The following is a 72,089-nucleotide window of genomic DNA, read 5'->3' as shown; positions in this document are numbered from 1 at the left end:
TGCCGTAAAAGGTGACTATGTTTGTCGTAAGAGGCGACTAAAGGGATCGGGTAGTCAGGCTCGCTGACTTGGTTGATGCATGTCATCGTATCCCAACTGCGCAGATAGATGCTCATGATGTAAATCACAGGATTGTCTGGTCCAGACTCGATTATTTACAGACCGCCGTCATTTAGCTGGAATACTGCTGAGTGCGGCGTTAAACAACAAACAAACAAAACTCTTCACTTGGATTTAGTCACTCCAGCTTGATAACGGTGTAAGAATCTACACCGAAACGTCTCTATATGCCATAAACCAAAGTTGGTATCCATAAAGATGCGCGTTTCTTTATGTGCAGCAGATCCCGTAGACGTTCCGTCTCTGTATCAGAACAATCGTCTGTTATCTGTTACCTCGCAATGTAATGTCGCGATTAGAAATGGCGACATGCAACCAATACCCCTAGGTCTACTGTTGTTAATGCCAAACTGTTTACTTGAAAACAAAAGTTAATAGCAAGAGAGATTTGTGAAGGTTGAAATGTAGAATCAAATCTTGATTTCCAGTATCAACTGTCAGTGGGTCGTGTAAGTGTAATGAGAGGCTGGAACGAGTTAGGCATGAGTTGCGGATAATAGGAAACTTCTCGCGTGTGTTGGGGGGTGAGGAAGTCGGCAAGGGGGGGTCGTTACACGGGTCCTCGGGTTCAGTGTGTGAAGCCTGCTTCCAATGATATTGCTGAAATATTGTTAGACGTGGCGTAAAACTAAACTCACTCACACAATCCCACCTCCCCGGTAGCTCCTGGTTTCAAATCAGAGGCACGTTGAGTGCAGTATCTTAGTAAAGGCGATGGTGGACCTTGATGGATGGGGCGAAAAATAACGGTTCTTTTGTATCATTTAGTTATCAGTCCATCAGTTTAGACACTTGACACATGACTTATTTGGATTTGATGGACTTGTGGTGGGAAGGAATAGCTCTCATTGTTCGGACGCTTGTCAAGGTCACAACCTCTGAAATGAACGGATGATGAAATAACCAGCTAGATCTTTGATTACCTTGGCATCGTTCCTTTGATTACCGAGTTTACGTTTTGTTTGATTGATGACGCTTTTAGCGTGCATTAGAATATTCAATAGTTTAAATTACTGTGGGGAAGTAATACTGAGCCACTGTGTTTTGCTATTAGACGAGTAATGACTTGAGAGCGTTTAAAATCTTATTTTCGAAAACAAATATTTGCGAAGGATTTTGCATATATTTGCATTAACTACTATATTGTATATATATTGTAAGATAACTATGCGATAAATCACAAAGAACAATGAATATTGCTAAAAGCGGCGTAAAACCATATTCACTCACTCACTCAGATTAGATTATTCTGTCACATGAAGCTGGCCCGCTGGGCTAAATACTAGTACTGGTCAAAGTGACATTAAACCAAACTCGTGCACAACTCGGCATGAAGATGAAGATGAAGAGTAATCTGTTCCGCCAGATGGTTCATGGTAACCCAGAAATGCTTGGTTTCGTGGTTTTTTTTATTGTCACGGACAATTTCTCATTCCCTGAGGAGGGAGTCTTAATATGTGCATGGCTGTGTGTGTGTCGTGACGTCTTTCGTGAGACTCTAATTCTTACAAAAAACGTGACGTGTTCCTTGTCTGACTATGAAAATGTTGTGGTATGTAGTGAGTGAGTTTGTTAACGCCACCTTGATAGTATTTCTGTAATGTTCGCGTGGACCACTGTGCTGTGACCCACGAACACGAGTATGGCGCTGACAAACGAAGGCTGATATTTAGGTCGGATCAGCGCATCGACGCAGGACTATGGTACGCAACTCTGAACAGCGAATTGCGGTGCCAGCCATCGGTGGAGAGAGAGAGAGAGAGAGAGAGAGAGAGAGAGAGAGAGAGAGATTAAATCTGTCTTGTGACAAAGACTACAATCGGCGATAATCACCAACGATTATGACCTTTCCCTGAATGTACTTGTAAACTCATTCTCAGTAATAAGATACTATTTCAATACAGAAAAGGACATAAAATATACAGGATTGAATGCGTTTACGTTACTGACCAACAAATATACAGATCTTCCATAATGAAATTCGAAATGATAAAAAACAAACTAGAAGAAATGTCACCTCAATTAACACAACATCTACGTTACCATGGATACCGCATTAATTACAGCGTTTTAAACTTAGATTCATATCATATGGTGACAGACACCCAATTAGAATATTTATAACACAGGAACTTCCCCGTGATATTTCATCCATGACAATTATTCATTCTTTATATTTAGGAACTGAGAGGTATGTCGTATGTGTAGTTTTAGGTCTCTGGCTAGTTTTCGTTTGTTAGTAATCTCACAGTTAAACTGTAACCAGATGTGTAATGCTATTTATGGAAACACATTTGAATGTGTATTACACAGCCTTTGGTAGAGTAAAAAAAATACGTCATAAAGGAGCAGACGGCAATCGATGACGTCATCACCTCAAGAAATGTATATTGAGTTAAAGCTGTTGGGTATGCGACAAATTGAATGTCTCGTAGGATTAAGGGTAATTATCTATAATAGCGTGACTATGGCATTAGGTTTGTGTGAGACACTGTACACAGTATAGGATTCCAAGACATACATGTACTATATTACCTGAAGCATTTCCAGACTATGGAGACAGTTTCCGGACAAATCAGGTGTTGTGGCTTAACCCACGCTGGGATTCAGGGTACCATTAGCAACCTATGCTGGCCGTAAGAGGCGACTCGGGAGTGAGTGAATAGTATTTTACGCCGCCTTTAGCAATATTCCAGCAATGTCACGACGGGGGACACCAGAAATGGGCTTCACACATTGTACCCATGTCTCGAACCCGGGTCTCGAACGCAAGGCTACCTGTCGCCCCTGTCATCTCGAGAGACTTGGTGGACCGCTTGACCCGGTGGTATGGGAAATAGGACGTACTGAAACGGGCAGATTCAGTTAACCGCCGACCCAGCTGATGGACGTTATTGTCAATAATGTGTCGGGGCGGTCGGGTAGCCTAGTGGTTAAAGCGTTCGCTCGTCACGCCGAAGACCCGGGTTCGATTCCCGACATGGGTACAATGTGTGAAGCCCATTTCTGGTGTCCTCCGCCGTGATATTGCTGGAATATTGCTAAAAGCGGCGTAAAACCATACTCACTCACTCAGTTCCATGTGTCGACACGCCTAAAGACGAACAGCGCTTTCTCCTTGATTGTTCTGCGAGAGACATAAACTAGGGTATGACTATTGTAAACAATCACCAACATTATCTCGTCTGTAGGTAATACGTGTTTTAAAATGAAACTCTCAGAAAGCTTTAGTACAATTGCCACGGGAGAATGTTCTATCTGTCTATCATATTATTTACATGTAGTTGTATCCGTTAATGTCGTGCTACTACTGTCTGTGAATTTACTATATTGATTTCTCGCCATATATGAAATGACGATAGGGGTTGCATGACCTTTCATAATGTGTTATCTATGTTAGTATGTCTGTTGTTTAAAGCCGAACACAGCAATATTCCAGCTATATGGCGGCAGTCTGTAAATGATCGTGTCCTGACCAGACGCCATGAGCATCGATCAACGCAACTGGGATGCGATGACATGCGTCAACCAAGTCAGCAGGCCTGACCACCCGATCCCGTTAGTTGCCGCTTCCGACAAGCATTGTCGCCTTTTACGGAAAGCATGGGTTACTGAAGGCCTATTCTACCCGGATGTATGTGTGTAGGCAAGCTGGTATGTATGTCTATAAGCATGCTGGTATGTATGTCAGTAGGCATGCTGGTATGTATGTCTATAAGCATGCTGGTACGTATGTCAGTAGGCATGCTGGTATGTATGTCTATAAGCATGCTGGTATGTATGTCAGTAGGCATGCTGGTATGTATGTCTATAAGCATGCTGGTACGTATGTCAGTAGGCATGCTGGTATGTATGTCAGTAGGCATGCCGGTATGTATATCAGTAGGCATGCTGGTATGTATGTCAGTAGGCATGCCGGTATGTATATCAGTAGGCATGCTGGTATATATGTCAGTAAGCATGCTGGTATGTATGTCAGTAGGCATGCGGGTATGTATGTCAGTAGGCATGCCGGTATGTATATCAGTAGGCATGCTGGTATATATGTCAGTAGGCATGCCGGTATGTATATCAGTAGGCATGCTGGTATATATGTCAGTAGGCATGCCGGTATGTATGTCAGTAGGCATGCTGGTATGTATGTCAGTAGGCATGCCGGTATGTATGTCAGTAGGCATGCCGGTATTATGTCAGTAGGCATGCGGGTATGTATGTCAGTGAATGAGACAGTACGTGCAACTGGTATATGTTGAGTCAGTAAGGCTGTGATGTCCCCGATCTGGTGAGCGACGCTCTGTCTGGTCGGATAAAAGAGCGTACTGAAGTGCCAGTAATGGGATGTCCTCAGATCTTTGCTTAGCGGTAGCGAGCGCTACGATTTTCATTTTTATAAGATTGGTCAGTTTCCGCCACTAATATTTAAATCATATTTAAAAGTTAATAATTTGTGCATAAACGATGAAGAGCTGAGAATGAAAGAGTTGAATTCCTACCCAAATATACATTTTCACAAAAGGATTTACCAATATTAGAGAGGTTGAATGCTTTTACAACAGGAATAAGCAGAGCTGTTGTACGCCAACATTTTACAACACGCGGGTAGAATAAGAGTTCTTGTGGTATTCCGCCAATATGGAAATCTTCGAGAGGGTCACGAGTCTACATTCGTTTTGACGCGGAATGATCACGAATGCTATGTTATTGATATCAGATTCAAATTATGTTTGTGACAAATAATGATCTACATATTCTACATCTTCAACATCTTCTACATCCTCCTTCTCCTCCTCCTCCTACTACTACAACTACTACTACCACCACCACCACCACCATCCACCCATCCACTCACTCACCCACCCACTCACCCACTCACTCACTCACTCACTCACACTACTATTACTATTACTACTATTACTATTACTACTACTACAACGACTACTACTACTACTCCAGCTACTACTACTATTACTGCTAATATAACTACTACTACTACTACAACTACTACTACTACTCCAGCTACTACTACTATTACTGTTACTACTACTACTCCAACTACTACTACAACTACTACTACTACTACTCCAACTACTACTCCAGCTACTACTACTATTACTGCTACTACTACTACTCCAACTACTACTAATGCTGATGCTACTACTACAACGACTACTACTACTACTCCAGCTACTACTACTATTACTGCTACTTCTACGACTCCATCTACTACTACTACTACTACTACTACTACTACTCCAACTACTACTACTATTACTGCTTCTATTACTGCTACTACTACTACTCCAACTACTACTACTACTGCTGCTGATGCTACTACTACAATGACTACTACTACTACTGCTGCTACTACTACTACTACTACTACTACTACTACTACTACTACTACTACTACTACTACTACTCTCCCCTATCGTCTCTCCTCCCTGGTCATTCTGGGCGAATTAATACTAACTTATGCCAAGTCTCCGGGTAATTACTAACTATGGTATCCCTTCTTTCACCCCATGCTTGAAATTAACCTGTTTCATCTTTTACCTTGAGGGACAGTGAGATCCCTTTGTGTTCCTTACGGAGAACTAGCCACTGTCCTGTTAGTCCGCTTGACCAGTTCTTAATGAGCGGTGTCGTGTTGGCAGCAGAGTGCTGTTGTCGGAACCACAATCTGGAACCCAGTATGGATCAGGTGGATGTCTACACAACGATCAAAAAAAGCTTTTTTACAATGGGGGAGTACGAAAGTTCAAATTCGAATGCAAAACTTCATTCCTCAATTGTGGCCTACTCACATAATACCAACAAAAATGAAAATGTTGTCATGTACATGAGAGAAAACGTCGCAAAATGAGTTGTGGAATTCACACGATTACAGGTTTAGTTGCTTCGAAATAAGGATGCGCATCCCGGCATCCCCACACCCCAAGACACAACAAAGGCGATGTCGAATTTGCACCATCTTTACTGTATTAAGTCTCTATATAGTTATAATGGGGATGCTGTTCAGAGTACCACTGTGACGTCACATATTAATCTGAGCTGTAAAAACCCTGATTTCATCACATACATGCACGCGCGCGCTCGCACACGCACGCACACGCACACGCACACGCACACGCACACACCTCGAAGATGGGGAATTACGAGGTCTATCCGACGTGGATTTTCTTTCCTCTCTTATTTGGCAGTTGGGTGGGGTTATCTTATAGGAGTTGGGTTGGGGGGGGGGGGGGGGGTCGTCTTGGGGGAAGAGGCGGGGATGTTGGGTCCCGTGTCACAATGGTAGCGCTAGGGTTGTCGTAAGTCAGTTGATCCCCCTGATCACTCTGATTGTAATTCTTTTGTGACCAGAGGATAACTCCAAGTCTGATAAAAGTTGTTCCTGGGGACGTTCTTTGTAAGCATTATGCCAACTTCAACTACGTTTACTGACGCCGCGGAGGATTCTGCTATGGTCCTAACTTCTGGTGTTGTTGCAGATAGTGTTATCTTCTGTGTGGTCAGGCTTAATGGCTGCAGATGAACTTACTACCATTCTACTTGTAAGCTTTAAGGTGGGGAAATGCATAGGACCATGTTGCAGCAATATTTACTGGCAGCTGTTGAAATAATAGTTTGTAGCACCACAAGATCAGAAGGCGACAATGTAGGTGAGATCAAAGTATATTACAGTAAACTAAGGTTATAACGAAGTCAAAAGGACCACTAATTTTAGTTCGTTTTAGCCGTAGTTCGTTATATGCATATATACAGCGTAACTACAGCAAAAAAGTGAGTTCGTTACATCCGTCAGTTCGTTATAAGCATGTTCGTTATAAACGTAGTTTAGTTTATTGCATGGATTCTCCTTATGTTGGGCGACATGGAAATGAGTGAGTGAGTATGGTTTTACGCCACTTTTAGCAGTATTCCAGCAACATCACGGCGGGGGACACCAGAATTGGGCTTCACACATTGTACCCGGGTCTTCGGCGTGACGAGGGACGCTTTAATCACTAGGCTACCCGACCACCCTAAATGGACCAACAGACCAACTTCCAAAATCTGAATTACAAAACACGAAAGTAATATAACAACATCTGGACCCAGACCCATACGAACAAATTTCGAATTTATTCTAATTCTTTATCAGTTATGGAATGTGGACGTTTGGCCGACATTTGTTCTCATATTCTCAGGTTTGAATGCTTATCGCAGTTTCATTGATAAAGACGTGTCTCCTGTATGCAACCACCCCGATGACAATACTCCCGAGACGATTAAAGGGTTATTTAATTGATTGCCAAAGCCGCAATCGGATCCGACTATATGTATGAAGTGCAGTTCTTGGGAAAGCGAACACATTCTCTTCAGATACATTTTTGGGCTCTTACTTCTTTTCATGCGGGTCTCTGAACGTAGTGACAAAATTTCGTTGAAACAACTCTCACACTCCTAAAACAACTCTCACATTCCTACAACAACTCACACATTCCTACAACAACTCTCAAATTGCTAACTGACACAAAATAAAATAACGCCGCAATTGAAATCGGGATTGTCAAGTTTAACAGGTGCATCATTACAAAAGATTGATTAACGCACCTGTCATTCACGACTGTAGGTAAAACCGTTATAGCATTAAGTGAATTCACCGTAACCTTGGACCTTGTAATTCCCAAAGGATGTCTCATGCATTCCGCGCGGAGGGACACCAATTGAGAGTTACCTCCCCTTTCTTTTGTCTCAGGGTCGATGTCCTCACTTGGGTGTAACTGTTAGCTTAGTAGGTTTACAGTTGCCCGCTTGCCCAAGGGACAGGGGTTGTAAGGAGGAATTAATGGGATGAACCAGTGCGGTAGGGAACTTCCTGAAGGCATTGTCTGCTGGAATGAACTACACGTTTCTCTACTAAGTTGGGGTGGCTAGCTCTTTGGTGACACCCACGGGAATTCCGGGGGCAGGGTAATGATAACAAGCCCCATCTGCATGTGGTGAGAACTGACATTGATGGGATTATTCAGAATGTCACATAATGTACTTAAGAGCAGAGGACTGTGTGCTTGTTTATTCGATGTTTAACGCCCCTCTTACCAATATTCCATCTTTATAAGTGTGGGCTAGATGGGCCTGTGGTTGACATCATGAGCAACGACCCAAGCCGTCTAGTTCTGATGACACGCAAGTAAGTCAGTTAACCACCAGGTCCATTAAGCTACCCCTTACCACCTACTCTGGTAGGGGTCCTGCGGCTTCCAAGTGTAATCGCCTCTTACGACCAGCAAGGGGTTGCTGTGTGCACAATTCACCCGTGTCCACACGGGGTCGAAAGAAAAAAGATCGGAGGGTCACAATGTATGAGCTGACTGCCCCTGGGCCCTCGCATTCTGGGAAGATGGGTCGTTGTTCATGCCATCAACCACTAGTTTGCTTGGCCTGAGTTGAGTAGTTATAGGCCACCGTGGTATGACTAAAATATTGACTGATGCGCAAAATAAGATTCACTCACTCACTGGATCAAATCATCCTAAAAGCGTTATTTTTGTAGTTTGAATATTGTATGCGAACATAACGTTTTCAAGATCGAAATATGAAGGAAGTCGGCGGTCCCAACGGTCAAACTGTTCCATACCACTTATTGTTTTATACAAAATAATAGTTTCAGATTCATATGCCCCCGACCATTGCATATATTCTGTGACGTTATATTTTTTCTATTCAAATATTATTATTTATCTTTTTTATTATTATTATTTTTTTTATATTTTTATTATTATTATTATTATTATTATTATTATTATTATTATTATTATTTTATTTATTTTATTTATTTTATTATTTTTTTTTGGGGGGGGGGGGGGGGGGGGGGGGGCGGTGATTTGTTTAACCCAAACACCGGGAGATCTTTGTGTAAATATGTGTACAGCTGATTGTTATTACGAGAAAAAACACACGGTAATCTTAATCCCTTAAAACATAAAACAATGCCTAGCAGAACAGGAAATACACTATACAAGCTAAATCATTATGTCGAGTGATATTTTAACTCAAATGTTACATTTCTATTTTCACTGGTATGTTATCATCCGTTCCTTCGCTTAAGTAAGTAGTGTTTTACTGCGTATAAAACTCGAAAAATATTATGCAAAAAACCAGAGGTTTTTACCCTCTGCAGAATTTGAGTGGGGTAGAACTCAGCTCAGGTGACATCGGGTTATATCGAATTCCACCAGGGTTTTCATATTTACATGTATAAATAACGATAATTATTCATTTCACGCATATAACACATATATGTAAAAAAAACATATATGTATCAGGGGGAAGCAGGGGCACTGGTCGGAAGCCTGGAGGGGTATCTTTGCAGGTGGTTTATTTGTCTCAGCTTCGTCATAACAACAAACAACAACACAGGGGGTAAGCGCCGTCCATGCCAAACCGGATGTTGGTAGGTAGCCACTACCAGTTTCTCCTTGGACAGTAATAATTGTAATTACTCCCGAGCATATGAGAGCTTGTTTAGCACTTTTTCTTAATAATTTGAACTAAGTTTAACTTATATCATGGACCGAAGGGCTTCCGGACCACATTCGTTATAGTATTTATATACGATCCACAATAGTAAGTTCAGTATAAGTTATTTTACTTTCGGTGTCATCGGCCGCGAAAGCGACGAGTCGAAAACAAGGTTCTTTTCAGCGCACTTTTGTGTCGATTCTAGCAGGATTAGGATATTTCAGGACTAGTGTTAATGTATTGCTTTTCTGGGGTGTATGTATGCAGAGATACGAGGGGCGTTCAATAAGTTTTGCAACTTCAATATGTTACGAGTGGATGTGGAACGAAGGGATACACTCAAAATCCATTCACACAATTAAAGGATCGCACAACAATTAAGACAGATATTTATTAACAATGCATGATAGATTACCAATACAGCTAAGTATGGGAGAATTAGGCTTGGGCTACAATGTACAAATAATATCACCATCAAAGGGCTACAGCAAATTGTATACTTATATAGTCACCCTGATTTCCATGTTTGATTGTTCACTCCACTCCTTGGTCCACGAAAACACATATATCCATAGTTGCACATAAGCTCACACTGCAAGTTTTCCAAGGCACACATTTGCAAATATCAGCATGATTTCTAGGTCAGTTTCACAAGCCCCGACATGGGATACAATCTCTCACACAGTGTTCTGAACTTTAACATTAAAAATGAGGAGGTTAAAGTACATGTCTGGCCAACACCCAAGAAGCAGAAAAAACTAACTATTTTTGAATCACCCCAACCTTATACTATAATGCTGATTAGCTACAAGCTTCTCATGTTACATAATTACTTAACCCGCTCAGGCAGCCAGCATCCCAGGTGTACTATTCAAGCAAAATTACGCAACCCAAGCCTTCTTGTTTCAATTCAAGTCTAAATGCATCTGATATACTAACAAACATATAAAAGCATACACCCATACACATAACAAATATAAGACCAAGTCGCAGAATTTCTTTTCCACTTTTATTTTTCAATATAATCCATTCACCTCAATACACTTATTCCATTTGTCCTTCAAGCTTTTAATACCACTTTTATAGAAATCCGCAGATTGGCCCTCTAGCCACGCCTCTGTGGCAGCCTTTATGCCCTCGTCATCCTGGAAGCGTCTTCCACGTAGGGCAGATTTCATTTGCCGGAACAGGAAATAGTCACTGGCGGCTAAATCTGGGCTGTACAGTTAAATCACCCACCCTACACCTGTTAACAAACAAAAACTGTACGCGTTGACGCTGGTTGGTTTAACGTTGTCTAGGTTGTTAGATTTATTTATAAGCTGATTGTCGTATTTATACCTTGTTCCTGACTTTCAGATAACCAACTGGGCTAACAATGACAGGTGTTCAGGATGTTTATCATGTCACAATGAACGGTATTAATCACAACTATTACTTATGCTTTGCACATGCATTTATAGGCCATATTAAGACAAGTACGTCTTCAGGCGTGATTCACGGATTAAATCATGTTTCCTTTTGACGTAGGTGCCCATCCCAAAGGTAGTGGTGTTAATTAACACACATGACTAATAACTTACCCGATGCCGTGGTTCTGAAAGGAAATGAACTGTGTCAAGTTGGTACCAAAGACCATAGGGTTTGCTTGAATTTCTATTATCCCAGAAAAGAGACAAGTTCAATTATGTCAAAACATTTGATTTTTCATCTTCCCCACAAAAAAACATTCCTCATAATAAATCTTAATGAACAGTTCATGCCTTGATCCATGGGGAATGCGTAACTAAGCGTTGTGACCATAGTTACATCTTTAGAAGTTCAGGACAGTTTGTCTACAATGAAAGCAAAGTCCATCTAAAGTTTATTGAGAAAACAATATGTGAAATGCTGGACTTACTAATTGATAACATCTATGTGAAATGTATGGATAACGCACCAATTGTGATCCCGCTTTGGGCTGTATTGTTTCTTCATACATATTAATCGGAATTTCTGCTCGGATCGGCAAAATCAAAACAACGGAATTTGGCCAAGAAGTTTCATCAAAAGCATGCTCGGAAGTTGTTTGATCAAGGTTACAATATTCAAGGCCTCATCAAAGCTTTCACAAAGTTTGATGGTAGAGGACATTTCCAAATTTGGCAGATCAGTGACAAAATTTTCAAAGGATGTCCAGTGCTAGTTTTTCAAGTGACTATTTGCCTTTGCATGTGTTTGCGACGGGAGCCACCAGTGGGGTAGGATATGCTCACCTTTTCGCGAACATCTGGAATTATCACTATTTGATAGTGATTCAAAAACACAGGCTTATAATATAGCCGGCCGCCGTCATGGTCGTTTATGATCATGGAAATGTTTTTTTGATTATATTCAACACTTGAGCGAATATGCGTTATTGCTTAAAGCCACGCGAGGACGTTTAAAGCTATTTGCGGCCAAAACAAGGTAACTGAAATACTATGAGAGAATACACAGACTAATGAAACGTCTTAAAATGTTTCATCAGAACAGTTTCCATCCAAATCACTGCTGTTTAAATCTGTTCAAATCAATGATACTCTCTTATACTAACGGGGCGGTCGGGGAGCCTAGTGGTTAAAGCGTTCGCTCGTCACGCCGAAGACCCGGGTTCGATTCCTGACATGGGTACAACAATGTGTGAAGCCCATTTCTGGTGTCCCCCGCCGTGATATTGCTGGAATATTGCTAAAAGTGGTGTAAAACCAATCTCACTCACTCAATCTTATACTAACTACCCAGAACCATGTTCTGCCAACAACCTTGACAGTGCATTTGCACACGTTACTAACTACCATCATCTCGTACAGGTTTTGTTTTGCGTAATATCTCAGAGTGTATTCATCACACAACATTGATACAAATTCTAAAATTGCCTATTAAAGCTAAATTTGACACAAAAGTACGCTGGTATGAAGCAATAAGGAAGTTTTTACGCTGTGAAGCAGCTTGTTATCGACTCGTTGCCATCGCGCCAGATGACACCAAAGTAAAGACAGAAATATTGAACTTATCATAGAATGTCCTACATAAATACTATAACGATTGTGGTCCGGGAGCCCTTCAGTCCATGATATAAATTAGATTTAATTCAAAATATTAAATAAAAGGGCCCGAAACGAGGCTAAACCAGAGTTCATCTACTCTTGTGAAATCCCACGTTTTACTGTCCAGCGAGAAAATGGTAGTTGCTACCTGCCAACATCCGGTTTAACACGGACAGGGCTTCCCCCTGTGAACAAGTTACAGATCAAATTTGGTGCACAAACACGTAATACTTGTGTTTGTCTAAGTTTGTTCATTTATACCGTGTACATTTGGGTTTGGTGGTCAGTAGGGGGCCAAACTAAAATCAAACAAAATACGGTAGCTCCTAGGGCTGGGACGGGTAACTCGGGTACCTGGGTCAGGTTGGTACTCAGTAGGACCCGGGTACCCACAGGACTACCCGGACCCGTGGTTTGTCACGTGATATATTGTTTAATGACAAAATATATCTAGAACTCTATGGTTACACTACAAGTCACTAATGTTCACATTTCTTTCTGACTACGCACCCATTCCTTCTGACTTTTCATATGGTTGAATAAAGATATAACTTAAGTCAACTTCAGTGTATGCATGGCCATATCGTTTGACACTTGTATCAAAATGCGTTTTGCAAGTGCTGTGGTAAAAAAATATATATTCCAAATCGGATAATTTGTATCTCTTGAAACCTATAGTGGGTACCTGGGTAGGGTCGGGTAATAGGTGGGTTGGTACCCGGGTAGTAAATTTGGACTCGTCCCAGCCCTAGTAGCTCCCTCAAAAACTGCCTTAGGCTGTCCAGTTTTACTATCATTATTATTAGTGCATTAAATACAGGGGTAGCTGTCTGGACCTCGTTCCACAAAGTGATCTTAGCGCGACGATGATCGTAAGGCTATGTTAAAGTATGGTAGTTACGATCACCTTAGCGCTAAGTTCGCTTTGTGGAACGGGGCCCTGGTGTCATAGCTATACATATACTTGATCTGTCCTGGCCGGGGGACCAGTTGTTGTTTGGAAGTATTATAGTACTGCTGACTATCCTCGTTTTACCGGGGCTTATCAGTATGGGCTTATCAACCGGGGCTTATCAACCGGGGCTTATCAATGTGGGCTTATATAAGATATCTACGCGATAAATCGCAAAGAACTATAAAGAACGAAGCGTGGTATATTTCACGCTAAAACATTGTTCTGTCATGACGTCACTTCTGGAGATTCGAATATGCGCTTGCAACTTGATGACATCATATATTGGACGACGTTATTTTTGAGTGGGAAGTGTCTAGTAAGTTATTCCCCATAGACGTAGCTGGGCAACGCAGATAAATGTAGTGGCCGAGTGATCGCATCCAAAAGTGGGAGAGATATGATGATCGGTATTAGGAGGAAAGGTACAGATGGCCGACGTAAGGATTGTGATAATATGCGGGAAATACCAAACTTAACCCAGCTGTTCGTAAAAGGAACTTGTCCGACATTTCCGAGGTCGGAGTCTATTCAGGGAGTCATCATTATTAAAAATGGGGAAGTATTTTTAAAGCTTGTACATTTTATTAACATTCTTAAAGAGGCTGTACATAATGTTGATATCTCATATGAGAAATAAACGACACTTGGTCATTGTTTATCGTACAATAAAACAAAAACAGCAGGGAGAACAAGCATGAAATACTCATATCCCCCGCCAATATGACAGGTCTGTTTGTATGCAATGCATTACCTCCTGTGAACTATGTTCACTGGGCCTTTTTGTAAATGGCCTAATTTGCAGCACTAGAAAAAGTCACTACTGGTGTTGTTTCCCATCTGCAGTTTATGATAGAATATGTAACTGTATTAGTAATGAGTAAGGATGAGACAAATGGACAAACAACTTCTTTATTACAATTAGGATCGATGATTTCGGTGTAGATTCTAACATCGTTATCAAGCAAGTGAAGTACAGAGTAGGGTTGACAAGAATATATACAGGATAGGAGGCAGTGTTAATACAGTTGAGTTGGTTTAAGATCAGTTACACTGTTGTATTTGTAATGAGTTGTGTTTCTGAATAAAGTTAGTCAATGAATGCAACAACCGTGTCAATGACACGTTTGGAGGAACATACACACAAGCAATGCAGAACTTATCAACAAGAATGGATATATATATTCAATACCGCGAGATGACATTATGTGCCACGTTTGGTGAAGAAATATTGTACGGTTTTCAAGATCTGTTCGGGAAACGAGGACTACCGCCATTTTCAGTCTAAGTCAAAGTCGTTGCCATGGAAACTCGATAAATAATTTCTTTAAATACCCAAACTATCAAAAGGCACCAGTTCACCACTAGACCTATCTATGTGCCAAATTTGATGAAGAAATATGGTACGGTTTTCAAGATTTGCTCCGGAAAAGAGGACTACCACTATTTTCAGTCTAAGTCAAAGTTGTTGCTATGGAAACACAAAAATTATTTATTTTTAAGTCCCAAACTATCAAATGCAAACTGTGCAAATGTTAGGGAAGAAAGCTGTAGTTAGATAATATTAATCAGCTAGGAAGCTGAAAGCTATTGTATTGACAAGCTAGAGAGTTTGTGACAAAGGGACAAAATAGACCAAACTGCCCACCCTTCACTAAAATGGACCAACCGCTTGGACTCTTAACCCAAGCATATACATTTTGTACTACAACTAATGCAGATATATACAACTACTTGAAATGAAAAAAGCTAAAACTATATACACAATATCCTGTTACACTATATGTTTAGTATTTGGGCATAGTTCTATTATCATCAGCTAAATGTTAACACCGTGAGGTATTTGGGCATAGTTCTATCATCATCAGCTAAATGTTAACACCGTGAAGTATTTGGGCATAGTTCTATCATCATCAGCTAAATGTTAACACCGCGAAGTATTTGGGCATAGTTCTATCATCATCAGCTAAATGTTAACACCGCGAAGTATTTGGGCATAGTTCTATCATCATCAGCTAAATGTTAACACCGCGAAGTATTTGGGCATAGTTCTATCATCATCAGCTAAATGTTAACACCGTGAAGTATTTGGGCATAGTTCTATCATCATCAGCTAAATGTTAACACCGTGAGGTATTTGGGCATAGTTCTATCATCATTAGCTGAATGTTAACACCGTGAAGTATTTGGGCATAGTTCTATCATCATCAGCTAAATGTTAACACCGTGAGGTATTTGGGCATAGTTCTATCATCATCAGCTAAATGTTAACACCGTGAAGTATTTGGGCATAGTTCTATCATCATCATCTAGATGTTAACACCGCGAAGTATTTGGGCATAGTTCTATCATCATCAGCTAAATGTTAACACCGTGAAGTATTTGGGCATAGTTCTATCATCATCATCTAGATGTTAACACCGTGAAGTATTTGGGCATAGTTCTATCATCATCAGCTAAATGTTAACACCACGAAGTATTTGGGCATAGTTCTATCATCATCAGCTAAATGTTAACACCGTGAGGTATTTGGGTATAGTTCTATCATCATCAGGTATATTTATATTAGGGTGCATGCGTTGTCAGCATCCTCCCCGCATGGGTTTCACCAAAGTGGTAAACGTCTAAGACCTGCATCACTTCGGGCTTTCCTCCCACATTAAGAGTGCGGTCACGCTGAAGACCCGGGTTCGATTCCCGACATGGGTACAATGTGTGAAGCCCATTTCTGGTGTCCTCCGCCGTGATATTGCTGGAATATTGCTAAAAGCGGCGTAAAACCATACTCACTCACTCACTGACTCACTCACACCACATCAAGCTGACACGCCGTGGTGTGACTGGGTGACTGTTCAAATACGGATTCCTCTTAAGTCACTAGTGGAAACACCCATGTGGAAAGTGTGGTGGCCCCGCTCAGGAAAGCTGATGGCTCATGTGAACAATATTGTAAAAGATCTGGTAAATCTAACCTGATTAGTGTTGCCTATGATTAAAACGCGATCGTGATTTTGTTGTAGCTATAGCTTTAAGGTAATGTAAACACACATCTAGTCTTACGCGGTAATCGTTTTGACTCTCACGACCTACATAGGTTCCTGGGGGCCCAGTCTAACACGGAATCTCCGCGGGGGTACGTGGTGAAGTCAAGATTCTATTGCGCTGTTTTGACGCAGGAAACAGAAGAGGCGGGTTTCGTGTTTCGTGTGACCTCACCCATTGTTCAATCTGTATTTAGCGACTATGAAATCTATATGTATTATTTCATTGCTGTTAGAACCAATCTGTTCTTTCTGTTAATCATCTGACAGAAATATTTTAATGCCAAACACCAGAGCTTGATTATTATAATCTGTGGAACAAGCCATCTGGTGTTGCGTTACGCGATGGGCCAATATCGTAATTAGTCCCCCAGGGTATTATCAATTTGGAAAGTCATTAGTCATTTATTTCAGTCAAGGGTTTGATCGGCGATCAAATTAAGATTCTTTATCAATTATGTTTCAAATTTAATTACCACTCTTTCCGCCCCGCTCCCACACACTCATATTTCCTTGCCCTCGCACTCTTCACCCTGGGCGGTCGGGTAGCCTAGTGGTTAAAGCGTTCGCTCGTCACGCTGAAGACCCGGGTTCGATTCCCGACATGGGTACAATGTGTGAAGCCCATTTCTGGTGTCCTCCGCCGTGATATTGCTGGAATATTGCTAAAAGTGGTGTAAAACCATACTCACTCACTCACTCTTCACCCGCTCTCACGCTCTCTCTATCTGACCCAAACTCGCTCTCACACTATCCACCCCGTTTCCACACATTAAAGTAGTGTCTAACATCATTTTAAACGAATTCAATAACCTGCATCGCAAATGTTCCCGTCATTTTTGTTGATCTATTTACTTAAGTTAAGTTTCCCAATAAGTTTAGATGGTTTTTTTCTAATTTTTGGATGATGATAATGGGACGTTCCACTTAAACACTGTATTCATTTTCGCAATTTCTAACGTTACTTCAATGATCGAAATTTATTTAAAGAATGACATTATATGATGAAGAGGACATTACCCCAGTGTCACACTATCGTAAATAACACACGCCGTGATATAACTGGAATACTGTTGTAAGAGGCGTGATATCCGGATTAAAACAGATCTGCAGCAGACCATGCTTGTCGTAAGAGGCGACCAACGGGATCTGGTGGTCAGGCTCGCTGACTTGGCTGATGCATGTCTTCGTATCCAAATTACGTGGATCGATGCTCGTGATATCAATCACTGGATTGTCTGGTCCAGATTCGATTTACAGATGTTGCCAAATAGCTGGAACAGTGCTGAGTGCGGCGTAAAGCAACTAACAACAAAATCAAAGCAGCAACAAAAACTAATCACAGCTTCAAGTCAAAGGTCGAGCACCTGAAGTTCGCGTGCTCACAAAGGGAAGCACTACTAAATTACTGTAACAAAAATGAACAATTCGTGTTTGTCACGCCGTTCTTAACTTATCATATTCAGCAGTGCGTCAAATAGGGACCGCATTATCACTTCGAAATCCATCCTAAGAAAGGTAACATCAGAATCGAAACTGGAGGGCGAAAGAAGTATACTTGAAAATTGGATTTCAGCAAAAAATTCCAAACGTTATCAAAACTTGACAGGAATGACCTCTTGTGAGATACTCATTGGCATGCAATATCGCCAATGATATCCGTATCAAATACATCATCGTGGAATAACCATTTCTTGTTTGTTCATTGTTAGCTACCATCAAATATTCTTTTGCCTGACAGCTTATTAATATAGGAATAATCCGAAGAAATAAATGTCGTGAATAGAGCGGGGAAAAACATATTCTACTGTTATGACTTTCCACCATGTCGTAGTTTTAACGCGGAACGAGTTTTATCAAGCATCGTGGTTGTAGCCGACCGAAACTAAATAAATGTCGGTTATGTCTTTCTTGGACCCAATTACATAGAAAATACCGTTTATTCACATTCGGATTTTGCTTAACATTACATGCAGTGTATTAGGGAGAGTGAGGGAGTGAGTGAGTTTCGTTTAACGCCGCTTTTAACAGTATTCCAGTTATATCACGGTGTGTCAGCTTAATGTGGGAGGAAAGCCCGAAGTGATGCAGGTCTCAGACGTTTACCTCTTTGGTGAAACCCACGAGCACGGGTATGGTGCTGACAAACCTAGAAACATAATCGGGGCGAACCGGTATTAGGAAGAACCAGACCCAGAGGTGTTCACATTTATACACTTTTATGAGAATATATTCGTTGCAATTGTCACGATATACTAATTTTATTCAACAGGGCTCCGTTTAGTACAGCCGGTTTTGCGCTACGACCATCTTAAGGCTATGGTAGAGCAGACACAGAATGAAAACAGTGTCATCCCTACAATTGACTTTGGTCTATGTAGAAGTATAGTAGCGCTTAGCGTCTTAGCACTAAGATCAGCGTAGGTCTGTTTTAAAGTGTAGGAGCTATGCCGTATGGGGGTTGTCTCAGTGCTTCGGCATAACGACATGAGTCAACGCTATGATTCATGGTCACTAATTATTTGAAATTGTCAGGTGACACATTCACTACCCTACTACTGACGTGTTTTATTCCGTAACCGGTACTTGGAAACAGAATCTGGCTTTTAACTTAAGAGTTGGGACGAGTTGTTCTCCATCTGTGACGTAGATAGTCTAAACAATTTTTGAAAATTACCTTCAACTTGTCGGATATTATTTCATACCGCGAATATGTGGAAATGGAAATCGTCGACCTAATGGTCATAGCAGGGCACCCAGCACGAAGGGAGGAGTGTTTGGGGAAGATGGTAGGCATTGTGACGTGTCTGCTTTGTCACATGTAGGCATGATTATGCGCATTCTCTTTGACATGTAGGCATTATGACGTGTACTTCTATTTGACAAATAGGCATGATGACGTGTATTCTATTTCACATGTAGGCATTATGACGTGTACTCTATATGACATGTAGGCATTATGACGTGTCTGCTTTGTGACATGTAGGCATTATGGCGTGTATTCTATTGACATGTAGGCATTATAACGTGTATTTTATTGACATGTAGGCATTATGACGTGTCTGCTTTGTGACATGTAGGCATTATGACGTTTCTTGTTTGTGACATGAAGGCATTATGACGTGTCTGCTTTGTGACATGTAGGCATTATGACGTTTCTTCTTTGTGACATGTAGGCATCATGACGTGTCTGCTTTGTGACATGTAGGCATTATGACGTTTCTTCTTTGTGACATGTAGGCATTATGACGTGTCTGCTTTGTGACATGTAGGCATTATGACGTTTCTTCTTTGTGACATGTAGGCATTATGACGTTTCTTCTTTGTGACATGTAGGCATTATAACGTTTCTTCTTTGTGACATGTAGGCATTATGACGTTTCTTCTTTGTGACATGAAGGCATTATGACGTTTCTTGTTTGTGACATGTAGGCATTATGACGTGTCTGCTTTGTGACATGTAGGCATTATGACGTTTCTTCTTTGTGACATGTAGGCATTATAACGTTTCTTCTTTGTGACATGTAGGCATTATGACGTTTCTTCTTTGTGACATGAAGGCATTATGACGTTTCTTGTTTGTGACATGTAGGCATTATGACGTGTCTGCTTTGTGACATGTAGGCATTATGACGTTTCTTCTTTGTGACATGTAGGCATTATGACGTTTCTTCTTTGTGACATGTAGGCATTATGACGTTTCTGCTTTGTGACATGTAGGCATTATGACGTTTCTTCTTTGTGACATGTAGGCATTATGACGTGTCTGCTTTGTGACATGTAGGCATTATGACGTGTCTGCTTTGTGACATGTAGGCATTATGACGTTTCTTCTTTGTGACATGTAGGCATTATGACGTTAGTGGATTAAGCTATCTAGTAGCTATTCAGCCTCATTTTAACATTAGATTAATTTGTACATATCAATGATTAATATTACATTTTAACTTAATTATATATAGTTTTTGTAGAGCAACAATTCATCCTCGATTAAAAACCAAACAGTGACTCAGAATTCTACACTCCCTGGCGCTGTCTCCTGGACATTCATATTTCAGACATAAAACCAGTTTAACTATGAAAGTTTCCGGCGCGCCGACGTTCTAAATATTCCATCGCATGCGGCTCCCGAACTCTGGTCTGTCGGTGGCTCCTCACGGTAGCAAACACACTGCCCCCACGCCCTGCACCAATGTTGCGTATATCATTAGTTCTTTCAAGCAGGATCATTTGCGTCATACGGTGACTATGCACGTCCCCGGTGATTGTGATAAAAACAAGGAATACTCCCAACGGAGATCTCTACCAAGCTCGTCCACACTTTTTATTATCCTTTTATTGATTGATGTTTAAACAGTTTGGATGCATAACATCTGTTATGTCTCAAACCCGCTCTAGTTGGAGTGTGTTAATGTCAAGGGCGGAACGCACGGGTGTCCTATTGCTTCGTATCTGGTCACGTGGCCGGATGCGGAAGGAAGTTTGTCAGCTGCCGGAAACCGTTCCGAGCGAATGTCGTGATCTTACGTAATATGTTACGACTTTAAAGAAGTCTGACGGGTGTAAAATTTGGTCTCGTTTCTTAACTTACAATATCACTTTTTTAGCTGTTTTTATAGGTTTGTTTATGATTGACGTAATTGTAGATGAACACTCAACACGACGGAAAACATTGATGGATTTAATTCGAAATATAGAATACTAGTGGTAATACAATAGAATACTGGTAATAATTACATTGAAAGTACGATTTGTACTTTTTACAAAATGATTTATTCAAGCAACAACAATGATATTCAATATTCTGAATAAGCTATGTGTAAAAAGATAAATACTACTAGTTAAGTTGCGACGGGTGAAGGCATGTCGGGAAATGGTTCGTTTGCTGGGGAAATGTCGTTTGTGTCAGAGAACGAGAAGAGATAAACCTGTCATTTGATAAGAAAGACAAAACATCGTTGATACATATTCTCACTATCCAGTAGTAAAACCTTTAGGCTGGTATACTTGTTGTGACAATCCAGTACTACATACTGCTGATACATAGCGTGAGAATCCAGTACTACATACTGCTGATACATAGTGTGAGAATCTAGTACTGCATACCGCTGATACATAGTGTGAGAACCCAGTACTACATACTGCTGATACATGGTGTGTGAATCCAGTATTACATACCGCTGATACATGGTGTGAGAATCCAGTACTACATACCGCTGATACAAAGTGTGGGAATCCAGTACTACATACCGCTGATACACAGTGTGAGAACCCAGTACTACATACTGCTGATACACAGTGTGTGAATCCAGTACTACATACCGCTGATACACAGTGTGGGAATCCAGTACTACATACCGCTGATACATGGTGTGAGAATACAGTACTACATACCGCTGATACAAAGTGTGGGAATCCAGTACCCCCGAGAAAATCCGGGTTAGAATAGGTCTTCAGCAACCCATGCCTGTCGTAAGAGGCAATTAACGGGATCGGGTGGTCAGGCTCACTGACTTGGTTGATTCATGTCATTGTATACCAATTGCATGGATCGATGCTCATGACATCAATCACTTGATTGTCTTGTCCAGACTCGATTATTTACAGACCACCGTCATAAAGCTAGAATATATCTGAGTGCGGCGTTAACAACAAACAAACAACAAACTATATACCCTGCATACCTTGTGTATAAACACAACTAAACAACAAGAACCGTTTCAGTCCTAAAATGTTTCGTTTCCATTTTCAACGCCTGACTGTAAAGATTCGCCAATCTCAATTTTTGTGCTGACACTTAACGACTCTGCGAGCGGGGAAGTCGGCCATCGTTAATACTCGGGAGACCGATTCAACAGTAGATTAATCATGCTCGGCTATTTTTCTGTCATCTCTCAATGTAGAATTCTTTCAGGAAGAAACACTTGGATTAACACGGGCAATCTCATGTGCAGATACAGCAGTGTTTGATGGGGATAGGGACACATTGAAAGTATGTCTGTCGGTTGTAGAATAGCTGGGAAAGGTAGCGACAGGTCGGTACTAGCTGGTTTTCTTTGTTGTTTAACGCCGCACTCAGCAATATTCCAGCTATATGACGGCAGTCTCTAATTAATCGAGTCTGGACCAGACAATCCAGTGATTGGGATCACGAGCATCGATCCACGCAATTGGGATACGATGACATGCATCAATCAAGTCAGCGAGCCAGACCACCCGATCCCGTTAGTCGCCTCTTACGACAAGCATAGTCGCCTTTTACGGCAAGCATGGGTTGCTGAAGACCTATTCTAACGGGGATATTCACGGGTCGTCACTAGATGGTAAACAGTCTTGTTTTTGTTCTTGACCATTTCCTTATTAATTATCGGTGAAACCCTCGAGCACGGGTATGGTGCTGACAAACCTAGAAACATAATCGGGGCGAACCGGGATTCGAACCCACAATCATAGGTTTCTGGCACAGCGAATCGCGGCGCCTTCGACGACTGGGCCACCCGTGTCCCCTCAAGTCGGTCAACTACAGTACATGTGACTTGGTTTGTAACAACCAACCTGTAGTCATTCTTATTCATCACGTACATGTAGGCATGTAGGATTATTCGGTATATAAATATCTTATATTGGTTTGTGCGGTGTGAGTATCTGTACTGATTACATAATTGAAACTGTCCATCATGCAGATATCAATCGATAGATTCAACTTGAAGCAAATGATATTGTACATTGCCAATCACACATCTTCAGGATCCCTGCTGTGACCAATGAGTGAGTATGGTTTTACGCCGCTTTAAGTAATATTCCATCAATACGGCCTGGAAACAAGAAATTGTCTTCACACATTGTACCCATGTGGGGAATCGAACCGGGTCTTCGGCGTGACGAGCGAACGCTTTAGCCACCAGGCTACCCAACTACCCTGTGGTCAATGAAGTTGTACCTCTTTATTAGACTTAGCTATATAGCTGATATTTACGATACTGGGCCCCGTTCCTCAAAGCGATCTTAGCGCTAAGGTGATCGTAAGTCCCATACATTAACATAGGCTTACGATCATCGTAGCGCTAAGATCGCTTTGAGGACGGGGCCCTGATCCTAGTGTTAAAGAGACAAGCAGTGCTTGGCATATCCCACACCGTCAAGCTACGATGACGCAACCAAGTGTAAACCACCCGATCCACTTGCAGCACCACATGTCAGACACAGGTTTCTGGGAACATATTCAAACCCGGACTCACCTCAACGGGATGTCACTAATGTCTTTGGGGTATGGGTGGGGCGGGCGGGATGGTAGGTGGGTGGGTGGGTTGTGTGTGGAAGTGGAAGAAGTGGAAAGGGGGGTGGGGGTGGGGGTGGGCAGAAGTTTCCGTTATCCAATTTTGTCAAGCTTTTATATCCTGCCGGGCAAAAGAAAGTATTAGATTTGACCCAAAAATTACAAATGTTATCAAAACGTTACTTGGCTGAAAATAGTCGTAGAAATACTCCATTCCTATTCACAACTATGACGCACGTAGCAAATACATCACTGAATAACCATTTCTTGTTTGTTTCATATTTAGCCACAAGTAAACATAGGTGTAATCCCAGCAGATTTGTATAATCCGTCAACATCTTGAGGGACCGTCTCTGATGTGCATGGGTGGCTGGGTGAGGCGGATGTATTAGTGGGTGGGGGTGGATATGGTTCTGTGTGGAAGTGTGATTGGGGGTGTTGTGCGCGGACAATGTTAAAGAATAAGCACAAGATGTTACCTCTGTCACAAACACCTGACTCGAAGCCTCCTCAAAGCCAGACAAACTACGTCAGAACCACAAACGTTGACAGGTGTCTTCACCAAAAAAATAGCACTTGCTATAGCAGGTGTGACAAAAACAACCACAGGAGGTACACGTGCATGTATACTCTCAGGCTCTCATTTGCCCGGGGGGCGGCCGGGTAGCCTAGTGGTTTAAGCGTTCGATCGTCACGCTGAAGACCCGGGTTCGATTCCCGACATGGGTACAATGTGTGAAGCCGCTTTCTGGTGTGCCCCGCCGTCATATTGCTGGAATATTGCTAAAAGCGGCGTAAAACCATACTCACTCACTCTTGTTATTACGTTGCAGTGAGGCACTTAGTTTTTTAATAACTTGGAAGAAAGCGTAATATTTATAGATAAACAGTTCATATTAATAGAGCTTTTACAATGGCAAATCTGCAAGTTTTGTGCAAGGAAACTTTGCCGTCCATCCCATAAGTGAGAAACTGGTGATCTGTGAATGAATGTGATTCCAAGCACCCATTTTGTACGTTGCTTTATCACGGCGTGACTATTACCACAACATCAGAACATTTCGCAAGACGGATTAACGTACCAAGATTCAGACTGACAACAGTTTTGCTGTTCGTAGACACGCCCTAATGCTTGCGACCCTTGAAGACCCGGGTTTATTTTTGATCCCCACGCTTGCCGTAAAAGACGCCTATGCTTGTCATAAGTGGCGACTAACGGGATCGGGTGGTCTGGCTCGCTGACATGGTTGATGCATGTCATCGTATCCCCATTACGTAGATCGATGTTCATGATTTCAATCAATTCAGCGAGCGTGGCCGGATGCGGAAGGAAGTTTGTCAGCTGCCGGAAACCGTATGGGTGGGGCGGGCGGGATGGTGGGTGGGTGAGGTCGTGGTTGTGTGTGGAAGTGGAAGAAGTGGAAAGGGGGGGTGGGGCTGGGGGTGGGCAGAAGTTTCCGTTATCCAATTTTGTCAAGCTTTTATATCCTGCCGGGCAAAAGAAAGTATACACTTGAAAATTAGATTTGACCCAAAAATTACAAATGTTATCAAAACGTTACTTGGCTGAAAATAGTCGTAGAAACACTGCATTCCTATTCACAACTATGACGCACGTAGCAAATACATCACTGAATAACCATTTCTTGTTTGTTTCATATTTAGCCACAAGTAAACATAGGTGTAATCCCAGCAGATTAGTGTAACCCGTCAACATCTTGAGGGACCGTCTCTGATGTGCATGGGTGGCTGGGTGAGGCGGATGTATTAGTGGGTGGGGGTGGATATGGTTCTGTGTGGGTGTGGATCGGGGGTGGTGTGCGCGGACATTTCAGTTCCTTCTTTGTGAAGTTTATATATATATGACTCATATTTCATATCCGTGTATCATGTAGTCCGTCGTTTCTTGGTGGGTGTTGTAGGCCACTTTCAGTCATATGACGTCACAGACACAAGGATTGGTCTTCACATATTGTAACTGAGTTGAGAATCGAACCTGGGTCTTTGGCGTGTCCATCAGGTCGACTAGGTAGCCCAAGGCCTGCCACCTGCGTGAAGAAGATCTCCATGGCGTATACTGTAAGATGAAATTATTTTCTCCGTTTTAAGAAGATAATGTCGGTTTGCTATTGCAAGTCGGACGTCATGAGTCACAAAAAACATGAACATATCGTTTTTGTTGCTACGTTACTTCCCGGGGTACCGAAAGGGGGTATAGTATGACGGTGCTAACGTCATCCGTGCCCATGACAATGTTAAAGAATTAGCACAAGACGTTACCTCTGTGACAAAACCCCTGACTCGAAGCCTCCTCAAAGCCAGACAAACTACGTCAGAACCACAAACGTCGACAGGTGTCTTCACCAAAAAATAGTACTTGCTATAGCAGGTGTGACAAAAACAACCACAGGAGGTACACGTGCATGTATACTCTCAGGCTCTCATTTGCCCGGGGGGCGGCCGGGTAGCCTAGTGGTTTAAGCGTTCGATCGTCACGCTGAAGACCCGGGTTCGATTCCCGACATGGGTACAATGTGTGAAGCCGCTTTCTGGTGTGCCCCGCCGTCATATTGCTGGAATATTGCTGAAAGCGGTGTAAAACCATACTCACTCACTCTTGTTATTACGTTGCAGTGAGGCACTTAGTTTTTTGATAACTTGTAAGAAAGCGTAATATTTATAGATAAAGAGTTTATATTAATAGAGCTTTTACAATGGCAAATCTGCCTGTTCTGTGCAAGGAAACTTTGCCGTCCATCCCATAAGTGAGAAACTGGTGATCTGTGAATGAATGTGATTCAAAGCACCCATTTTATACGTTGCGACGGCGTGACTATTACCACAACATCAAAACATTTCGCAAGACGGATTAACGTACCAAGATTCAGACTGACAACAGTTTTACTGTTCGTAGACACGCCCTAATGCTTGCGACCCTTGAAGACCCGGGTTAGATTTGATCCCAATGCTTGCCGTAAAAGACGCCTATGCTTGTCATAAGAGGCGACTAACGGGATCGGGTGGTCTGGCTCGCTGACATGGTTGATGCATGTCATCGTATCCCAATTACGTAGATCGATGCTCATGATATCAATCAATTCAGCGAGCCTGGCCACTGCAGACCGCTGCCATTTCGCTAGAAAATTGCTAAGTACGGTTTTAAACAACTAACAAAACAAACAAACCCAATGCTTGCTGATTAAGTGAGTGAGTTTGGCTTTACGCCGTTTAAAGCATTATCTATCAATGACATAAGGGAAGACACTCCCAAGGGGAGACAATCATTGTACCCGTAGTATGTGCAGAGCCTAAATGGTATTAATTCGACAGGCCGTCCCAGCCTGACATAAGATTTCTTCGATTATCGCTTGAGAAGCTGTCACAAGATATCGCTTTCCGGTGCCATTGAATCTCCATGTCGCAATGTGACCTTCTGACATCAATCGATTCCACTGACAACGGCAGATCTGACAACATACATTAGGAAGCCATGTAGCCTGCCCACCATAGGAAAATTGAGAAATCTAATAGCGCTTATCCGTCACCTTGACAACCACCGGAAATAGTCCGTGGCGAATGAATACGTTCATAAACCTTCAGCACCTACTCAACCCTTGAAGTGCGCATGCCCGGACACTATATGAAAACGAGGCGCCAGCAGTTCCATTCACAGTCTTACTCGGCCAAGCTTCTGAAGTGATCTCGTTTGAGCAAAAGACAAAACGAGATTAACGCGCCTGACGAGTATCGGCAGCAGCAGTAACAGCATACACACCAGGTACTTTGTAATGTGAAGGATATACTGTAACTAAGTGATTAGGTTCTAGACTGGATACATTTTGCACTGTCACCCTCAAAGGTATGTAACTTATCGTTTGGGTTTTCTTATAACTTTAATGTTCGGTTTTTAAAGTCATGGAACTCAAATACAGTTCGAGGCTTAAACAGTGAAAAAAAATAGAATCACGCAATTATTCCAGTAATATTTTGAACTATTATGTATTTACACACATGTAATTGTTCTCAATTGTTCTGGACCGCCTCCGTGGTCTAGTGGTAGCGCGTCCGCCCGGAGAGCTGAAGGTCCGGGGTTCGATCCCGGCCGCGTCATACCAATAGACGTTAAAAGATGGGACTTGTTGTTACCCTGTCTGGCGCTCGGCATTAAGGGGCTAAAACAAGGACTGGTCGGCTCGGAGTCAGTATACTGTGTCTGAGTGGGGTATTCATGTTAAACTGCGGCATGGTATCTCAGTGGGCTAGCGCTATAAATCGGCATCAGTTCGGACTAGTACAAGCAGCCACGCACACACACACGCACACGTGCATGCACGTCGCTATATAAGTGCAATAATCTTGGACGCGACATTAAACCCAATTTCACCTCACCTCACCTCTCTTTTATTCTCTCTCTGGCACAGTCAAGCTGGTTAGGCTCATCATCAGCTCATAGCCCATGCCCCCTCTACACGCAACCCTGACAGTCCGACAACTTGGTACTTGGGATGCAAATGTGGCATTTCGAATGTCATGTTTATTCCTGAATCTCTAGTGTCAAAAGGGACAGAAAATTAAATGATATAAATGATTTCATTGGATTTGTCAGAAAGTACAAGATCAGGTCTGTTGGCCTGGATAGGTCTTTTCCAAACAATATTTTTACGACGTTTCTAAAGTTATTTCAATGATCGAAATTACGTCTTAAACATCGATTATTTTGAGAAAGACATTAAATGATAAATTGAGTATTACATTCGTGTGCTTACGTATCATGAATATGATATATTATATATACAAAATATGCATTATGTTCGCCATGGTTTAACAAACGGAGGCGACATGGCCATAGTATACCTGTGTTACTGGAAAACCTTGATGCGATGCGTCGACACGGAGTTAAAATACAATTTAGCCCTTATTTATAACCACGTAAACAACCCATGTTCAGTTTAACTAATAGATGAAAACACATAGTGAATAAGTTGGCAATGCATAGATTTCCCATTCACGTACAGAGAAGCCCCATAGGAATTTTCACAAAGCAATTACTAATAGAACACGGTGCCAGCGCCTTGCAATGGCAATAGTTTATGTATTTCTGTACAATGCGACATGTAATACATACATAGAGATATTATACAATACTATTAGACAGGGGGTACAGATGTAACAATCGTTTATGTGCAGAGTTGCTGTGAAGAGTTGCGTCCCTTGAGGCACGCCAGAAACCTATAATTGTGGGTTTGAATCCCGGTTCGCCCCGATTATGGTTCTAGATTTGTCAGCACCATACCCGTGCTTGTGGGTTTCGCCAAAGCGGTAGAAGCCTGAGACCTGCATGACTTCGGAATTTCCCCCAACATAGAGCTGACAGGCCGTGATCTAACTGGAATATTGTTAAAGGCGGCGTTATACCCAACTCACTCACTCACTCACTGTTAAACAGTTGCTGAAATGTCGTAATAGCTGATGTACGTGCTTGTTTAGGATTCCAAACAGTTTCAAATTTTTATCATGATATGAGGGTTTCAGATAATCTTTGTCAACATTGACAACTTGCAATCTATGATATTTAACGCCATTGTCAAGCTATACTCTGCCGGCTGAACCCGAGACTTTGGCGCGGCGAGCAAACGCTTTAACCACTCGGCAACCCCACCGCCTACTTAAAACAACCGCCCAACGACCAAATAATTCTTATGTTGTGACCTAATTGGTGCATTCAAGCCTACGCCTCTGTGCTTGCTTTTACATCAGTCATCCGGGTGATGTCTTTGTGCTGATTAACACGCCAGATTACGGCGGCCCATCCCACAAAAGTCATCTGATATACAGCGAAAGCCCTTTCCGGACCCCCTTAACCCTGAAACCTCAATTTCTGGACAATTCTGTAAAAACAGGCGAAAGAACGCTTTCCATAATCAAAGAAATATATGGTTTGTTTGTTTGTTGTTTAACGCCGCACTCAGCAATGTTCCGGCTTTATGACGGCGGTCTGTAAATAATCGAGTCTGGACCAGACAATCCAGTGATTTACATCATGAGCATCTATCCACGCAAATGGGATACGATGACATGCGAAGTCAGCGAAGAAGAGTTATTATGAGCATGTATTTATGAATCACCGTCAAAAAGTGCTGACTCAAGGTGTTCGCGATAGGGTGAGTGTATCCTGCCCCACCGGTGGCTAATGCAAGTCAATTGTTCACCTGAAAAAAACACGACAACTTATGATACAAGTCAAAATATTTTTGTAATATGGAAATATGGAAATGTCCTCCACATGTCTACCATAAACCTTTTGAAAATCTTTACTAAGGCCATTTATCAAACCACTTCTGAGTAAGAGTCTTTTGACGCTCTTTGAAATCTTGGTAGAAAGAACATGCGCTTTTGTACCTGAAAGTTTGTCAAATGTGCAACTGGTTGCAACTACACATAAGATATTATCATACCCCTTAAACTCATTTGCAGGGACAATCTGGAAATTATTTAAAGCTTTTTAACATCTTTCGACATCATCTATGAGTGAGTGAGTATGGTTTTATGCCGCTTTTCGCAATATACCAGCAATATCACGGCGGGGGACACCAGAAATAGGCTTCACACATTGCACCCATGTCGGGAATCGAACGCGGGTGTTCGGCGTGACGAGCGACCGCTTTAACCACTAGGCTACCCGACCGCCCACATCATCTTTGAAGCCCAGAGGCTGTGTCCGTAGTTGAACATGTCATTAGCAGTTTGAGGCAAAGTTGTAATTTCAGTACAGTGTAGTACAGTAACAAATATGAGAGCGAATGCAGTCTGAACATTTGGATTTTTTTAAAAAGAAAGTAAAATCTTGTTAGAGAATAGGATTGCCACAAATGATGCCTTAAAAGGATTTCACGTTCACGAGGAAGGATATTTTATGTACGCATCTGACAATATCTCTGTTCAACATCGGCAATGAAGCAAGCAGTACAGCCCCAGTGTATCATGGAAAGAAGGATTGTAGCTGATCTTACATTTATTTCAACTCGTCATACCTCCGATTAGCATACTGTTCATTTCAATTATTGTAAAATATGACAGTTGGATAAGAGAACTGCAAAACATTTTTAAAGTTTCAAGGAATTATGATTGCTCCTAGCATCACAGGATCACGCGCTCACAGTCGGTGATGGGTTTTGTCACATTCTCGGAAGGGTCAATTAATCCTATTGAATATCCAAAGTTCTCCATACATCGTGTTGAAGAATTATACAGAATAGCCTCCGATATGAGAAGTGGTCCAGTTGTTAACGTGGAACGGGTTCGAGTAGTGGTATTGTAAAAATCATTTCTATAAATTCTATTAATTCTATTAATTCTGATAATTGTATTAAATGTATTAATTGTATTAAGTCTGTTAATTCTATTAAGTCTGTTAATTTGATTAAGTCTGTTAATTCTATTAAGTCTGTTAATTCTATTAAGTCTGTTAATTCTGTTGATTCTATTAATTCTAAATTTATTAAGTCTGTTAATTCTATTTTTTCTAGCAGAAAATAGGAAAAGAAATGTTTAATATCATAAATCCTAATCATATTCTAGGAGGCATACAACTAAGCCATGTTCCTATTGTTTCATGTACGGCGTATGTTTGTCCACACTGCCTTCGGCGTGATAAGCTTATTTCTTAATGACTCATTCGAGTCAAACGTTTTTATCACGCAATGACGTAGATTGGTGAATGTTATTTTTATTAGTGTCGTTTGGTACACTCGTACAGCCACGCCCAGCTACCATGTAAGGATTTTTTGACACGTGATGACACGTAGCCATGGTTACACTGACGCGACGGAAACCCACTGAACTTCCGGTTGTGTATTACATCAATAATCAACATCATATTCTATTCCTTTGGTGGAAAACATTTTTAGAAATTAAGACTTTCTTCAAAACTGGAGCCGAAAGTATGATGCGTATTATTATCTCAAAGTCCGATCTTCAAAATGGAACAAAGTGACTATTTTTCCCACATGCTGACATGCCGTGTTAAAACTTGAATACTGTTAAAAGCGGCGTTAAAGCCAACTCTCTCACTTATCCAATGAGGGACAATGTTTTAAGAGCGTTTTGAATACATATATTAATGGATATATTAATGTAAAAAACTCCATCTATTTGTATGAAACAGTTATTAAATACTAGAACCATGTCCTTCAAGAATGTCCTTTTCCTGCAAAATAAATGATGAAATCAATATCACATAAATAATCGTTTTATGATAATTCAATAAATATATCATTTTTTAATGTTTGTGAAAGAATAATTGAACAAAAAATATGATATCAATATCACGTTTACAAATCAGCATGAGAGGCAAGATTGTGACAAACATCCTCTTGTCGACATCATCGCATTATCACACGATATATCGCTTGTTGCCATGGCAATAACTGCCTTTTTACATACGTACCAAACACGTGACTTGTTATCCCACCCCTATAAGACATTAGAATGTTTTGATAAGATTCACTTGAGCGTTTGATATGGTAAGTGGTTTGTTCTGTTCATTCATAATGTTATGATGTTACATGTGAAATTTGTTTTTCATATTATTGTAATGAAAGCATTACCCTCCTTTGACATAAAAGGTATCGTGCTCCGTGTGATGCCCCTATTTAAAAAAATGTAAGAAATGCGGGTCCGTCAACACATGTTAATCCGGAATACTAACATAAATTAGAAATTATTGCAAATTACGCAAATTAATGCAAATAAGATGGCTGTTAGTTTAATCACTGGAGAGGAAGAGCCATTGTTATGATGTTGAGTGACCCGTTACACGCCCAATGCTTATTTGTCTCGTCGTAAAAGACGAGTGATAGGGAAACGTGTCTTACACCATGATCAACTGACGAGTATAAGAGGTGAGGTGAAATGGGGTTTAACGTAGCGTTCAAGATTACTGCACTTATATAGCGACGTGTGTCTGTGGCTGCTTGTACTAGTCCGGACTGTTGTCAATTTATAGTGCTAGCCCGCTGAGATACCATGCCGCAGTTTAACATGAATACCCCACTCAGACACAGTATACTGTGTCCGAGCCGACCAGTCCTTGTTTTAAATCCTTAATGACGTGCGCCTGGCAGGGTGACACCAAGTACCATCTTTTAACGTCTTTTGGTACATGACGCGGACGGGGATTGAATCCCGGACCGTCCGCTCTCCGGGCGGACGCTCTACCACTAGACCACGGTGGCGGTCGCCGAGCATAAGAAGTATACACCAATGTTTGAATCAGCAAGAAATGGTTGTTCATGGTGATATATTTGATACGGGTGGAATAGTTATGTTTTGGACCTTAAGTTTGCCGTGTTTCGGCGACCGTTTTCAGATTAGTAACATTTTGATAACGTTTAGTGATCAAATCCAATTTTCAAATGTATATTTTCTTTTGCCTAACACTGTATTACTGCCGTGTACAACCGGTGACGGTGTTACTCACTCTTTAAAACCTGTCGGCCCAAAAGAGCCACTTTACAAGTATTGGGAACGCAACCTTCTAGGTGTCACTTAAAATACCACAAGTCAGGTTCATTGAAGGGTATCGAATTTCCGGTTCCATATGCTCAATATATGATTTCTATAGTTAATAGTTTGATAGTTTAATTGTTTGTGATTATGTTGTTTTTTCCAAGATTCCTTTGGTACATTTTATGGCGTTTTGTCTCCCCCTGTGATTATTCTGGGGCAGAATAGGTCCCCAGTACCACATGCCTGTCTCCCCCCGTGGTTATTCTGGGGCAGAATAGGTCCCCAGTACCACATGCCTGTCTCCCCCCGTGGTTATTCTGGGGCTGAATAGGTCCCCAGTACCGCTTGCTTGTCTCCCCCCGTGGTTATTCTGGGGCTGAATAGGTCCCCAGTACCGCTTGCTTGTCTCTACCCGTGGTGATTCAGTGGCAGAATAGGTCCCCAGTACCGCTTGCTTGTCTCCCCCTGTGGTTATTCTTGGACAGAACAGGTCCCCAGTACCCCTTGCCTGTCTCCCCCTGTGGTTATTCTGGGACAGAACAGGTCACCAGTACCGCTTGCTTGTCTCCCCCTGTGATTATTCTTGGACAGAACAGGTCCCCAGTACCCCTTGCTTGTCTCCCCGTGGTTATTCTGGGACAGAACAGGTCCCCAGTACCCCATGCTTGTCTCCCCCCGTGGTTATTCTGGGACAGAACAGGTCCCCAGTACCCCATGCTTGTCTCCCCCCGTGGTTATTCTGGGACAGAACAGGTCCCCAGTACCCCTTGCTTGTCTCCCCGTGGTTATTCTGGGACAGAACAGGTCCCCAGTACCCCATGCTTGTCTCCCCCCGTGGTTATTCTGGGACAGAACAGGTCCCCAGTACCCCTTGCTTGTCTCCCCCCGTGGTAATTCTGTGGCAGAACAGGTCCCCAGTACCCCTTGCTTGTCTCCCCGTGGTTATTCTGGGGCAGAACAGGTCTCCAGTAACCCTTGCTTGTCTCCCCGTGGTTATTCTGGGACAGAACAGGTCCCCAGTACCCCTTGCTTGTCTCCCCGTGGTTATTCTGGGACAGAACAGGTCCCCAGTACCCCTTTCTTGTCTCCCCGTGGTTATTCTGGGGCAGAACAGGTCCCCAGTACACCTTGCTTGTCTCCCCGTGGTTATTCTGGGGCAGAACAGGTCCCCAGTACCCCTTTCTTGTCTCCCCGTGGTTAGTCTGGGACAGAACAGGTCCCCAGTACCCCTTGCTTGTCTCCCCCGGGGTTATTCTGGAAGTGGGCAAGCCCTAGATCTCTATGCTTTCTCATATCAACTTTCATCAGCGTTTCTGTCCATAGACACCCATCATTCCGAATGTTGATTGATCATTTCAATATTACATGCCTGTTCTGTTTTTTTCTGGCATTGGTGAGAATATTTTATAATGTTTATATACAACACCTGTCTTATTCTGATTTCAGAACATGGCCCGACTTGTTATACTAGCATCTTGTCTCTGCGTCTGCCTCGTTTTCGCTACTGCGCAAGAGAGCGAAATTAACTCTTGGATGAAACTGAAGATGGCGCTGCTTCGAAGGAAGCAAGAGGCATCAACTAAACAGATGCTTGGCGAACTCGTAAGAGATATTCTCAACGAAAAGAGCAAGCTTGGAGAGGCGGTTTCACAGGAGGCGAACTCTCTCGGACTTTCTAAGAAATCAAACGGATGGAGAGCATTCGGCCTACCCATTCAAACCAGATTCGCAGCATTCGGCTCCAAACTTATGCCCAGCCGGGAAGGCGGGGATCATGGATCTACGTTGCTAAGATACGGAAGGAGCGCCTAAGCTGTGATTCCGTGGTAAACAACGCCAAAGATGCGGACGACACATACAGACCTACTCTCACTCAAACTTGGACATCGCGCAGGGGAGACAACCGGACTTTTATTTCCTCCTAGGTGACGTAAGCGGAAGTGGTAACTGTCTGCGTTACTTGGAAACCACTGCTAACACACAGGCAGGTCAGACGAGATATTGAGACTGTGCTGATACACTGATTCAATATAGACGCTCTTGTCGTGATTGTTATGATTCTGTTTCGTATGTATGTTATTTCTGAAGAAAATGCCCTACGTTTAATAATGCGTGTTTCTTTTCAACATCAAAGAGTCCGTCACCCAAATATTAAGTATTTGGTTCTCCCTGTAAGACAAATAGACACACATATATATATATATTTTTTGTTCAGACGTGCGAAAGTACGAATCAGATTAACCCACTACCCATAGCTTCCATTGACCATGCTGACCCACACACGCAGTCACATTCCTGGTACTGGTACACTGGACAATAATTATGCATCTCAAATTGGTGCTTCCATATCAAATAACACATTTAAAATTGCATTCCTTGTGTATTTTCTGACGAAACGCATTTGTTATGGTTTACAAAGTTACACACTCATACTGGCATACAGCAACCAAAATCTTATGTAAGGACATCAAATATTATTTTTTTATTTGTTGTTTAACGCCTCACTCGGCAATATTCCAGCTATATGACGTTCTGTAGATAATCGAGTCTGGACCAAACAATCCAGTGATTGACATCATGACCATCGATCCATGCAATTGGGACATGCATCAACAAAGTCTGCGAGCCTGATCACCCGATCCCGATAGTCGCCTCTTACGACAAGCATAGTCGCCTTTTACGGCAAGCATGGGTTGCTGAAGACCTATTTTACCCCGGAATCTTCGACATATTTAGTAACAATAACATGGCAATAGATATTTAACGACACTTTCAGTTCCTGCCCTTGCTTCATATGACCCAATCCTTGTACATTTTAACTTCTTTGAGACATTTTTAGACATTTATCAAAATGAGAACAATGGCATACCTACATATTTCCTATAGGTTTGGAGGCGGTCGGGTAGCCTAGTGGTTAAAGCGGTCGCTGGTCACGCCGAAGACCCGGGCTCGATTCCCGACATGGGGACAATGTGTGAAGCCCATTTGTGGTGTCCCCCGCCGTGATATTGCTGGAATATTGCTAAAAGCTGCGTAAAACCAAACTCACTCACCCACTCCAATAGGTTTGGAAGTTTAAACGTATGCAAATAAAGACGATCATTGGGGTGTTCCACGTTATTTACGTACCGACGTCACAGAGCAGGAATGTTGCTGAGTGCTGCACCCAAAATACACAATACACAAGGGAGTGCTGCGTCACCTTGTCCAGGTATATTTTTGTAACCATGGTAACAGAACGGCTGCTTGGTGCGTGAACATTGCGCATTCGGGTTTCAAGATTCAGATTAAATAAAGAACATCGTCAAGACAAACATACACAACAGGCTCGGTTACTCGGGAAAACTGACGCCTGGCCCAGACCAAGGTACTTACTGAAAACGTTCAGTAATCCATGTCATACAAGCTCGACAAGCCAAGGTGGATCAACCTTAAAGTTCCCAAATATATGTGTATTATGACGATTATTTCTAAGATTTGCTGGTTTTGTTGTTGTTTATTCGTTAACATGTCTTTGTTGTATAATTATTTGCTAACACGTCTCCCCATCACGAAAAATCTGAACTCTAAATTTAAATTAAAGTTCACAATACAGTGTACATAATTGTATTTTAATGCCACAACAACTACAGGTATATTCCAGAAACATATTAGGGAGTTGTTATACCTGTCTACGCTATGTTGTTGCGCGTGCGCATTAATGTCCAACAATAAAGTGAGTTAACCAAAGTTCTTGTTTTGTTATTTTGAATGCTGAAACAGTTGGTTGTTTGTGGATTTACGTCACAGTAAGCGGCCTATATATAGTCGTGTCTGGGCCAGATGGCAATACAAAATTCAACCAGTTCCACCAAGAGCCATACTCATACTCAAATGAAAGGAAAGTTGAAGTAGCCATCTCACGTCACAAAAAGCACTATGACAAGGTATGTCTATCTTGCAATCAACATGGAATGGATGATGCGGTTGATGATGGCCACACTCTGAGTCCTCTTCTCAGACGAGAGCCGTTACTGTATCTCAACTGCAGATGGCAGAGAGAGAGAGTCTTGCGACGCCGTTAGGAACGTTATTCGGATGCTTGTGTTGTTGAGAGAGACTCGTGGAGTGGTCCGAGCATCATGGTGTGGGGTGGAATTGGTCTTGCACAGAGGGTCGGCCCTGTGGTCTTCCAGAACATCAGTCCAGGGAGAGGCAATAATGTCACAGCAGCACGCATTTTCCCGAGGCAAGAGAGTTAACTGACTATAAAAGTCCAGTTTCCACCCTTGCCGAACTAGGCTGGTATTATGGAGTTAATTTTGGCTGGACTAACGAGTTTATGCATAGTCCAATCAATATCGCGCACCGAAATCGAAATCCGGTTCGTAAACTGTCGTGCAGATTTCGGTCGATTGCAGGATTTGCAAAACATGTGCACCGCCCACTCGTTGACAGCAGATATTTTCCAAATCTTTTCATGTTGTTAATCAGGGTGCTCACATGATTTGATGCATTTCGCGATGTAAGACCCGTTTTATCACAATATAGATCTTGATTATCGATCAGATCGTCCTGACCGGGCGCCACCATTTTGTGTGAAGCAAACGCAAGTGATACGAGAGGTGGAATCTGATTGGTCCATAGGTGAGGAGAAATTGGGTTTAACGTCGCGTCCAAGATTATTTCACTTTTATTGCGACGTGCATGCACGTGTGTGTGTAGCTGCTTGTACTAGTCCGGACTGATGCCGATTTATAGTGCTAGCCCACTGAGATATCATGCCGCAGTTTAACATGAATACCCCACTCAGACACAGTATACTGACTCCGAGCCGACCAGTCCTTGTTTTAGCCCCTTAATGCCGAGCGCCAGACAGGGTAACAACAAGTACCATCTTTTAACGTCTTTTGGTATGACACAGTCGGGGATCGAACCCCGGACCTTCCGCTCCACGGAGTCGGTCTAACTGGTAACAGCCACTGGTGGCGCTACGATCGAACCCAGTAATTCCAGCCTAGTTCGGCAAGGGTGGAAACTGGACTTTTAAAGACAGTTAACTCTATTGCCTCGGGAAGATGAGCAGCACGGTACACTGATCAAGTCTTGAGACCACACGCCATACCTCATTTGGCACGTCGCCGCAACCATGAGTTTTAGCCTGATAACGCCCATGCCCACACTGCGAGAGAAAACAAGAGACTTCCTCCAGCAGAATGACATCAGAACCATGCAGTGGCCTGCCCTCAGTCCCGATTTAAATCCCATTGAGCACCTGTGGGACGAGATTCAAAGATGGCTGAATGACGTCCGACCAAGGCCAACAACTGCAGCTGAACTGCGTCAGGCGTTCCTCAGAGTGTGGGCTAGAGTGCCTATGGCCTTCATCAACCGCCTCATCCATTCCATGTATCAACGTTGCACGGCAGTCATCAATGTACATGGCGGACACACGACATACTGACTTGTGATACCATTTTCTCAGAGACTAGTGTTGTGTTTCACTTTCAGAACACTTGATACTTTAATTTCAACCTTGATGATCAGTTTTGCCAAGTTTCATCTTTTTAATATGACTCAAAGTATGTTTACAGTGTTTGGACAAATAAGGTTTCTCATATATCTATCCATGGTGACGTGTCTGTTGCGGTTCAGTATAGTTAATCATCACTGGCGTTTTCACGCTGATAAAAAAAAGAAAACTTTCTTACATCAGATAAAAAGACGGAGGCAATATAGGCTGCATGGCTGGCTTGAGCATATAAGATGTCAACTCTCTATATCTCGATTCCGATATTTTGCACAGACCACAAATATTCCTTCAGTGGTACCCCCTCCTGGGATGTTTACCACTTTGGTGAAGACAACGAGCACAGACATGGTGCTGACAAACATAGAAACATTATCATAGCGAACTGGATGCAAATACGCGATCATAGGTTTCTGGTGTGCGCAGGCACGCAGCTCTGCAATGTGAATTGCGGCGCCAGACGACTGGGTCACCCTACCCACTTGAAAATAGAAAACAAAGGGAAAAGTCCTCATAGGTAAAGTGACTCCTAACGTGTTGACAAGGCATTTGAAACTGTTACAATATCAATATTGATTAAAGACACAGCCACGGCACTGCAGCTCACGTTGATATGTATTCAACATTGTAAAATGTCTACAAAAAATTCCTCACACAATTTCGTTTTAGATGTAATATTGAGGATCAAAACATATAAATATGTAACTGTAACAATCACAAACATGAGATCATGTTCTACCTTTTCTGTAAATGTAGGGACATAACGTCACGTTGCAGCAGGGGAATGGCCGCTCACACACTGCCCATGTTTTAAGAGGTTTTGTACGACACCATTACATTGCTGTACTGCCATGGACAGCTGTTTCCCAAGATCTCTCCCTTAAAGAACATGTCTTGGATGAGATGGATAGACGCCTACAACAGGACCAGAACCAGCCTATGAGGCTTGCTCATTTGGGCCAATTTGGTTAACATTTGGTACAACATCCCCCTGACTGCATCGTCTGTATCAGCGCAAATGGTGGTCAGACCCGATATTGTTATTGTTAATTGACTTGTCACACCACTCCTGTCTCCTGTTGCCAGGTATGGGTTTTGTTTGTTTGTTTGTTTGTTTGTTTGTTTGTTGTTTAAAGCTGCACTAAGCAATATTCCAGCTATATGGCGGCGGTCTGTAGATAATCGAGTCTGAACCAGACAATCCAGTGCAATTGGAATCAATGACATGCATCAACCAAGTCAGCGAGCTTGACCACCTGATCCTGTTAGTCGCATGGGTTTTGTCAATGAATGTATTAAAAGACATTGACCAGACAAATGACCAAGTTTTATGTTGTTATTTTCAATAATATAACATTTACACCATTTCATATGAGTGAGTGAGTGAGTTTATGTTTTACGCTGCTTTAAGCAATATTCCAGCAATATCATGGCAGGGAAACCACAAATGGGCTTCACACATTGTACCCATGTCGGTAATCGAACCCGAGTCTTCAGCATGACAAGTGAACGCTTTAACCACTAGGCTACCCGACTGCTCCATTTCATAAGAAACAGTTACATTTTTCTGCTTGTATAGTTTCAATCTAACCTTTCCAGTCATGTTTTTCAACTTACTCCATCCCCCCAAATCCGTCAAACGTCAAACATAAGTGCTCTGAAAAAACAAGCAACATAACCAGACTTCATTTTATCAATTTTTATTGCAATGTTAAAAAGCATTTTCATTTTTTCTGTAGACAAAAAAGATAGTCACCTGACAAGATAATATTGACCATGACATGAATCATCTCCATGCATAGCAGAGGGTGCTCAACATACCACCAATCTGGAAATATCAGTGTTACCATGGCAACACTAACAACTATACAACATGCTGAATGTGTTAATGTGCAAAGAAGCATAAAGGCACAGTAGTGACAGTTTAAAACAGATCCTGAGCCATGTGATTACAAGAAAAACGCTTGAACAATATTTGTGTTCAGTAAGGCGACACTTTTTCCAGTTTGCAGGTTTGCCTGACCAGAGCCAAAGGCCTACCATACCAAAATAAAATAAATACAGTCCAAATTTGTTATTATTTACTGAGGGAATAAAAATAACTAAAATATCAAGTAAAGTAAAATAATCCCTCAAAAAGCAACAGCAAACATTTTACATCAACTCATTGTAACCTAGCCAATATACCCATATTTCAATCTATCCAAGCAAATAATTCAGTAAATAATCTGAAAACTGTTAAAAGTTAAAAGTGTAGCCTTTTGCCATGTAGGCTTGATGTAATAGGTAAGCCCCAAGGATTCAGGTTGTAGATGTCAAATCCTGTCCTGTGATTCAAATCCAAAACGTCCTACCACACTACCAGTACCCCCCAGCCGTGTATCTGCTGTAACATTAAGGAGCATTATAGCTGAAATGGATAGAATTATCATTAAACCGCCCGCATGTTGTCAGAAATGAGCGGGCCACTGTAACTTGATATTGCCCTCATATTGCTTGACAACAGGCCATTATCACGCCTGTTAGGTGATGTCATAGGATAGGGATAGGTGATGTTACGTTCAATAGTGACGTCATCTGGTTTGTTCTATGACGTTTCCATATTTGTAAAAGTGGGTCAGTGACATTTGTGTTGATTGCAGTAAATGTTTCAAAACTGATATTGTTGTTTCTTTATATTTGATAACAAATTCCATCCATTTTAGCTATAATAACGGTAACGCTCTTTTACAGGGCATTATTTGCAGAAGCCCTCGGTCTTTTCAACTGCACTCCTTCGTCGGGCAGTAAATGTAAGACCTCAGTCTTCTGCAAATGATAATGCCCAGAAAAATAGCATTACCATTATAATAGCTAAAATGGATGGAATTTGTTATCAAATAAAAAGAAACAACAATATCAGCTTTAAACTAAACACCACAGTACTCTCTTTGTTGTATCTAGCATAGCCAGGATTTACCAGGCAACACTAATGCCTACAGACCAGACCAGATCCAGCATTGGACATTAGACCAGACATCAATTTGTCTGTATTCTGGGAGAACACCACTAGTCATTACAGACTTTAATTGCTTTTAAGTGACTGCATCTTAGATTATCAAGGATATATATCTGGACTCTATCATGTCCCTTATGATAAATATCCTAAACATAGCTGTCCAATCACACTACTCTGTGGTCGGGAAGAGACAAAGGTTGTGATGTCACTTCTGGAACAATGCATGTTTGTACTGAAGCACATGTACTACATGTGGTGTCTCCTTAGACAAGTAACTTTCTTCCAAATATGCCTCTGTTCACCAAGCAGTGAGTGGGTACCCGGTAGGATGAGATGGTAATGTGGCTGTTAACTTTCTAGCGCCTCACAGGCAGCTTGGGTTGTATACTCCCCAGGGAGCTGAGAATGAAAATCGAGTGCTCACTGATCCATTGACCGGGGTAATAACAGTGTAGCGCTATGAGCATCCACTTGGTGAATGAAATCTGGCGCATTATAAATGCACTTATTATTATCATTATTTCCGTATCTCAAAAACAAATCCAATTGGGGCATTCGAAATGCAAAAAAATAAAGAAACTTGTTGTAGGCCTGATGTGACTTCCTATCCCATGGAGGTGTGGTGAGGTATTGCATCAAAGTAAAGGATGGGACTTTAATGAGATTGTTCTGAAACTAGACTATATACCTTGAACATGACTTAACGATATTAGACTAAGATTAAGATCTAATTGTAAACTAAATCTTGCCCTGCAAAGATACACAAAGATGTAACACTCTAGACATGGGACCTGAACATAATTCATGTTACAGCTGTAATCATGGTACTATGGGCCATGTGGTCTGAATTACGAAATAAACTGGATTGATTGAATACAACTATTGTATTGGTAGATACACGATTACCCGCACGTATGTACAAGAGGTCTCCAGCCACAGGTTTATAAACTGGAGGAACATATAGTATACAAATCTGTGAAGCATTGACATTGGCATACAGAAATGCTGTGATTGAATCACTTAACACTACAATTTCACAAGTCACGTCAGCCAATACTGAAAACAAGACTAGACTAGATGTGTTGAACATGCAACTAGATCTTACTACTGCCTGGCCTAAAAGATATTGTTGTTTTTCCGAATATATCTAACTTATAACTAAGGTGGTCATATTTAAACCCTGTAAAAGTTGGCTTTTTCAAAACCTAGAATTGTCTGCCTAAATGTCATTCAGGTAATTGGAACATGACTTTTTGCTTCAGTCTTACAAAATTAAGGGGGTGTCTTGGGGTCTTTGAGGTCCTCCCAATGGTATTGTAATCTAGGGACCCTTTAAATCTTTTAACTTTTAAAATTTATTTAAAGACAAGGACCCTTGACTTAACATAACTACGAAGACTGTCTAACTCATACACAGCCTGGTCAAGTCTTCTGAGTGAGTGAGTTGGGTTTAACGCCGCTTTTAACATTATTCCAGTTATATCGCGGCGTGTCAGCTTGATGTGGGAGGAAAGCCCGAAGTGATGCAGGTCTCAGACGTTTACCACTTCGGTGAAACCCACGAGCACGGGTATGGTGCTGACAAACCTAGAAACATAATCGGGGTGAACCGGGATTCGAACCCACAATCATAGGTTTCTGGCGTGCCCAAGGGACGCAACTCTGCACAGGGAATCACGGCGCCTTAGACGACTGGGCCACCCGTGCCCCCAAGTCTTCTGATCTTTGGTGGGGAGAGTACATACAGTCTGTGATGAGTCACAAGCACCTGCTTCAGAGGATGTTGGGGAGATGTCATGATACACATCGTTATTAAGATGGGATAACTTAAGCTGCTGATGAATCATGAAAGTTTCATTTAAAGAAAGACATTTTTAAGTCAAAAGTACAAGTTTTTGGTGGACATTTAACACATATGATGCAAACACTGAAATAGGTGGAGCCACTGAACAATGCACAGAAAGATACTCCCACAATACGGGCAACATACTAATAACACTGCAACACTGTTTCATATAGAAAAATCAATTCACGATATGGTAGTCGTATCAAAAATTAATCCTACTGTATCACAATAAATTGATTTGTTGTGAATCAACCAGCCCTTCACCTGCATGGACAACAAGACAAAATCTGAAACAAAATACTGGTCAGTTGGGATGTTAAATCTACTGTATTTTACGTATTAAGTGCCCCGCTCTAATAAGCGCCCACAGCGATATTTGCTAATATATTGGCTAGTGAACAATCCCAATTAGCACCCCTTCTGATTAATCAATGTACACAAAACATATTTATAATACTCACTCGTGTGTTATATGCACCCTTAATTATGGGCAATTAAATTCTGGAAAAATATATCTGTCGTACATAAACATTACAGACTGTCAGCATAAACCACGAAATTTATCTTTCAACTCTGGATTTTTTCACCAAAATATTATTCTAATAAGAGACCCCTATTTCTAATTACGTCAAATACGGTAATTATTGACACAATTGAAGGAAGCAGCTCTGTTTGACATTCCAATTCCCACCAGTCCTAATTAGGGTTTCAGATCGGATTGCTTTATGGGACATGCAGTGATTATCTGAAAAAATACCCTAAATATATCATTCGCTTTTAGTATGTTCTCTCAATATCTGCATAAATGATGAAAATGTCCTCAATCAATCTCATTAAAATCAGATCTTAGTTCTCGCTACCGCTAAACAAAGATCTGAGGACATCCCATTACGGGTAACGTCAGACCGACCTTGCGCGAACTGTGACCGACCAATGGAATGACCAATCAGAAGGCAGCTTTCTCCTGATTTACGGCACTAATTTCAAATTGGCGACTCCGCTTTGAAACACATTTTGCCAAATTCTTGATTACAAATTTGAAACCTGAACAAAAGAACATTCTGGAATGGCTAATAGATGGTCTGGATTGTATGGATTCAGTCGTTAAACCCGAAACTATCGTTCGGAGTTTAAGTTTTGGAGGTTGCATGATTAGAAATCACATTCCGACTGTCACTTTTATAATCTGGTAAGCGATGCTCTGATTAGTCGGATGAAAGGTCGTTTTGACATGACCCGTAAATGGATGTCCTCAGATCTTTGTTTAGCGGTAGCGAGAACTGAGGTCTGATTTTAATGAGATTGGTCCTCAAAACAATGCCGTGTCTGAAGCAAAATCTCTCCTCTGCATATCTGACTTGCAGTGCGGTATCAGGCTATGAGATCATAGAGCTGTGACGAGCAGTGTACAATCATTAAATTGTAGTTATTACTTTATAAAGTGAAAAGGGTAAACAACAACTTACACGCAGGACTGTGAAATTTACTTTTTGGACACAAAAACCTTTCCAGTGCTGCAGCATGATAAATGTCATCCCACGTTTCCTATCCAGGGAATGTCGAAGATATTCACACACACAGTAAAATATATGTATATACTCAGTGTCATATATAATGCACAAGCACGGTCTAATGTGGACTAGATGGACAACTATGTTGTGATGCGGTGACACAATGTATATCGTCACTCGCACGCTGGAATATAAACAACAGGGCAGTATTGACGTCACAGTGTTGGAGCCGGAAGGTCAAGGTCGACTTGTTACATCCCAAGTGTTAGTGGATTCAAATACTACAGCAGCAAACCTCAATGATGCCATGACTCCTTCATCTTCGGACACTGGTCAATACATAGAGAATCTCACCAGAGTGTCTTTTGATATCAATATATCAACACGAGTTGATGAAAGCGGGAAAACTCCGAGGCTTGCCGAGAATTTTTTCCACTTTTATCAACGAGTGTTGATATATTTGATATCAAAAGACAAGAGGGTGAGATTTTATTTATCATCCAACATCATTCTTCCAATTTTTTCAGTTTGTAGACAGTAATAAGCAGTGTCTTAAGTGTAAAAAGTACTGCTAACAGCTTCAATAGCAGAGCCATAAGTGATGTCATTAGATTGTGACGTCATGGTTACCAATGACATCACAATGGTCTGCAAAGCATTGTGATGCAATTTCATTGCAGCGATATCTACAGTGTAGATAGTTCCTGTGGGAGCCAGTTTTGGATGATAAATATCAATCATCATCTGACCTATGATACAATATTGGCACGGATTCCCTAAAACAGTGAAATAAATAAATGTGTGCAATCGTCACTTCTTGACCACACTGTACATGCTATATCAAAAGGGGTGGTGGGGTGGTAGTGGTTACAGCATGATCAATGACAACACATTCAACTACATGTTAAGGTATGTGAGTGAGTTGGGATTAACCCGCTTTTAACAGTATTCTAGTTATATCACGACGTGTCAGCTTGATGTGGGAGAAAAGCCCGAAGTGATGCAGGTCTCAGACGTTTACCACTTAGGTGAAACCCACGAGCACAGGTATGGTGCTTACAAACCTAGAAACATAATCGGGGTGAACGGGGATTCGAACCCACAATCATAGGTTTCTGGCGTGCCCATGGGATGCAACTCTGCACAGTAAATCGCTGTGCCTTAGACGACTGGGCCATGATAAAGTATGTACAAAACACAGTTACCTTTAGCTAACTCAATTTTCAGGGGGCAACGTTTTCATAAGTGAGTGAATGAGTGAGTGAGTGAGTGAGTGAGTGAGTGAGTGAGTGAGTGAGTGAGTGAGTGAGTGAGTGAGTTTGGTTTAATGCCACTTTGAACGGTATTTCAGTTATATCACAAAGTGTCAGCTTGATGTGAGAGGAATGGCTGACGTGATGGTCTAATACGATGACGAAACCAACACCTGGAGAATCCACAAGGATAAGGGTGTTGCCGCGAATCTAACAACATAATCAGGGAGAGCCACAGGTTTCTGGCCACTAAGACGTTCAACTCTGCAAAGCTAATTGCTGCGCCGAGATGACTGGCGACCCGTGTCTCCTGCTTCATAAAGTGTTAACTTGGAAGTATGTTTGTACATGGTGACACACACAATCGTGTACCAACCACATCATGGGTCAAGAAACCCATGCAACTGTGAGCGTTCTGCCCGTTATAAACAATGAACACCTGAAAAATTGGAACACGTGATGATCAAGTGATGTGAAGCATAACAAATTATTTTACATAATCACAAGTAACAACCATGGTAACCATGGCAACACAATATTTACAAACATGCCCTTCGATCAATGAAGTCTACAGGCTCTGATCATGACGATCTGAAGCAGAATAAACAATGGTGCCATCACTTCCGACGAAGACAACATCCGTTTCTCACTGAACTTTTCACACATCAGGAACTTAAACACAAAGAACAGCATTGTACTTAGGATTGAAGTCAAAAACCGGATGCCAGCCACACGCAGGTCAAGTTCCTGATACTGGCGTATGAACACGATGATGCAGAAGTAGGCACACAGGCCATCACAGGTGAAAAGAGGAATGAAAATAATCCACCAGGATTCTCCAATGACATTTTCATACTTGAGGATGCCCAGCACTGAGAATATTAACACTGATACGATGTGCATCCATATTTCAAAGCCAGTCATCCGAAGCCATCGCACCAGTTCCTTGAGGGTAAAGAACATGGCGCCGCTGTGGTGAGACTGCCTCCTTTGTCAAATGGCCACTGTCGGGGTCTGAGACAAGAGCGGAAATGTCCTCTGGCGAGCTTCTGGGTGAACGTCATAGACATCCCCAGCGACACAAGTGGCTGCAGCAAACTGGCTCATAGAAAAGTTGCACTAGTCGTCCACACAGAGCAGCGTCCTTATTGGCATCAACTCCACCACGGTATGCTGTCACACCAACGTGGTCTGGCACATGTAAGCACAGCAGAGGCTCAGAGGAGGCTGAAACAGAAATGTTCTGATGTTGAGGATTTTAATTATATCATGTCATCATTCAGGGTTTCAGGCATTCCATTTTCTAGGACATTGACTGATGTTTCTTCAATTTCGGTAATGAAACAGAATAATGTTCTATCAACATGGGGCGGTCGGGTAGCCTAGTGGTTAAAGCGTTCGCTCGTCACGCAGAAGACCCGGGTTCGGTTTCCGACATGAGTACAACGTGTGAAGCCCATTTCTGGTATCCCCTGCTGTGATATTGCTGGAATATTGCTAAAAGCGGCGTAAAACCATACTCACTCACTCACTCTATCAACATGATCAAAGTTTACACAAATTCTGACATTTGTAAACCATGAGTAAACAACTGTGATCATTATTGAGTGTTATTACTTTATGAGATGTTTTCCAATACATGATAACCTTACTAAGAGACGTCTCAAGTTTCAAGGGACGGTGGGGTAGCCTAGTGGTTAAGGTGTTTGCTCGTCACGCCAAAAAACTGGGTTCGATTCCCGACATGGGTACAATGTTTGAAGATCATTTCTGGTGTCCCCCAGGAATATTGCTAAAAGCGGCGTAAAACCATACTCACTCTAAAGTTTCAAACAATGCATCACAACACAAGACATACTGGACAGGTGCTTGGAGAAGCAGTCAAGGGTTTTACGTGACGCACAAATGTAGAGAACGCAGAAAAAAAAGTACTGCATCCTGAAGGACCCACAATAAAATTCATTTTACCTACAGCGCATCAAGAGCAGTAATGGGTGTCTGTTATTTTATCCATCAAGCATGACCACTGTCTTTTGATCCTTGATACATTCCAGACTCTAAAGTAATTATCAAAATGTACAGTACACTACGCCATTACAATTTACAGGACTCTCACATTGCCTACAGGTAATTATTGGGGGTCCCCGGGACACTCAGTTGTGTAAGTCAAGGTAAAGTCACTCTCTAATGTATTAACTATCCACAACTGGCTTCAGTGTTATACATATCACATATCACATATCACATATCACATATCTCCAAATGTCAGTAAAAAATTCCCAAATTGGAATGAAATGCTTTCCAATGTCTGCTGATATGGCTTTGTAGCAGTGTCTTGTATTTCACTGACAACATGGCCGGCCACTATAGAGGAAGATGCTTTATGCTCTAATATTATTGCATTGAATGCAATGTTACCATGGTTACAATTGAATGTTATAACACATCTCAATATGGGAAAATAATAACACTAAAAATAGATACCAATTTGGAACATACTAACGATTATTTGCACAGCCCTAAAGAATGGAAAGTCAGAGCTCCAGATAAGCTGCGTAACTGCGTAAAATACGCATCATAAATGCAGAAATACACAGTAAAATATAATCCAAGCGTATCAAATACGCAACGAACATTACAGATACGCTACAAAAATAAAACTTGTGCGTATCATCAAAATATTGTGAAGTAACCCTGCGTATTCGATTAGCAAATCAGCAACCTATTTTGAAAAAAACGGGCATTCCCTCAACCTTGCCAAACTCCACGATGACAGTTACATCATGATCATTTGCCATCACACTTTCTTGTGGAAGTATCGTGGTATTTTTGAGTCCTATAAAGCTCTCGAAACCACACGACACCAGTTTGCAGGGACTAGATGAATAGTGTTTTAAAATATTTAACTTAAATACCCACATGTGTAAAAACTAGTGGGTAACAGAAATTTGAATACCCAATGATTTTAAAATGCATGGGTTAAATACCCACAACACCAAAAGCTTATCTGGAGCTCTGAAAGTGATGTTTGATCTGTATGTGGTGCACAGCCCTAAAGAATGGAAAGCAGTGTTTGATCTGTATGTGGTGCACAGCCCTAAAGAATGGAAAGTGGTGTTTGATCTGTATGTAGTGCACACTCCTAAGGAATGGAAAGCTGTGTTTGATCTGTATGTGGTGCACAGGCCTAAAGAATGGAAAGTGGTGTTTGATCTGTATGCAGTGCACAGCCCTAAAGAAAGGAAAGTGGTGTTTGATCTGTATGTAGTGCACACTCCTAAGGAATGGAAAGCTGTGTTTGATCTGTATGTGGTGCACAGGCCTAAAGAATGGAAAGTGGTGTTTGATCTGTATGCAGTGCACAGCCCTAAGGAATGGAAAGTGGTGTTTGATCTGTATGCAGTGCACAGCCCTAAAGAAAGGAAAGTGGTGTTTGATCTGTATGTAGTGCACAGCCCTAAAGAAAGGAAAGTGGTGTTTGATCTGTATGCAGTGCACAGCCCTAAGGAATGGAAAGTGATGTTTGATCTGTATGTGGTGCACAGCCCTAAAGAAAGGAAAGTGGTGTTTGATCTATATGCAGTGCACAGCCCTAAAGAATGGAAAGTGGTGTTTGATCTGTATGTGGTGCACAGCCCTAAGGAATGGAAAGTGGTGTTTGATCTGTATGCAGTGCACAGCCCTAAAGAATGGAAAGTGGTATTTGATCTGTATGTGGTGCACAGCCCTAAAGAATGGAAAGTGGTATTTGATCTGTATGCAGTGCACAGGCCTAAAGAATGGAAAGTGGTATTTGATCTGTATGTGGTGCACAGCCCTAAAGAATGGAAAGTGGTGTTTGATCTGTATGCCGTGCACAGCCCTAAAGAATGGAAAGTGGTGTTTGATCTGTATGTGGTGCACAGCCCTAAAGAATGGAAAGTGGTGTTTGATCTATATGCAGTGCACAGCCCTAAAGAATGGAAAGTGGTGTTTGATCTGTATGTGGTGCACAGCCCTAAGGAATGGAAAGCAGTGTTTGATCTGTATGTGGTGCACAGCCCTAAGGAATGGAAAGTGGTGTTTGATCTGTATGTGGTGCACAGCCCTAAGGAATGGAAAGCAGTGTTTGATCTGTATGTGGTGCACAGCCCTAAGGAATGGAAAGTGGTGTTTGATCTGTATGTGGTGCACAGCCCTAAGGAATGGAAAGTGGTGTTTGATCTGTATGTGGTGCACAGCCCTAAAGAATGGAAAGTGGTGTTTGATCTGTATGTGGTGCACAGCCCTAAGGAATGGAAAGTGGTGTTTGATCTGTATGTGGTGCACAGCCCTAAGGAATGGAAAGTGGTGTTTGATCTGTATGTGGTGCACAGCCCTAAAGAATGGAAAGTGGTGTTTGATCTGTATGTGGTGCACAGCCCTAAGGAATGGAAAGTGGTGTTTGATCTGTATGCCGTGTACAGCCCTAAGGAATGGAAAGCAGTGTTTGATCTGTATGTGGTGCACAGCCCTAAGGAATGGAAAGAGGTGTTTGATCTGTATGTGGTGCACAGGCCTAAGGAATGGAAAGCAGTGTTTGATCTGTATGTGGTGCACAGCCCTAAGGAATGGAAAGTGGTGTTTGATCTGTATGTGGTGCACAGCCCTAAGGAATGGAAAGCTGTGTTTGATCTGTATGTAGTGCACAGCCCTAAGGAATGGAAAGCAGTGTTTGATCTGTATGTAGTGCACAGCCCTAAGGAATGGAAAGCAGTGTTTGATCTGTATGTGGTGCACAGCCCTAAGGAATGGAAAGTGGTGTTTGATCTGTATGTAGTGCACAGCCCTAAGGAATGGAAAGTGGTGTTTGATCTGTATGTGGTGCACAGCCCTAAGGAATGGAAAGTGATGTTTGATCTATATGTAGTGCACACCCCTAAGGAATGGAAAGCTGTGTTTGATCTATATGTAGTGCACACCCCTAAGGAATGGAAAGCTGTGTTTGATCTGTATGTGGTGCACAGCCCTAAAGAATGGAAAGTGGTGTTTGATCTGTATGTGGTGCACAGCCCTAAAGAATGGCAAGTGGTGTTTGATCTGTATGTGGTGCACAGCCCTAAAGAATGGAAAGTGGTGTTTGATCTGTATGTGGTGCACAGCCCTAAAGAATGGAAAGTGGTGTTTGATCTGTATGTGGTGCACAGCCCTAAAGAATGGAAAGTGGTGTTTGATCTGTATGTGGTGCACAGCCCTAAAGAATGGAAAGTGGTGTTTGATCTGTATGTGGTGCACAGCCCTAAAGAATGGAAAGTGGTGTTTGATCTGTATGTGGTGCACAGCCCTAAAGAATGGAAAGTGGTGTTTGATCTGTATGTGGTGCACAGCCCTAAAGAATGGAAAGCAGTGTTTGATCTGTATGTGGTGCACAGCCCTAAAGAATGGAAAGTGGTGTTTGATCTGTATGTGGTGCACAGCCCTAAGGAATGGAAAGCAGTGTTTGATCTGTATGTGGTGCACAGGCCTAAGGAATGGAAAGTGGTATTTGATCTGTCTGTGGTGCACAGCCCTAAGGAATGGCAAGTGGTGTTTGATCTGTATGTGGTGCACAGCCCTAAGGAATGGAAAGCAGTGTTTGATCTGTATGTGGTGCACAGCCCTAAGGAATGGAAAGCAGTGTTTGATCTGTATGTGGTGCACAGCCCTAAAGAATGGCAAGTGGTGTTTGATCTGTATGTGGTGCACAGCCCTAAAGAATGGAAAGTGGTGTTTGATCTGTCTGTGGTGCACAGCCCTAAAGAATGGCAAGTGGTGTTTGATCTGTCTGTGGTGCACAGCCCTAAGGAATGGAAAGTGGTGTTTGATCTGTATGTGGTGCACAGCCCTAAGGAATGGCAAGTGGTGTTTGATCTGTCTGTGGTGCACAGCCCTAAGGAATGGAAAGTGGTGTTTGATCTGTATGTGGTGCACAGCCCTAAGGAATGGAAAGTGGTGTTTGATCTGTCTGTGGTGCACAGCCCTAAAGAATGGCAAGTGGTGTTTGATCTATATGTAGTGCACACCCCTAAGGAATGGAAAGTGGTGTTTGATCTGTATGTGGTGCACAGCCCTAAGGAATGGAAAGCAGTGTTTGATCTGTATGTGGTGCACAGCCCTAAAGAATGGAAAGTGGTGTTTGATCTATATGTAGTGCACACCCCTAAGGAATGGAAAGTGGTATTTGATCTGTATGTGGTGCACAGGCCTAAAGAATGGCAAGTGGTGTTTGATCTATATGTAGTGCACACCCCTAAGGAATGGAAAGCAGTGTTTGATCTGTATGTAGTGCACACCCCTAAGGAATGGAAAGCAGTGTTTGATCTGTATGTGGTGCACAGCCCTAAAGAATGGAAAGTGGTGTTTGATCTATATGTAGTGCACACCCCTAAGGAATGGAAAGCAGTGTTTGATCTGTATGTAGTGCACACCCCTAAGGAATGGAAAGCAGTGTTTGATCTGTATGTGGTGCACAGCCCTAAGGAATGGAAAGTGGTGTTTGATCTGTATGTGGTGCACAGCCCTAAGGAATGGAAAGAGGTGTTTGATCTGTATGTGGTGCACAGGCCTAAGGAATGGAAAGCAGTGTTTGATCTGTATGTGGTGCACAGGCCTAAGGAATGGAAAGTGGTGTTTGATCTGTATGTGGTGCACAGCCCTAAGGAATGGAAAGCAGTGTTTGATCTGTATGTGGTGCACAGCCCTAAAGAATGGAAAGTGGTGTTTGATCTATATGTAGTGCACACCCCTAAGGAATGGAAAGTGGTATTTGATCTGTATGTGGTGCACAGGCCTAAGGAATGGAAAGTGGTATTTGATCTGTCTGTGGTGCACAGCCCTAAGGAATGGAAAGTGGTGTTTGATCTGTATGTGGTGCACAGCCCTAAGGAATGGAAAGCAGTGTTTGATCTGTATGTGGTGCACAGCCCTAAGGAATGGAAAGTGGTGTTTGATCTGTATGTGGTGCACAGCCCTAAGGAATGGAAAGAGGTGTTTGATCTGTATGTGGTGCACAGGCCTAAGGAATGGAAAGCAGTGTTGGATCTGTATGTGGTGCACAGCCCTAAGGAATGGAAAGTGGTGTTTGATCTGTATGTGGTGCACAGCCCTAAGGAATGGAAAGTGGTGTTTGATCTGTATGTGGTGCACAGCCCTAAGGAATGGAAAGTGGTGTTTGATCTGTATGTGGTGCACAGGCCTAAGGAATGGAAAGCAGTGTTTGATCTGTATGTGGTGCACAGGCCTAAGGAATGGAAAGCAGTGTTTGATCTGTATGTGGTGCACAGGCCTAAGGAATGGAAAGCAGTGTTTGATCTGTATGTGGTGCACAGGCCTAAGGAATGGAAAGCAGTGTTTGATCTGTATGTGGTGCACAGGCCTAAGGAATGGAAAGCAGTGTTTGATCTGTATGTGGTGCACAGCCCTAAGGAATGGAAAGCAGTGTTTGATCTGTATGTGGTGCACAGGCCTAAGGAATGGAAAGCAGTGTTTGATCTGTATGTGGTGCACAGCCCTAAGGTATGGAAAGGCGTGCTTCAATGCAAAGGTGATCCAAGGGCTAAGGAAGAGCTGTGGGTAACTTACCCTACCCTAACACAACCATCACTAAGGATTGAGAAGCATTTGAGATCAGTGAAGCGAGAGCCAACTGAATTAGCGTTAAGATTGCTGAAGATTATGGCGTACTGCAACGATTCAGCTTTCACACTTCATATGTATTGATAGTTGTTGCTTGGCCACCACAGAGTCAACACGGGCCGTGCTAGTTCACACTTTCCGTGGGAGGCCCCACAACCAGCATGTTCTCAAGGCAAGGGAGTTAACTGACTGGAAAAGTCCAGTTTCCAACCTTGCTGAACGAGGTATTCTGGGCTCAATCGTAGCGCTACCAGTGGTTATTACAAGTAATACCATGTCTCATATCATATTAGCTCCAAACAAAATGGTGGCACCCAGTCAAGCCGATCTGAATGATAATGAAGAAGTAAGCATATACTCCGAAACGTTGTGTTCCTCATAATAAAGACTTTGACATCCATATATTCTCTTCCTTATGAAAAGATTTGTTTAAGATTTGACGGTACACATGCTCTGGACTGTGCATCAACCTGTTAGTTCAACCAAAGCATAACTCCATAATTCCAGCCTAGTATAACCATGATAACAAGGATGGAAACTGGACTTTTATAGACAGTTAACTCCCGTGCATCTTCCAAAGGCAAGTGAGTTAACTGACTTTAAAAGTCCAGTTTCCAACCTTGCCGAACTAGGCTGGTATTATGGTGTTACATTTTGGCTGGACTAACGAGTCTATGCATAGTCCAATCAAAATCGCGCATCGAAATCTGGTTCGTAAAGTGTCATGCAGATTTCGGTCGACTGCAGGATTTGAAAAGCATGTGCACCGCTAACCTGTTGTCAACAGATATTTTCTAAATCTTTTCATGTTTTTAATCAAGGTGCTCATGTGATTTGATGCACTTCGCGATATAAGACTCGTTTTATCACAATATAGATCTTGATTATCGATCAGATCGTCTTGACTGTGCGCCACCGTTTTGTTTGAAGCAAATGTAAGTGATACGAGAGGTTGACTCTGATTGGTCAATAGGAGAGGCATAGAAAGGACATAACTCGTAATAGCCACTGGTGGCGCTACGATCGAGCCCAGGAATTCCAGCCTAGTTCAGCAAGGGTGGAAACTGGACTTTTAAAGTCAGTTAACTCTCTTGCCTCGGGAATATGACCCCCGTGCCTCGAGAAGTTCCTCAAGCAGATATGCCACTTTCTGCATACTGAAACTTACGCCATGTAATTGTTTGGTTGAAATGCTAGTAACATAATATTTAAGCATCATGTTAAGAATCATCTCTGCTTTAAATTGTAAGAAATAATTGCAAACTACTGAGGATAACTTGTCACGGAGCTGTGCTCCAATGATCTGGGGTGTCATAAAATACGGATAAAGAGATAAAGAAAACGTGGTAATAGGTTCACCGGTTTATGAAATAACTACTATTTGTACTAATAGTTGACAATTACAAATAAATACAATCAGATCACAAATTAATTCTATCAGCGCAAATATACAACCAAGGTTTAGCCAAACAACTATATTACAGCTATAAAAAAGAGGGTAGATAAAACATGATAAAATAACACTTTGACAACATACGGACCAGATGCATACTTAAGACTGCCACTTAAGTCAGCTGTGACCAATTAACACCTGGGTCAATTAACTCAACACTCTAGTGAGTGAAGGTTCGCCCCGATTATGTTTCTCGGTTTGTAAGCACCATACCCGTGCTCGTGGGTTTCACCGAAGTGGTAAACGTCTGAGACCTGCATCACTTCGGGCTTTCCTCCCACATTAAGCTGACACGCTGCGATGTAACTGGAATACTGTTAAAAGCGGTGTTAAACCCAACTCACTCACTCACTCTAGTGAGTGAATAACCTTGACTGAAGGACATAAACACTGAGAGCTTATCCATAAAATGAGTCACTTAAGACTACAAAATAAACGATTACGTCTCAATATGAACTAGTCTTAATTGATTAAAGTTCCTGTCACTTTGACTGAACAAGGAAAAAGTAAAGTTCCCATATAGTTAGTTAATCACAGGAAGGTTGGTTATCCACGGATTGCTAGAAATACTCAGCATTACAAACCCTAGCAACTAGGGTTAGTTCAGTACAACAACACTAAGTCAGAATCTAGATCAACACTGCCCCAAACTCAGTAACGAAACCTGAGTTTCAAGCGCGACCACTCCAGTAGTGAGACAATCGCGAATGATTTAACGAAGTCAGGAGGGAGAAGATACAAGGTCTAGAAAGTCTTCCAATACACTGCGGAGGGAACATAATATCCTGGACCCTGTGGAATACAACTGACAGGGGTGCCTAGCTAACGTGTGTTTCTAAACACGGGAAAACACGAATAGCTAACTAACTATCTACACTGAAGAAGTAAGTATCAAAATAAAGCACTGAACATAAGCTACCCAACGGAACCATTAAAGATTCACAACAAGCTATGTACAATTATTGATGAGGAAAAAACGACCATAAATACATGAGAAATATCAGGCCATTAATTCTCCAACACCAAATGATCACACACTGTACAATGACGGCCGCCAGAGTTTGCCGGACGGTGTCGGAAATAAACCTGGGAACAGAGTGGCACTGGACCGTGATATGAGCAAAATTAATTCACTGGGACAGTATCAAGATAAGAATATCAGTTCACTGAAACAAATGTTGGGAATTCTAAATGACTATTCACGTCTTATTTTTCCCGAGTTTGAGCTTTTACCTTCATGTCATCGACTGCGCAAGATGAAAATCAAAACAGAGCCTGCCAATCATTCATACCAGTCAGTATTCCCTTCCTTAACAATCAAACCATGTGATACTTTCGTCAAGATACACGTTTACCTAACTTAAGTACATTATCATTTATGCTCACATGCATTTTAAAAACATCTTTTCTCATTTATATAGATTGTATGGATTCAGTCGTTAAACCCGTAACTATCGTTCAGAATACCCAGTGTTAAAGTTTTCGAAATTGCATGATTAGAAATCACATTCTGACTGTCACTTTCATGATCTGGTAAGCGACGTTCTGACTGGTCGGATGAAAGGTCGTTCTGACGTGACCCCTAATGGGATATCTTCATATCTCTGTTTAGCGATAGCGAGAACTAAGGTCTGATTTTAATGACATTGGATATCTATGATACCAGTGTCGGTATTTACAGACCCTTCCACGGAAAGGAATCACAAGCATGCATGTGCAAGCAAAATTACAGTCATTGTTCCATGAAGATTCTGCTAAAACTCACAAAGTGAAAAGGACATGGACATGGGTCGATCGAAAAATTCAACTTCATGAATAGTTTTTCCCAACTTTCACTTGCACATGATTTTTCGTAACTCCTTCCCATGGGAGTGGAATGGTATGCCCATTGATACAAACACTGATATTTGATGAGAATATTGATTTGTTTATCAGATGTGAAGATTGTAGGGGTAAAATTATTTCTTCCGTTTGACTATAGCTGACATAATTACATGGACTACCTTTAGAATACAGCACCACAAACCGTGAGTTCTACGTCTGACGCCTGGAGCCGTTTTCAGTTCGCACTATATTGGCTCATTCCTCGCCACTCGGGTGGCTGTACCTTCAAAGGGGATTGAAGTAACGTTACATATTTGTCCCCCGAGAGGGTACGTAAGTCCCATTTCATTCAAAGTATTTTTCTTTTTCCATGGTTTTAATTATACAATAATTGTAGGTTTTAAATGTTTTGGCTTAAACTTTCTAACAATGGTTGCTGGTGATCCATACCCCATTTTGTTATTAATAATGTATTCGACGCAACAAGCGCTCCGCTCTAATAAGCGCCCACGGTGATATTTGCTAATATATTGGACAGTGAACTATCCCAATTAGCACCCCTTCCGATTGACCAGTGTACACAAGACCTATTTATTCGTGCATAATACGCACTCATGTGTTATATGCACCCTTAATTATAAGGGCAATTAAATTCTGGAAAATATATGTCATGTATGATACACACATACTTTTCTTTTGTATCATTTCAGGCTGTCAGCATAAACCACAGCGTTTACGATCTTTCAACTCTGGGTTTTTTTCTCACCAAAATTATATTCAAATAAGAGCCCCCTTTTTCAAATTTTGAGAGAGCACCGGACGCTTATTATGTCGAATACAGTAGTCACATTTGTAAGGGCACATAATAGTTTTAAATCTATACCTGTGATAATCTAATGTCGACAGATTTTATAGTCTTTGATTATGTATTATTACTGTACAACTTGATAATAGTCACGATATGGCAGAAACATTGCCGATGTGACGCACACATACACTCCTCACCACTCAGAATCTTGTAGATTACGGAATGGGCGAATGTGCCAGCATCGGGATCACCTGTAAGTGTCCGTAGACTGAACTCCCAAAACACCTTGCCTATCCGTAACCTTCGTAAGTGTATGTCACCTGCTCGACCCTTTTCTTTTAGTTCAGTTCTGTAACAGTGTAAGCAAGACTAGGTAAATTTGCACTTTATTTTACAGTGTGGACGTACCCCAGTCAGTTAGATGTGGAGCTAACAACCGAAGGTTACGAGTTCTCGTCCGACGGATTCTCCCCAAAACCGGTTGGTTGTCTCTGAGACGCATGACCTGTGCAGAGATCATCCTCACGAGAAGTTGTGGTATTGTATTCTAAAGGTGCTCTATTTACACTCCACCACAGAAGCAGCTTGTATAGGACCGCTAGACTGACATATAGTCTGGTCTATGAAGTCTTATATTACACAATACACTTCTCACCTCTAAAATTAAAACAAATAATTCTTCAGATGCTGATTTAGAGCTGAATAGACTTGCTTTTGCATATATATCCAGACTGGTTTGTTTTTTTATGAAATAAATATAGGCCTATTCGACAGTCCTGGTGCAGGACTACAGAACCGCATGATAATAGTAGATCATCATAGCAAAGCAGCCCGGGATACACCCAACTCGCCTAAAATCTGACTTGCCTAAAAAGTTATTGACCCGACTCGCCTAAAATGTTTTTGAGCGAACTATGGTCGGTTTTTGTATTTTAGAATAAGTATGTAACTATCAGAAATACATAGTAATGCATTTTATACACATAATGTACCTAAATGTTAGTGTTGTAGTCTCGGTCCCAATAGCGTAACCGACTGGGCTCTGACTCACTGACTCAACATGAAGTGCAGATGTAAATATGACAGAAGACAAATTCTATGGATGATACGTTGTTGTTTTTTATATTATTTCCATATTGTGTATGAATATACTAGTATTTGTGATTATTAGGCCTAACCTAAGTTATATTTCCCTAACGCACACCAAAATATTATATATATTTTTTAGGCGAGTCGGGTCAGATTTTATTTAGGCGAGTCGGGTGCAACTCAGTAGGCCTACCACAACTGATAATTCTAAACAATAAAACATGGCCTAATGATGCTGCTGAAATGCATGTTCCTTGAGCAGCTGTAAAACCACCAAATCATAACTTGGCCGCACTTGGCACAGCTAGGTCCACTACTGGGTCCCTAAGTTGTAGAACTGACTACGAATTACAAGATTCACTTCAGCCGTTCATGTCAAGAAAAACTAGCCCCAGACACCGGGTCGACGAGACGGGACAGCCGTGGATGAAGAACATACGAGACAGTGTCGCTATCTTACTCATCCCTAAACGACTATCACTGTTCAAAGTGACTAGGTGAACTTGAAATAGTCTTAACCAAAAGGAAAAGTGTCAAAAAGTGTCAAATTCATGCATTACCTTGTATTAAAACTGGAAGCGGCTTGATGAAATTTCTAAACTTCCGGTTATACAAGTAAAGCTGCGTGGAATATTTTCGTATTTAACTGCTTGTTCACTAACATTTTGCACGGGTTTTTTTTGCAAATAATAATTCAACTTGTGTCATATTCTCAACCTATTTTCAATGTATTATCGAAACAAGAAATAATCAGCGGTAGCGTTGAAGGTGAAGGCTGTATTTGGTTTGAGGGTGAAGGTCATATGAACACACCACGCATGTTGCAATGAGAACGCAAAAGACCCGAGGGACTCTTGATTTACATTGTTGACACTGACTTGTTGAAACCGATTTACAAAATTGTATGGAGATATATTCTTAGCATTATTCATCCGGAAGCTGAGCAGCAAGTCGCCTAGTGACGTGTGGAGATACAGGATTTTACAGTCAGGTGGAGGATAATGTTCTCTGTGCATGAGTGTGTTTACGGGATGTGTTATCTAATGTAACAACTGCGGCAGGTGCAATCGTGGACGCTAAATATGGTACAACGTATTAAGTGTCCATGGTGTTATCTGCTGGTTGTTCACAATAATCCAGAATAAATAGTCAAATTGTAGCAGATGCTATGGAAAGACTTCATTCGTTCGTATCAATTTAGCGTTTCAAAAGTTAGAGAGGACCTAGTCCTGTGATTGGAGGCGGTCGGGTAGCCTAGTGGTTAAAGCGTTAGCTCGTCACGCTGAAGACCCGGGTATGATTCCCAACATGGGTACAATGTGTGAAGTCCATTTCTGATGTCCCCCGCCGTGATACTGCTGAAATATTGCTAAAAGAGGCGTAAAACCACACTCACTCACTCCTGTGATTGATATAATGAGCAACAATCCACTCTGTTGGGATATCGACTATGACACACACACACACACCCTTTGGACCCCTTAGTTTTTCGGAACAGATGTAACAGAAAGGTCTGTGTTGCAGGACTCAATTTAAGAAACATGATTTAGCTTGCACCAGGTGGATATTGACATGAAAACCAAGTTGCTCTGAACAAATCCAGGTTGCACCCTGTTCACACTAATTTATCAAAGTTGAAACATAGGCTTGTCTGCTGCCAGCGTCACTTAAATTAATGACGCATTGCTGTAAAACGTGAATGTAAATAGCATGTTCACAATCATTAGGTACCAACAGTTCGATGACATCAAGCCCAAGAAAGTATGACAAATTACACATAACGCAGGGACTATATAAGTCACATTTTATTTTTTTAGAGGTATTAAGTGTGTTCAAAGATTGAATTTGTGTGTGGAAAGTAAGGGTTAGAATTTGTTTAGACATGCACTTAGTGTATGCGCCCAGGGCGCTCTCAAAATTAGAAATAGGGGGCTCTTATCAGAATAGTATTTTGGTGGAAAAACAGAGTTGAAAGATAAATTTCGTGGTTTATGCTGAGGGCCTGACTGTTTATTTACGACAGATATATTTTTCCAGAATTTAATTGCCCATAATTAAGGGTGTATATAACACACAAGTGAGTATAAAACCCGAATAAATAAGTCTTGTGTACATTGATCAATCGGAAGGGGTGCTAATTGGGTGTCAATTATAGGTTGTACTGGAGCATGTTCAATAGAGCTAAATCGAGCCTTGGCTTGTTTCAGGTTTGTAGAAGAAGGCTGTGTCTGTGTCAGTATGACAGATGGTCGTAAGACGAGGTGTTTCGAGACGGACCTACAGTTTTGTCCTGACTGTGGTACAGTCCTTCCTAATCCCAACAAGAAGGACCAAAATGTTGCCTGCGCAAGATGCAATTTCAAAATACCAATTTCTGGTGAGTGCACAGCCAAACCTTTGATTCCACAAGAGATTTTGACACATGGATCTTAATAAGGCCCATGTGAAAACTATTTTCTGACGGATTCAGCATTTTCAACAAACTTTTAAAGGTACAGTCTGTTTTTCTACTAATCCTTATGATACCTTAATTTTGGGGCTGTTTGGCAAGGACTATAGGACTAGTGCCCATTTCTAATGCAGCCTACACATCTAGGCCCAACCACGCCCACAACGACCCATGCCTACGTCCACCCACCCACCCATGCCCACAACAACCCATGCTTATGCCCACCCACCCATGTCCACAACAAGGCATGCCTACACCCACCAATGCCCACAACGACCCATGCCTACGCCTACTCACCCATGCTCACAACAACCCATGCCTACGCCCACCCACACCCACAACGACCCATGCCTTTGCCCACCCACGTCCACAACAACCCATGCCTACGCCCACCCACCAACACCCAGTAACAACCCATGCCTACGCCCATCCACCCACGCCCACAACCCATGCCTACGCCCACAACAACCCATGTCTACGCCCACCAAATTATGCCAACAACCCATGCCTACGCCCACAACCCATGCCTATGACCACCCACCCATAATGACCCATGCCTACATCCACCCACCAACGCCCACAACGACCCATGCTTACGCCCACCCACCCACGCCCACAACCCATGCCTACATCCACCCACCAACGCCCACAACGACCCATGCTTACGCCCACCCAACCACGCCCACATCCCGTGCCTACGCCCACCCACCCACAATGACCCATGCCTACGCCCTCCCACTATCGCCCACAACGACCCATGCTTACACCCATCCACCCACGCCCACAATGACCCATGCCGACGTCCACCCACCATCGCCCACAACGACCCATGCTTACACCCACCCACCAACGCCCACAATGACCCATGCCGACGTCCACCCACCATCGCCCACAACGACCCATGCTTACACCCACCCACCCACGCCCACAATGACCCATGCCGACGTCCACCCACCCACAATGACCCATGCCGACGTCCACCCACCATCGCCCACAACGACCCGTGCTTACACCCACCCACCCACAATGACCCATGCCGACGTCCACCCACCATCGCCCACAACCCGTGCCCACGCCCACCCACCCACAATGACCCATGCCGACGTCCACCCACCATCGCCCACAACGACCCATGCTTACACCCACCCACCCACGCCCACAACCCGTGCCTACGCCCACCCACCCACAATGACCCATGCCTACGCCCACCCACCCATAATGACCCATGCCTACGCCCTCCCACCCACGCCAACAACCCGTGCCTACGCCCTCCCACCCACAATGACCCATGCCTACGTCCACCCACCATCGCCCACAACGACCCATGCTTACACCCACCCACCCACGCCCACAACCCGTGCCTACGCCCACCCACCCACAATGACCCATGCCTACGCCCACCCACCCACAATGACCCATGCCTACGCCCTCCCACCCACGCCAACAACCCGTGCCTACGCCCACCCACCCACAATGACCCATGCCGACGTCCACCCACCAACGTCCACAACGACCCCTGCTTACGCCCACCCACCAACAAAGACCCATTCCTACGTCCACCCACCCACGCCCACAATGACCCATGCTTACACCCACCCACCCACGCCCACAACGACCCATGCTTACACCCACCCACCCACGCCCACATCCCGTGCCTACATCCACCCACCAACGCCCACAACGACCCATGCTTACGCCCACCCACCCACAATGACCCATGCCGACGTCCACCCACCCACGCCAACAACCCGTGCCTACGCCCACCCACCCACAATGACCCATGCCGACGTCCACCCACCATCGCCCACAACGACCCATGCTTACACCCACCCACCCACGCCCACAATGACCCATGCTGACGTTCACCCACCATCGCCCACAACGACCCATGCTTACACCCACCCACCCACAATGACCCATGCCTACGCCCACCCACCCACAACGACCCATGCTTACACCCACCCACCCACGCCAACAACCCGTGCCTACGCCCAACCACCCACAATGACCCATGCCTACGTCCACCCACCATCGCCCACAGCGACCCATGCTTACACCTACCCACCCATGCCCACAATGACCCATGCCTACGTCCACCCACCAACGTCCACAACGACCCATGCTTACACCTACCCACCCATGCCCACAATGACCCATTCAGACGTCCACCCACCCACGCCCACAATGACCCATGCCGATGTCCACCCACCAACGTCCACAACAACCCATGCCTTTGCACACCCACTGCCAGAACGGTCTGGCGCAAAATCCACGCCATTAGAGGCTTAAATCGTCATACAAAAACACCTAACATTAATAATTCAACAAACCCCGATAAAAAGGCAAATAACCTCACCAACAACTTTTCGGCCGTAAGCAGCAACAACTTTAGCCAAAAATTTCAAGATAAACTTAAAACAGAAAACAAATACACCAAAGAACCAAATAATGACAACCTAGAAATAAACCACCCTTACACAATGGAGGAGCTACTCTACGTCATCCAAAACAGGAAAAAGGGCACAGCCCCATGATTGGACCTAACTTCCTAACAAATAATTAAAAAACTCCCCCCTAAACTACTCCAGGCACTACTTAAACTATACAATCTCATCTATCAAAACGGACAAGTACCTACTCCCTGGAAACTGCCCTTAGTCATACCAATCCCTAAACCTAATAAACCAGCTAATCAGGCTAACTCCTATAGACCAATTTCCTTAACTTCAAACTTATGTAAAGTAATGGAATCTATGGCTAAAAACAGACTACAACATTACCTAACTCAAAATAACATCATAAACCCAGATCAAAGTGGTTTCACTCCTGGCCGCTCAACCTTAGATAACCTCGCCCGTTTAGAGCAGGACATTAAAACAGGACAACTCAGCAAACAATATACTACAGGCATCTTCTTAGACTTCTCCAAAGCTTTCGACATGGTATGGCACGACGGGCTAATACAAAAACTACAAAAAATAGGACTCAAAGGTCAAATAATAAACTACGTCCAGGACTTCCTAAACAATCGTAAAATAACCGTTGGTATAGACCAAACGCTATCGGACCAATGTCCCCTAGAAAATGGCACTCCTCAGGGCAGTATCCTCAGCCCCACACTCTTCAATATAATGATAAATGATCTATTCGAGGGCCTATCCCCTACAATAAACTCATCCAAATTCGCCTATGATGGAGCCCTCTGGATCCGCACAAAAAGCATTAAAATGGCCCAAAACCTACTTCAAAAATCTCTAAACAAAATACATCAATGGGCTGACAAAAGGGGCTTCTCCCTTAACTCGGAAAAAAATACAGGAATAGTATTTAAACACAAAAACATGAAACCCGACTCCCCAAAACTCCAGCTAAACAACAAACCAATCCAATTCCTAAAACAAACCAAATTCTTAGGACTAATTTTCGATGAACATCTCTCCTGGGACGCTCACATAAATAATCTAATAACTAAATGTAGCAAAGATCTAAATACGCTAAGGTGCCTCACTGGCTCAAACTGGGGGGCCTCCAAAGACACTCTCCTCTCTCACTCTATATATCACTAATTAGATCTAAAATAGACTACGGATGTGCCATATACGACACCCTAAACCAATCCCTAAGCAAAAAACTAGACTCAATCCAATATCAGGCTCTAAAACTAATAACACGCACTCAACATGGCACCTCCTACACATCACTCCAGGCCTTAACAGGAGAAATGCCACTCAATCTACGTAGGGAACAATTAACCCTAAATTTCTGGGCCGCGTCTCAATCCAAACCCCTATTTCAAAACCTAATAAACAAAAATATCAGACCCCAAAACCAAGCCCTTGCTCGAAAACACCCTCTACTTACTCCAATATCCCAAAGAATAATCAATTACTTAAATGAACTCCAAATAAACAATCTTAAACAAAACTGTAAAAAATCAAATATCTTCACCCCAAAACTTAAAACACCCAAAATAGACATAACACTAGCTAGCACAATAAATATACAAACCGACTCAAACATAGCAAAAACCACCACACTAGCATACATACATGAAAATTGGCCAAATTGGTGTCACATTTACACAGACGGATCCTCAGATCCGATCTCCAAACACACAGGTTTCGGAGTCCACATCACACAACCGACCAAAGCCACACAATCTTACCGACTCCCAAACAATCAATCAATATTCACGGCCGAACTAATGGGCATGGCCTCAGCCCTTCATAATCAACCATCTAAAAAATAACAAAAAATCCTAATACTTACCGACTCGCTCAGTGGACTACAAGCCCTCCAAAATAAAAACACCAAAAACCGCCCTGAACTAATAAATCAAATACTGAAAAGCTCAAACGATTTAACTAAGGCAGGCAAACAAATAGTATTCATTTGGATCCCGCCCACGTAGGAATATACGGCAATGAAAACGCTGATAAAGCAGCTAAACTATCCCTTAAAATCCCAGAAATAAGCTTAAACCTACCCATCTCCAAATCAGTAATTAAAAGTGTCAACAAACAAAAAATCACCAAAAAATGGCATAACCTATATCAAAACTCAAATAGCCAAATCAAAAAGGTTCTCAAAAAAACCCTAACCAAACCAAAAATTCTACATCCGTCCAAAAAAATCGACAGAGTAATTACTAAACTCCAAACAGGACATACCAACCTAAATAACAACCTCAAAATAATAAGAAAACATGCAACAGGAACCTGCCCACATTGCAAACAACAAGAAACCCCAGAACACGCACTCATACACTGCACCCACTACCTAACACACCGAACTACACTACAAACCACCCTAAATCTAAATAAAGCTCTTACTCTAGAAGCAATCCTAAACCTACAAAATAAAATAGAAAAATTCAAAGCCTTAGGCGTATACTTAATCAAAACAGGACTAATAAATCGCATTTAAAACCCCAATAAACTATGAAAATTAAACCACATAATCAAACTAACAAACTTCCATACTCAGGTCCCTTAGTTCGCCTCCCAAACCCTCTTGGCATTTTTTCCAAATCTCAAAATTTCCAAAATTCTATATAAGCAACCACTAAAACATCCCTACTGGATTGCCAAACAACTTTTTCCCCTTTTTCGGAAACACATTAAATGGCTTGGGCCCGTGTGCGAAATACGCTGCAGTCGGAAAGCGCACGTAAAGTCTCCAATATAAGTAAGTAAGTAAGTAAGCACACCCGCCGACACCCAACAAAGCTTTGCGAGACATGCAGTGTGATCTGTCTTTCTCTACTGCAGCTTTTGACGGCATAGAGATCCACTCCACACTGACAGTCAACAAACCACTGGGTAAAGCATCATCGACCTTGACCTCTGAGGATGCAGCAGGACCAACGGTATGTAGTCATGGTGATGTGGTCCTATGCGCAGCGTGCATTTATCTCAAAGGACCAGAGGCCCAACTAAGATCAAGTCCTTGAACTGTCCATCATCTGTCTGCCTGTGTATGCATCTCTGAATCAACTGGAGCATGAATCTTTAGCACACTGTAATAGGAGCCATATTGGAGCTTATGTTCTAGTCAGAGCTCCAGATAAACTTTTGGTGTTGTGGGTATTTTACCCATGCATTTTAAAATCATTGGGTATCAGTAATTCAATCTGCGTATTCAAATTTCTGTTACCCACTAGTTTTTACAGATGTGGGTATTTAAGTTAAATATTTAAAAACACTATTCATCTAGTCCCTGCAAACTGGTGTCGTGTGGGTTCGAGAGCTTTATAGGACTCAAAAATACCACGATACTTCCACAAGAAAGTGTGATGGCAAATGATCATGATGTAACTGTCATCGTGGAGTTTGGCAAGGTTGACGGAATGCCCGTTTATAATTCAAAGTAAGTTGCTGATTTGCTAATCGAATACGCAGGGTTACTTACACAATATTTTGATGATACGCACAAGTTTTATTTTTGTAGCGTATCTGTAATGTTCGTTGCGTATTTGATACGCTTGGATTATATTTTACTGCGTATTTCTGCATTTCTGATGCGTATTTCACGCAGATACGCAGCTTATCTGGAGCTCTGGTTCTAGTATTGTGGTTGTCCAATGAAAAACATATCGATCTTCCCAGACGAAAGGTCAAGGAATATGAAACATTGATATGTGTGAAGCAGTGTGATAGGATTAAGACTATTTCATGCCTCTAATTTGGTAAAACTTTGACAATTTCTAACATTTTGTAAACTTAATATTATTTTCATTATTTTCATCAGTTACCGGTTTGCAAAATGTTTAACTTTAAGCATCATCTCTGAGAAACTGAACGGCCTAGTAAGATGATGGGTTAGCAGTCCAATGTTCAAATGGAACACATTGCAGTCACTCTCCTTACTTGATGGCTAATGTGTTCTGCTGACAGAACATCCGCCTCACTTTCATTCCCTTGTGAGTAATATTGCCTTGATGCAGATTAAGTTTTGTCTAGAGCGGCATTGACTGGAAGGGGTCCTGTTTGTTATGCAGGTGGATCGGACATGTTCAAAGTGTGGTCATGAGGGGATGACATACTCCACTCGGCAGACACGATCAGCTGATGAAGGTCAGACGGTCTTCTTTGGCTGCCCCAACTGCAAGTAAGTCTAAGACCATGAGTGAGTGAGTGAGTGAGTGATGTGCCCGAGTGATATGGCCCCAACTGCAAGTAAGTCTAAGACAGTGGGTGAGTGAGTAGGGTTTTGCTCTGCTTCCAGCAATATTGCAGCAATATCGTGGTGGGGGACACCAGGAGCGTGCTTCACATGTTGTACTCTGGGAATCCAAGACTGACCTTCGGGCTGGTTAGCACTGTTTGCCCCCAAACAAAACAGGTACAGCCTTTTCATGTTGTTGTTTCTTTGTTGGTTAACACTGCACTCAGCAATATTTCAGCTATATGACATAAGTCTGTAAATAATCAAGTCTGGACCAGACAATCCAGTGATTCATATCATGAGCATCGATCCACGCAATTGGGATCGATGACATGCATCAATCAAGTCAGCGAGCCTGACCACCCGATCCCGTTAGTCGCGTCTTACGACAAGCAGTCGCCTTTTACGGCAAGAAAGGGTTGCTGAAGACCTATTCTACCCCGGATCTTCACGGGTTGCTTTTTCATGAGTGACACACTACCCATCTTGATTATGTGTTGGTAGACCTGTGAAGATCCGGGGTAGAATAGGTCTTCAGCAACCCTTTCTTGCCGTAAAAGGCGACTGCTTGTCGTAAGAGGCATCTAACGGGATTGGGTGGTCAGACTCGCCTGCTGACTTGATTGATGCATGTCATCGATCCCAATTGCGTGGATCGATGCTCATGATATCAATCACTGGATTGTCTGGTCCAGACTCGCAGGCTCGCTGACTTGATTGATGCATGTCATCGATCCCAATTGCGTGGATCGATTCTCATGATATCAATTACTGGATTGTCTGGTCCAGACTCGATTATTTACAGACTGCTGTCATATAGCTTGAATATTGGAGTGTGGCGTTAAACAACAAACCAACCAATTATGTGTTGGTAAAATACTCCTGCAGTATGTTGTTGTGGTCAGTTGCCAATGCCATCATCCTGGGGGGTTTCTTGGGGCAGATCAAGGACCCTGCTTGTGTTGGGGTCACAGGTGGCCTACATGGTCTATGAAAATGCAATTCACTGTGTAGAGTTGTTCCACATATCTGTACCAGGATCTGCTAGTCATGGAATAAAATCCAAGATTCACCTAGTTCATCATCCTCTTCTTGTGTAAACTCTGTGGCCCTCCTGAAATCGGGGGTAGAATAGGTCTTCAGCAACCCATGCTTGCCATAAAAGGTGACTATGCTTGTCGTAAAAGGCGACCAACGGGATCGGGTGGTCAGGCTCGCTGACTTGGTTGATGCAGGTCATCGATCCTAATTGCGTGGATCGATGCTCATGATATGAATCACTGGATTGTCTGGCCCAGACTCGATTATTTCCAGACCGCTGAATATTGCTAGATGGAATATTGCTGAGTGCGGCGTAAAACAACAAACCAACCAACCAACCTAAAATTGAATATCCGCTTTCTTTTCAGGAACCAGGAAATTGAATATTCATGATGTGGGTGTTTATGTGTGGTCTAGATCAGCTTCCTCGCACGTCTGTATACAATGAACAATGGTGATGATGGCTACCTGGTGTTTAACGATGGCAACTTTCATGTTGGTCAAGGCAAGAGTGTCCAGAGTTCAAGTCACAGTGTGTGAATGTCATTTTAACGCCAATTTATACAACATTACAGCTATATCATGGCAACCTGTAAATACTCAGGTCTGAACATGAAAGCTTGCATACAATGTGAATGAATGTTGTTTCATGGCAAAGCCAGTAATATTTCTGCTATATCATGACAAGCTGTATATAATCAAGTCAGGGTCAAGCAAACCAGTGGTTGACATCATGAGCAACAATCCAGGCATATGGATACCTCGGCATACGATCAGCCAGGTCACACACATTGTGACCACCAAACTGTTATATTTGACAATGCTTACGACTAGGCGACAGTGTGGACTGAGTTTGCTCTAGACTCCCAAAAGGGACATAGCACTATCTCTGCCTACAACAGGGGCGGTCGGGTAGTGGTTAGAGCGTTCGATCGTCACGCCGAAGACCCGGGTTCGATTCCCGACATGGGTACAATGTGTGAAGCCCATTTCTGGTGGCCCCCGCCGTGATATTGCTGGAATATTGCTAAAAGCGGCGTAAAACCAAACTCACTCACTCACTCTGCCTACAACATTCATGTCAGTACATGTCTCCCAGTCTGCTGACTGGCATTATTGATGAGTGTTGACACCTCCTGACTTGTGGTTCAAATTCCTGGAAATAAACACAAATCCAGAGTCGGTTGTTTGTTTTTATTGTTTTCAGGTGAACACCCAGAATAGAGATCTATCCTTCACTGTAATAAATATAGCACTTACACAAAATAAATTACATATAAATTATGTTGAATATGACATGCATTTCCAATTTATGACAACATGAGAATGAAAATGAAACAGTAAAAATACATATCTAATGTAAGTGTTATGAAGGGTGTGTCAAGCCTATGTCAAAACCAATTCTTCTTGCCATCCAGATAGGGGCGGTCGGGTAGCCTAGTGGTTAAAGCGGTCGATCGTCACGCCGAAGACCCGGGTTCGATTCCCGACATGCGTACAATGTGTGAAGCCAATTTCTGGTGTCCCCCGCCATGATATTGCTGGAATATTGCTAAAAGCGGCGTAAAACCATACTCACTCACTCAGTTAGTCTGTCATGTCTGAATTGAGAAAGCAGTCATGTATAATGTGGTGTGCACAAAGCTACTATCTTGTCAACTTTCGTAGACGAAACCACTGGCCCTGCCACATCAGTTTAACGACCTGTATGTTGAACTGCTTTCTTCTAACTATCAGCCTTGATTTTGTTTGTGTGTAATATAAAGCTGGGATGAGAACGTGTGTTTTGAAGACTGCTCAACTGGTACAATACACTACTGGACAAGTAGATTTGGCATTTTAGTGATCAAAGTACAAATAAAGTTAATTGGACCTTAATGAATTCGATAAATATGATATTTTGAAAGTATATCTTTCTCTCAATTGGGTATTATCATTCATATAAAAGATAAGTCAACCTCAGTTTTGAACATTTTGATTCATAATTGGAAAACATACTTCCAAATCTACCTTGATATGAGAACAATCAGTCAAATCCTTACAGGTAGATTTGAGTGCTTACTTGTTGATTTTCCACACCAATGAGAATTGATGAGCACTGGAGAAATATTTCATTGAAAGTAATGTTGGTAAGTTCCCCATTCAGGATTGACAATCTCTTGCTGCGGGAGGTACAGACAGGGCGGAGCTTACACTTCCACATTGGTAAAGTCAGGGACAAGGTTGCAACGCACATTGTTATAAATATAAATTCTCTATAAATAAATGCTTGTAATGACAGCTGGCTGCACTGAGACAGAGGATATGCTTCCAATAATTATGCAAGTAAAAATACTGTGTATACATCTACGGTGTAAAATCTAAAAGTACAGAAATATGAAAAATTCAAAATGTGTTTTCATATGAATGATCAAGATGTCCGCTGCCATACAATTGCTATGTATTTACAGTGAAACACAGCTCCGAAACCTTGGAACCTCAATAAATGTATTTAAATAAAAAAAGTATTTGGTATCCTACAATTGTCAGTCTGACACAT

The 72,089-nt window shown here is 42.3% G+C and overlaps 2 protein-coding genes across 3 annotated transcripts; one reads left to right on the top strand and one right to left on the bottom strand.

Moving 5' to 3' along the window:
- Positions 1-47,146: 47,146 nt before the first annotated feature.
- LOC139458695 (transmembrane protein 203-like) lies at positions 47,147-47,551 on the bottom strand. The gene has a single exon (XM_071240108.1). The coding sequence runs from the start codon at positions 47,549-47,551 to the stop codon at positions 47,147-47,149; it is 405 nt and encodes a 134-aa protein (XP_071096209.1).
- Positions 47,552-60,197: 12,646 nt separating this feature from the next.
- LOC139459907 (DNA-directed RNA polymerase I subunit RPA12-like) lies at positions 60,198-70,708 on the top strand. Of its 2 annotated transcripts, none has more exons than XM_071241632.1 (5): positions 60,198-60,380; positions 61,602-61,771; positions 67,114-67,211; positions 68,343-68,452; positions 69,919-70,708. In XM_071241632.1, the coding sequence occupies exons 2-5, from the start codon at positions 61,633-61,635 to the stop codon at positions 69,941-69,943; spliced, it is 372 nt and encodes a 123-aa protein (XP_071097733.1). In that variant the 5' UTR covers positions 60,198-60,380; positions 61,602-61,632; the 3' UTR covers positions 69,944-70,708. The 2 variants fall into 2 exon arrangements, with proteins under 2 accessions (XP_071097733.1, XP_071097732.1); XM_071241631.1 differs by having other exon boundaries at positions 60,198-60,385.
- The last annotated feature ends 1,381 nt before the right edge of the window (positions 70,709-72,089 follow it).

Source organism: Haliotis cracherodii, unplaced genomic scaffold, assembly GCF_022045235.1.
Source record: "Haliotis cracherodii isolate W230 unplaced genomic scaffold, xgHalCrac1.p SCAF_13, whole genome shotgun sequence".
Taxonomy (NCBI): domain Eukaryota; kingdom Metazoa; phylum Mollusca; class Gastropoda; order Lepetellida; family Haliotidae; genus Haliotis; species Haliotis cracherodii.
This window is presented reverse-complemented; position numbering and strand designations above follow the sequence as displayed.

Coding starts and splice junctions, on each gene's coding strand:
- LOC139459907 (XM_071241632.1), top strand. CDS start 61,633: ATGACAGATGGTCGTAAGACGAGGTGTTTCGAGACGGACCTACAGTTT. Junction 67,212..68,342: donor AGGATGCAGCAGGACCAACG/GTATGTAGTCAT, acceptor TTTGTTATGCAG/GTGGATCGGACATGTTCAAA. Junction 68,453..69,918: donor TTTGGCTGCCCCAACTGCAA/GTAAGTCTAAGA, acceptor CTTTCTTTTCAG/GAACCAGGAAATTGAATATT.
- LOC139458695 (XM_071240108.1), bottom strand. CDS start 47,551: ATGTTCTTTACCCTCAAGGAACTGGTGCGATGGCTTCGGATGACTGGC.